Source organism: Vicugna pacos, unplaced genomic scaffold (assembly GCF_048564905.1).
Source record: "Vicugna pacos unplaced genomic scaffold, VicPac4 scaffold_19, whole genome shotgun sequence".
NCBI lineage: Eukaryota > Metazoa > Chordata > Mammalia > Artiodactyla > Camelidae > Vicugna > Vicugna pacos.
Window position 1 is genome coordinate 30,649,852 of NW_027328740.1, and position 72,089 is coordinate 30,721,940.

General features: G+C 45.0%; 7 long non-coding RNA genes across 7 annotated transcripts; all 7 read right to left on the minus strand.

Moving 5' to 3' along the window:
* Positions 1-4,934: 4,934 nt before the first annotated feature.
* LOC140693059 (uncharacterized) lies at positions 4,935-9,875 on the minus strand. The gene is made up of 3 exons (XR_012068714.1): positions 9,775-9,875; positions 6,502-6,574; positions 4,935-5,128 (listed from the first exon to the last, which is right to left on the minus strand). It is a non-coding gene; the product is annotated as an uncharacterized lncRNA (long non-coding RNA).
* Positions 9,876-10,216: 341 nt separating this feature from the next.
* Positions 10,217-15,238, minus strand: LOC140693058 (uncharacterized). The gene is made up of 3 exons (XR_012068713.1): positions 15,067-15,238; positions 11,794-11,866; positions 10,217-10,420 (listed from the first exon to the last, which is right to left on the minus strand). It is a non-coding gene; the product is annotated as an uncharacterized lncRNA (long non-coding RNA).
* A 5,571-nt stretch (positions 15,239-20,809) lies between these two features.
* LOC140693061 (uncharacterized) lies at positions 20,810-25,756 on the minus strand. The gene is made up of 3 exons (XR_012068716.1): positions 25,651-25,756; positions 22,378-22,450; positions 20,810-21,004 (listed from the first exon to the last, which is right to left on the minus strand). It is a non-coding gene; the product is annotated as an uncharacterized lncRNA (long non-coding RNA).
* A 285-nt stretch (positions 25,757-26,041) lies between these two features.
* LOC140693064 (uncharacterized) lies at positions 26,042-31,043 on the minus strand. Its single transcript, XR_012068719.1, has 3 exons — positions 30,943-31,043; positions 27,670-27,742; positions 26,042-26,296 (listed from the first exon to the last, which is right to left on the minus strand). It is a non-coding gene; the product is annotated as an uncharacterized lncRNA (long non-coding RNA).
* A 341-nt stretch (positions 31,044-31,384) lies between these two features.
* On the minus strand, positions 31,385-36,405 carry LOC140693062 (uncharacterized). The gene is made up of 3 exons (XR_012068717.1): positions 36,234-36,405; positions 32,962-33,034; positions 31,385-31,588 (listed from the first exon to the last, which is right to left on the minus strand). It is a non-coding gene; the product is annotated as an uncharacterized lncRNA (long non-coding RNA).
* Positions 36,406-36,712: 307 nt separating this feature from the next.
* On the minus strand, positions 36,713-41,697 carry LOC140693063 (uncharacterized). Its single transcript, XR_012068718.1, has 3 exons — positions 41,526-41,697; positions 38,253-38,325; positions 36,713-36,879 (listed from the first exon to the last, which is right to left on the minus strand). It is a non-coding gene; the product is annotated as an uncharacterized lncRNA (long non-coding RNA).
* A 5,560-nt stretch (positions 41,698-47,257) lies between these two features.
* On the minus strand, positions 47,258-52,213 carry LOC140693065 (uncharacterized). Its single transcript, XR_012068720.1, has 3 exons — positions 52,110-52,213; positions 48,837-48,909; positions 47,258-47,463 (listed from the first exon to the last, which is right to left on the minus strand). It is a non-coding gene; the product is annotated as an uncharacterized lncRNA (long non-coding RNA).
* Between the last annotated feature and the right edge of the window lie 19,876 nt (positions 52,214-72,089).

A 72,089-nucleotide genomic window follows, 5' to 3' on the forward strand; every position in this document is an offset into this window, starting at 1 on the left:
TTCCCTCCCCTCCACACAGGCATCCAATTTGAAGGATCAGTAGCTGAGCTGCAATGAAGCCATTACGAGTAAAACAAGCCCCTCCTAGAATCAGAGTTCCTCCAGCTTCACACTCTGTGAACAACAGTGAACTCCTTAAAGGTCCAATAAACTTGGCTGAAATAGATAGGAATTGAATACTTAGCTCACACCTAGAAACGATGGCCTTCCGCTAGATTCAGCAAATGTTGTGCTTATGTCTTCCCTGGGGTGAAGGGAGTGTGGTAAGAGAGGGGAATGTGACTGAACTTGAATCTGTATTAGGCCTCAATTTTTCAAGACAGTATAGGTAAATAGTACAAGTCAGAAAGAGAACTGTACTGTAAAAGTCGCCAATGATATAAAAGACACAGCTTATGTGGATCGTCTTTCACTTGAGTCAAGCCCCCGTGGGCACTATATCATGCGGGTGCAGACTTGGTTGCGTTAAATGGCTTTACCCAACATGATCGGATGATTAAGCGTTCTCATCACTGATAGAAGAACACCTGGTTCTCCATAGACTAGCTTAATTGCAGCAGGGTTCTCCTAGCTAGAATGCCTCTAGGTGCTTTTGGATTCAAACCTAAATGTATATATTTGGTTTCTTTCCTCTTGTATTTTCCTAGAGAGGGATGTTACCCCTTGAAATGCCAATATTGGCCAGTAGGTGTCATTGGGAGTAAAGGGCACCAATGCACAAGTGTATCCAAGTTTGGGGGTTATTTCAAGTTTCCAATAGTTATTTCATGGTTACTGTTGGTTCCGGTGGCTTCAACCGTAAAGAGCCGACATGAACCCTTTAACAGTTTGGACTGCCAATTTGCATTCTATCTGTCTAGGTTTTCCGTCGAGCTGACAAAATGTTACCAAAATTGACATGTCTGGCTTCTAGGTCGATTGAGTGTGTTTCAAAAAATAACTTCATTTTCGTATAACTCCCAAAACATGTAAATGAATTCTTTTAAACTTCTTAAAGACTGCAAATGAGATATCAACACAATGTCAAAACAGGTGTATTCGGACCATCCCTCCCACCACGGCTGTATAGAAACAAAGAGCTAAGCAAATATCACATTTCTGTGAAATGTATCTGGATAGTGTTGATTCATCGATGCCCAGTTGGCAGAGAAGAAGTGCAACCTGCACTCACTCGCTCCCATGAACAGAGCAATGGAAACATCCACTCACCCAGCCCTTGGCACAGGACACTTGCCGAAGAGAGGTCTGTTACTTCCAAAGACAGGATGAGGCCTCAGGACACCTGGAAGCAGGAGAAGGCAAAGCAGGAAATGGAATCCAGTGAGGGTCTGACCCCTGGTGATGGAGCAACAAGGGTGAAACTCTGTTTATCTTGGACGCACAATCTCAAGCGGACAGGAGACATGGGATAGAAGGTGATGTGCTGAGATTTACAAGAGTGCACAGCAGATGCTTGGCTGACAGAACTCAAAGAAACCAGTGCAAAATATGCCCACAGTTGATTCGGAGTCCAAGATCCCAGCTGCCACATTTGAGGTAGCAGAGGCAACGTTCTGTGAGGGATAGGGCTACGAATGATGGCACACGCTGAGTCTCAGGGATCTGGAGTGCATTGTGGGATGTGGTGGGTCGAATCAAGAGAGCAAACCAAAATGTGTACCAATGATAAAGCATCAAAACTGGTCACGTGGTTGAGATTACCAATATGTCCCATGGCCACACCCAGTGCATCTGCAGGACCAGGGACCAATTGGGCATTTTGCCAATAGAGCACGTGTGGGGCTGAAGCAGAGATATCGTTCATCTGGTCTGAGGGATCCAGGGGGCCTTGGTTTTGAAATCAGAATGAAAAGCCTTAGGATCTGCTACATTCATAACCTGGGCTGGGATTATGGTTTGGTTTGAGGCACAGGATGCGCAACAGCTGTGTGGTTGCCTTCGTGCACCCGTGCCACAAGGATGAGAGGACAAGGAAGAGTGGTCCAAGTCCACAGCGTTAGAAGAGGAAGCATTACCTACAGCATTATCTCCCTAAAGCGGATGCTACATTTTGGATGGCACCAGCACGGTACGGCACCGAGGACACCAAGGTAGGTCTGCGGGATCATTCCAGCAGGCCCTGATATGTGACATCCATAGATATGCTTCCACTGGTGTTTCTGTAGACAGAGAAGCTCTGAGAAGAACTGCTTTCATTGGGACATTCCCGTGGAACTACAAAGCACAAGCGCACTCTCAGTTTGCTGGTTTGGAAACACTCCAAAATGACATAGAGCAGAATGCAGAGCTGAGAACCTTTAGAAGCTTCATTTCCACAAGAGGAAGTGTCCTGCGCACTTTCAGAATTGTGAGATAAGCATTATCAAAATGAAGTTATGCAAATCGAAATAGTATTGGTTTTTCATCAAAACTAATGCAACAACAGCAATTGGAGATATACCAGACAACACACACAGGAACACGATATGGCATCAATGTCTAGGAGAAATTGTCCGCACAGAAATCCCATGGAATTGCGTAGAGCCAAAAGTCTAAAATTTTCACTTAACAAAGCCCTAGAAGTCCACATTACATACCTGATATTACCTGAGCAGTAGAGGTGAAGAAGTACAGTAAAAGAAACAGGAAGTACCATTTTCAGTTCCAAAGATATTGAAGGCCCAAAAGATAAGCTTTCAAACAACTAGACTGCAAAACGCTATCCAGACCATGTGTTGAAAATGGAGGTCAGGAAATCACTGAAAAACAACAGTGTCTCAGAATCACATAAGGCAGAATACCGGAAAAGGGGAAGAGAAAGTCTAAAGACGAGCCAAAAAATATCAGGAAACTCAATGGATGTGATAATATCAGGGCTAAAATTTAGTCGTAAGCAGACTAGATAATGCAGAGGGACGCGTGAATGACTGTGAAGACATGGGATCAGAAAAACCTCGGTCAGAAGCAGACATAGGAAAGCAAGTGCAAAGCAATGTAAACATTGCTGTTGAACCCTGGGTTAAGACAGGGCATGAAAGACTAGAATTCATAAGGGTCCCAGATGGAAAAGCAAGAGATAAGGAAACAAAAAATGTCTGAAAATTTATCTGTAGAAAAATCAGACTGAAACTTCCTGAAAGCCAAGAAAGAATCATGTATGCGAATTCAGGAATTACACAGCATCCAAAGGAGGTGGAATCCCAATAGACCTACCAGCAGCTGTATGATTCAAATCAACAAAGCTCACGAATATCACAGTGATTTAAAATGCACCTGGAGGAAACAACATAGTCACAAGGGAACCTCAAGAGGGGATTCAGCTGATATCTCGGCAGCAATATTGCAGGAGAGGGAGGAGTGCCAGGACACAGACCATATCCTGAATGGCCAAATGCTGCCACCTAGGGGAGCCTATGCCACATGACCGCCAGTCCTAATAACGGCAGAGCTAGAAAATTCCACAAACCGGCAAATCTTAAAAGAATTCAGCAGTTCAAAACTTATCCTACAAGAATGGTTGAGAAATCTACCCTGAATAGAAAAGCAGCAAGATGAAATGGAAAGAAGAAACCATTATTGGAAATGCAAGAAGAGCATGAGTGGCAAAGAAGAAACAAGAAGAAGGCAAGGAGGACATCAAAACCCTAAAGATGGGAGAGGGAAGCAGGAAATCATAGGTGATTGGAAGCACTCTCTTAAGTGAATCAGCTTATTTGACTCTCTGTTTCAAGCTTAAGGAGAGATGCATGGCCTGTCGTGTTTGCAATACAAGCGAGAAGCAGACCAACAAAGAATCAAACCAACAAACAAACACCAAAATGGTACGGTTGGCTGATATTTACCAAGGGAACCATGATTATTCAAAAGAAAATACTTAAGGTGATGTCAAGGATCATTCAGCATGCATCGACCCATTATCGCGGCTTGCATGTACTCAGCACACTTGTATTCGGAGGCGTGCATTCATATTCGTAAATTTTGATTCATAAGAACATATCGTGACCTAACCCTAATGCCGATTTGGAATCAAATGGATTCCTAGTCCGTGATGTAGACTTGTATGTCTTCCAACAGGATGAAGGAATGCCATATTCTAGGCTACGTAGAGAAGAATTGTAAGAAGCCTATAACAAAGGCAAGTAGCTCTGCCAAAGTGTACTAAGAGCAAAAGAGACTGACAGCAAAGTGCACATTGGGGTTGGTTTCATTTCTTGGAATTTCAGCCCCCATGAAACCAATGGATCCATGTCCTGAGAGTGCGGGTGTTTCAGCAGAAATCAGGCGACGCATATGTATTCCGGGTGTACGGATATTATAGGAACATAAGTCTCCTTTAGTGGGTCTCTGTGTACTGTGAACTGTTAGAAAGTTTAAAGACGTGTGAAACCATCAACTGAAAAGGGACACACTTCCCTCCATTGGTACTGTGCATAGAGATCTGAACAAAAGGAAAGAGGGAAGAAGAAAGGCCCATGGGACGCTAGTGGGTAGAATCACATTTACCTTAGGAACCTCTCGTCAGATGCAGCCCCTCCCCCAACACTGACAAGATGCAGCAGCCATTGGGGATGGCAGTTAGCGGTTGGATTCCAGGTGGAATGTTGGTGTGTACCGCGAGGCTTGTTGTGGCTGTTGGATCCTAGGTAACCGGGCAGAGTTCTGTGGGTGGATCAGTGTGATGGAGGGGCTGCCGCCCTCTGTGGAGCTTGGCTTAGGTGTTTGGTCCGGGAAGCTGTGTAAGTTCGAGATACTGCTGCTGCCCAAAGACCTGAGGTCACAGGTCAGTTTCCAGAACCTGAAAGGGCAGACAGTGGAAGATCTGCCTGTCATCAGCTTACTGGTGAGGCTCCGAGGTACTTTCAGACTTGCCCAGTCCTGGTGAAGTCAACTTTAGGGGAGACACGAAGAGAAGCTGGCCGAAAAGCTGGCTGAACGGATTGAGGAGAGATGCGAACACATGGATGAGAGATGTTCTGCTACAATGGAGAATACTGGCGTGGAGACAGCTGTAGAGGATACCAGGCTCAAAAGACATTCATGAGACATATGGAACCTCGCTGATACTGGCAGAAACATACGGAGTGCCAACGTGGACTTGAGGAAGTTCCTCAATTCTCTTCTCCAAGAACGGGTCCAAGGTCCCTGACGTCTGCAAGAGAAGAGATGGCAGAGATGATCAAAACGCTCCTGTTCTTGGAAGAGGTCATGGGAATCCACACTTCCCAAGGGGCCTTCCCAAGCCATTCAGACCAGAATTCACCAAGCCCAGGTAAGCCTTTTCCCAGGTTTGGGCCTAGCTAGCAAGCACTTGCCTTCCCTCCCCTCCACACAGGCATCCATTTTGAAGGATCAGTAGCTGAGCTGCAATGAAGCCATTACGAGTAAAACAAGCCCCTCCTAGAATCAGAGTTCCTCCAGCTTCACACTCTGTGAACAACAGTGAACTCCTTAAAGGTCCAATAAACTTGGCTGAAATAGATAGGAATTGAATACTTAGCTCACACCTAGAAACGATGGCCTTCCGCTAGATTCAGCAAATGTTGTGCTTATGTCTTCCCTGGGGTGAAGGGAGTGTGGTAAGAGAGGGGAATCTGACTGAACTTGAATCTGTATTAGGCCTCAATTTTTCAAGACAGTATAGGTAAATAGTACAAGTCAGAAAGAGAACTGTACTGTAAAAGTCGCCAATGATATAAAAGACACAGCTTATGTGGATCGTCTTTCACTTGAGTCAAGCCCCCGTGGGCACTATATCATGCGGGTGCAGACTTGGTTGCGTTAAATGGCTTTACCCAACATGATCGGATGATTAAGCGTTCTCATCACTGATAGAAGAACACCTGGTTCTCCATAGACTAGCATAACTGCAGCAGGGTTCTCCTAGCTAGAATGCCTCTAGGTGCTTTTGGATTCAAACCTAAATGTATATATTTGGTTTCTTTCCTCTTGTATTTTCCTAGAGAGGGATGTTACCCCTTGAAATGCCAATATTGGCCAGTAGGTGTCATTGGGAGTAAAGGGCACCAATGCACAAGTGTATCCAAGTTTGGGGGTTATTTCAAGTTTCCAATAGTTATTTCATGGTTCCTGTTGGTTTCGGAGGCTTCAACCGTAAAGAGCCGACATGAACCCTTTAACAGTTTGGACTGCCAATTTGCATTCTATCTGTCTAGGTTTTCCGTCGAGCTGACAAAATGTTACCAAAATTGACAAGTCTGGCTTCTAGGTCGATTGAGTGTGTTTCAAAAAATAACTTCATTTTCGTATAACTCCCAAAACATGTAAATGAATTCTTTTAAACTTCTTAAAGACTGCAAATGAGATATCAACACAATGTCAAAACAGGTGTATTCGGACCATCCCTCCCACCACGGCTGTATAGAAACAAAGAGCTAAGCAAATATCACATTTCTGTGAAATGTATCTGGATAGTGTTGATTCATCGATGCCCAGTTGGCAGAGAAGAAGTGCAACCTGCACTCACTCGCTCCCATGAACAGAGCAATGGAAACATCCACTCACCCAGCCCTTGGCACAGGACACTTGCCAAAGAGAGGTCTGTTACTTCCAAAGACAGGATGAGGCCTCAGGACACCTGGAAGCAGGAGAAGGCAAAGCAGGAAATGGAATCCAGTGAGGGTCTGACCCCTGGTGATGGAGCAACAAGGGTGAAACTCTGTTTAACTTGGACGCACACTCTCAAGCGGACAGGAGACATGGGATAGAAGGTGATGTGCTGAGATTTACAAGAGTGCACAGCAGATGCTTGGCTGACAGAACTCAAAGAAACCAGTGCAAAATATCCCCACAGTTGATTCGGAGTCCAAGATCCCAGCTGCCACATTTGAGGTAGCAGAGGCAACGTTCTGTGAGGGATAGGGCTACGAATGATGGCACACGCTGAGTCTCAGGGATCTGGAGTGCATTGTGGGATGTGGTGGGTCGAATCAAGAGAGCAAACCAAAATGTGTACCAATGATAAAGCATCAAAATTGGTCACGCGGTTGAGATTACCAATATGTCCCATGGCCACACCCAGTGCATCTGCAGGACCAGGGACCAATTGGGCATTTTGCCAATAGAGCACGTGTGGGGCTGAATCAGAGATATCGTTCATCTGGTCTGAGGGATCCAGGGGGCCTTGGTTTTGAAATCAGAATGAAAAGCCTTAGGATCTGCTACATTCATAACCTGGGCTGGGATTATGGTTTGGTTTGAGGCACAGGATGCGCAACAGCTGTGTGGTTGCCTTCGTGCACCCGTGCCACAAGGATGAGAGGACAAGGAAGAGTGGTCCAAGTCCACAGCGTTAGAAGAGGAAGCATTACCTACAGCATTATCTCCCTAAAGCGGATGCTACATTTTGGATGGCACCAGCACGGTACGGCACCGAGGACACCAAGGTAGGTCTGCGGGATCATTCCAGCAGGCCCTGATATGTGACATCCATAGATATGCTTCCACTGGTGTTTCTGTAGACAGAGAAGCTCTGAGAAGAACTGCTTTCATTGGCACATTCCCGTGGAACTACAAAGCACAAGCGCACTCTCAGTTTGCTGGTTTGGAAACACTACAAAATGACATAGAGCAGAATGCAGAGCTGAGAACCTTTAGAAGCTTCATTTCCACAAGAGGAAGTGTCCTGCGCACTTTCAGAATTGTGAGATAAGCATTATCAAAATGAAGTTATGCAAATCGAAATAGTATTGGTTTTTCATCAAAACTAATGCAACAACAGCAATTGGAGATATACCAGACAACACACACAGGAACACGATATGGCATCAATGTCTAGGAGAAATTGTCCGCACAGAAATCCCATGGAATTGCGTAGAGCCAAAAGTCTAAAATTTTCACTTAACAAAGCCCTAGAAGTCCACATTACATACCTGATATTACCTGAGCAGTAGAGGTGAAGAAGTACAGTAAAAGAAACAGGAAGTACCATTTTCAGTTCCAAAGATATTGAAGGCCCAAAAGATAAGCTTTCAAACAACTAGACTGCAAAACGCTATCCAGACCATGTGTTGAAAATGGAGGTCAGGAAATCACTGAAAAACAACAGTGTCTCAGAATCACATAAGGCAGAATACCGGAAAAGGGGAAGAGAAAGTCTAAAGACGAGCCAAAAAATATCAGGAAACTCAATGGATGTGATAATATCAGGGCTAAAATTTAGTCGTAAGCAGACTAGATAATGCAGAGGGACGCGTGAATGACTGTGAAGACATGGGATCAGAAAAACCTCGGTCAGAAGCAGACATAGGAAAGCAAGTGCAAAGCAATGTAAACATTGCTGTTGAACCCTGGGTTAAGACAGGGCATGAAAGACTAGAATTCATAAGGGTCCCAGATGGAAAAGCAAGAGATAAGGAAACAAAAAATGTCTGAAAATTTATCTGTAGAAAAATCAGACTGAAACTTCCTGAAAGCCAAGAAAGAATCATGTATGCGAATTCAGGAATTACACAGCATCCAAAGGAGGTGGAATCCCAATAGACCTACCAGCAGCTGTATGATTCAAATCAACAAAGCTCACGAATATCACAGTGATTTAAAATGCACCTGGAGGAAACAACATAGTCACAAGGGAACCTCAAGAGGGGATTCAGCTGATATCTCGGCAGCAATATTGCAGGAGAGGGAGGAGTGCCAGGACACAGACCATATCCTGAATGGCCAAATGCTGCCACCTAGGGGAGCCTATGCCACATGACCGCCAGTCCTAATAACGGCAGAGCTAGAAAATTCCACAAACCGGCAAATCTTAAAAGAATTCAGCAGTTCAAAACTTATCCTACAAGAATGGTTGAGAAATCTACCCTGAATAGAAAAGCAGCAAGATGAAATGGAAAGAAGAAACCATTATTGGAAATGCAAGAAGAGCATGAGTGGCAAAGAAGAAACAAGAAGAAGGCAAGGAGGACATCAAAACCCTAAAGATGGGAGAGGGAAGCAGGAAATCATAGGTGATTGGAAGCACTCTCTTAAGTGAATCAGCTTATTTGACTCTCTGTTTCAAGCTTAAGGAGAGATGCATGGCCTGTCGTGTTTGCAATACAAGCGAGAAGCAGACCAACAAAGAATCAAACCAACAAACAAACACCAAAATGGTACGGTTGGCTGATATTTACCAAGGGAACCATGATTATTCAAAAGAAAATACTTAAGGTGATGTCAAGGATCATTCAGCATGCATCGACCCATTATCGCGGCTTGCATGTACTCAGCACACTTGTATTCGGAGGCGTGCATTCATATTCGTAAATTTTGATTCATAAGAACATATCGTGACCTAACCCTAATGCCGATTTGGAATCAAATGGATTCCTAGTCCGTGATGTAGACTTGTATGTCTTCCAACAGGATGAAGGAATGCCATATTCTAGGCTACGTAGAGAAGAATTGTAAGAAGCCTATAACAAAGGCAAGTAGCTCTGCCAAAGTGTACTAAGAGCAAAAGAGACTGACAGCAAAGTGCACATTGGGGTTGGTTTCATTTCTTGGAATTTCAGCCCCCATGAAACCAATGGATCCATGTCCTGAGAGTGCGGGTGTTTCAGCAGAAATCAGGCGACGCATATGTATTCCGGGTGTACGGATATTATAGGAACATAAGTCTCCTTTAGTGGGTCTCTGTGTACTGTGAACTGTTAGAAAGTTTAAAGACGTGTGAAACCATCAACTGAAAAGGGACACACTTCCCTCCATTGGTACTGTGCATAGAGATCTGAACAAAAGGAAAGAGGGAAGAAGAAAGGCCCATGGGACGCTAGTGGGTAGAATCACATTTACCTTAGGAACTTCTCGTCGGATGCAGCCCCTCCCCCAACACTGACAAGATGCAGCAGCCATTGGGGATGGCAGTTAGCGGTTGGATTCCAGGTGGAATGTTGGTGTGTACCGCGAGGCTTGTTGTGGCTGTTGGATCCTAGGTAACCGGGCAGAGTTCTGTGGGTGGATCAGTGTGATGGAGGGGCTGCCGCCCTCTGTGGAGCTTGGCTTAGGTGTTTGGTCCGGGAAGCTGTGTAAGTTCGAGATACTGCTGCTGCCCAAAGACCTGAGGTCACAGGTCAGTTTCCAGAACCTGAAAGGGCAGACAGTGGAAGATCTGCCTGTCATCATCTTACTGGTGAGGCTCCGAGGTACTTTCAGACTTGCCCAGTCCTGGTGAAGTCAACTTTAGGGGAGACACGAAGAGAAGCTGGCCGAAAAGCTGGCTGAACGGATTGAGGAGAGATGCGAACACATGGATGAGAGATGTTCTGCTACAATGGAGAATACTGGCGTGGAGACAGCTGTAGAGGATACCAGGCTCAAAAGACATTCATGAGACATATGGAACCTCGCTGATACTGGCAGAAACATACGGAGTGCCAACGTGGACTTGAGGAAGTTCCTCAATTCTCTTCTCCAAGAATGGGTCCAAGGTCCCTGACGTCTGCAAGAGAAGAGATGGCAGAGATGATCAAAACGCTCCTGTTCTTGGAAGAGGTCATGGGAATCCACACTTCCTAAGGGGCCTTCCCAAGCCATTCAGACCAGAATTCACCAAGCCCAGGTAAGCCTTTTCCCAGGTTTGGGCCTAGCTAGCAAGCACTTGCCTTCCCTCCCCTCCACACAGGCATCCATTTTGAAGGATCAGTAGCTGAGCTGCAATGAAGCCATTACGAGTAAAACAAGCCCCTCCTAGAATCAGAGTTCCTCCAGCTTCACACTCTGTGAACAACAGTGAACTCCTTAAAGGTCCAATAAACTTGGCTGAAATAGATAGGAATTGAATACTTAGCTCACACCTAGAAACGATGGCCTTCCGCTAGATTCAGCAAATGTTGTGCTTATGTCTTCCCTGGGGTGAAGGGAGTGTGGTAAGAGAGGGGAATCTGACTGAACTTGAATCTGTATTAGGCCTCAATTTTTCAAGACAGTATAGGTAAATAGTACAAGTCAGAAAGAGAACTGTACTGTAAAAGTCGCCAATGATATAAAAGACACAGCTTATGTGGATCGTCTTTCACTTGAGTCAAGCCCCCGTGGGCACTATATCATGCGGGTGCAGACTTGGTTGCGTTAAATGGCTTTACCCAACATGATCGGATGATTAAGCGTTCTCATCACTGATAGAAGAACACCTGGTTCTCCATAGACTAGCATAACTGCAGCAGGGTTCTCCCAGCTAGAATGCCTCTAGGTGCTTTTGGATTCAAACCTAAATGTATATATTTGGTTTCTTTCCTCTTGTATTTTCCTAGAGAGGGATGTTACCCCTTGAAATGCCAATATTGGCCAGTAGGTGTCATTGGGAGTAAAGGGCACCAATGCACAAGTGTATCCAAGTTTGGGGGTTATTTCAAGTTTCCAATAGTTATTTCATGGTTCCTGTTGGTTTCGGAGGCTTCAACCGTAAAGAGCCGACATGAACCCTTTAACAGTTTGGACTGCCAATTTGCATTCTATCTGTCTAGGTTTTCCGTCGAGCTGACAAAATGTTACCAAAATTGACAAGTCTGGCTTCTAGGTCGATTGAGTGTGTTTCAAAAAATAACTTCATTTTCGTATAACTCCCAAAACATGTAAATGAATTCTTTTAAACTTCTTAAAGACTGCAAATGAGATATCAACACAATGTCAAAACAGGTGTATTCGGACCATCCCTCCCACCACGGCTGTATAGAAACAAAGAGCTAAGCAAATATCACATTTCTGTGAAATGTATCTGGATAGTGTTGATTCATCGATGCCCAGTTGGCAGAGAAGAAGTGCAACCTGCACTCACTCGCTCCCATGAACAGAGCAATGGAAACATCCACTCACCCAGCCCTTGGCACAGGACACTTGCCGAAGAGAGGTCTGTTACTTCCAAAGACAGGATGAGGCCTCAGGACACCTGGAAGCAGGAGAAGGCAAAGCAGGAAATGGAATCCAGTGAGGGTCTGACCCCTGGTGATGGAGCAACAAGGGTGAAACTCTGTTTAACTTGGACGCACACTCTCAAGCGGACAGGAGACATGGGATAGAAGGTGATGTGCTGAGATTTACAAGAGTGCACAGCAGATGCTTGGCTGACAGAACTCAAAGAAACCAGCGCAAAATATCCCCACAGTTGATTCGGAGTCCAAGATCCCAGCTGCCACATTTGAGGTAGCAGAGGCAACGTTCTGTGAGGGATAGGGCTACGAATGATGGCACATGCTGAGTCTCAGGGATCTGGAGTGCATTGTGGGATGTGGTGGGTCGAAAAAAGAGAGCAAACCAAAATGTGTACCAATGATAAAGCATCAAAACTGGTCACGTGGTTGAGATTACCAATATGTCCCATGGCCACACCCAGTGCATCTGCAGGACCAGGGACCAATTGGGCATTTTGCCAATAGAGCACGTGTGGGGCTGAATCAGAGATATCGTTCATCTGGTCTGAGGGATCCAGGGGGCCTTGGTTTTGAAATCAGAATGAAAAGCCTTAGGATCTGCTACATTCATAACCTGGGCTGGGATTATGGTTTGGTTTGAGGCACAGGATGCGCAACAGCTGTGTGGTTGCCTTCGTGCACCCGTGCCACAAGGATGAGAGGACAAGGAAGAGTGGTCCAAGTCCACAGCGTTAGAAGAGGAAGCATTACCTACAGCATTATCTCCCTAAAGCGGATGCTACATTTTGGATGGCACCAGCACGGTACGGCACCGAGGACACCAAGGTAGGTCTGCGGGATCATTCCAGCAGGCCCTGATATGTGACATCCATAGATATGCTTCCACTGGTGTTTCTGTAGACAGAGAAGCTCTGAGAAGAACTGCTTTCATTGGCACATTCCCGTGGAACTACAAAGCACAAGCGCACTCTCAGTTTGCTGTTTTGGAAACACTCCAAAATGACATAGAGCAGAATGCAGAGCTGAGAACCTTTAAAAGCTTCATTTCCACAAGAGGAAGTGTCCTGCGCACTTTCAGAATTGTGAGATAAGCATTATCAAAATGAAGTTATGCAAATCGAAATAGTATTGGTTTTTCATCAAAACTAATGCAACAACAGCAATTGGAGATATACCAGACAACACACACAGGAACACGATATGGCATCAATGTCTAGGAGAAATTGTCCGCACAGAAATCCCATGGAATTGCGTAGAGCCAAAAGTCTAAAATTTTCACTTAACAAAGCCCTAGAAGTCCACATTACATACCTGATATTACCTGAGCAGTAGAGGTGAAGAAGTACAGTAAAAGAAACAGGAAGTACCATTTTCAGTTCCAAAGATATTGAAGGCCCAAAAGATAAGCTTTCAAACAACTAGACTGCAAAACGCTATCCAGACCATGTGTTGAAAATGGAGGTCAGGAAATCACTGAAAAACAACAGTGTCTCAGAATCACATAAGGCAGAATACCGGAAAAGGGGAAGAGAAAGTCTAAAGACGAGCCAAAAAATATCAGGAAACTCAATGGATGTGATAATATCAGGGCTAAAATTTAGTCGTAAGCAGACTAGATAATGCAGAGGGACGCGTGAATGACTGTGAAGACATGGGATCAGAAAAACCTCGGTCAGAAGCAGACATAGGAAAGCAAGTGCAAAGCAATGTAAACATTGCTGTTGAACCCTGGGTTAAGACAGGGCATGAAAGACTAGAATTCATAAGGGTCCCAGATGGAAAAGCAAGAGATAAGGAAACAAAAAATGTCTGAAAATTTATCTGTAGAAAAATCAGACTGAAACTTCCTGAAAGCCAAGAAAGAATCATGTATGCGAATTCAGGAATTACACAGCATCCAAAGGAGGTGGAATCCCAATAGACCTACCAGCAGCTGTATGATTCAAATCAACAAAGCTCACGAATATCACAGTGATTTACAATGCACCTGGAGGAAACAACATAGTCACAAGGGAACCTCAAGAGGGGATTCAGCTGATATCTCGGCAGCAATATTGCAGGAGAGGGAGGAGTGCCAGGACACAGACCATATCCTGAATGGCCAAATGCTGCCACCTAGGGGAGCCTATGCCACATGACCGCCAGTCCTAATAACGGCAGAGCTAGAAAATTCCACAAACCGGCAAATCTTAAAAGAATTCAGCAGTTCAAAACTTATCCTACAAGAATGGTTGAGAAATCTACCCTGAATAGAAAAGCAGCAAGATGAAATGGAAAGAAGAAACCATTATTGGAAATGCAAGAAGAGCATGAGTGGCAAAGAAGAAACAAGAAGAAGGCAAGGAGGACATCAAAACCCTAAAGATGGGAGAGGGAAGCAGGAAATCATAGGTGATTGGAAGCACTCTCTTAAGTGAATCAGCTTATTTGACTCTCTGTTTCAAGCTTAAGGAGAGATGCATGGCCTGTCGTGTTTGCAATACAAGCGAGAAGCAGACCAACAAAGAATCAAACCAACAAACAAACACCAAAATGGTACGGTTGGCTGATATTTACCAAGGGAACCATGATTATTCAAAAGAAAATACTTAAGGTGATGTCAAGGATCATTCAGCATGCATCGACCCATTATCGCGGCTTGCATGTACTCAGCACACTTGTATTAGGAGGTGTGCATTAATATTCGTAAATTTTGATTCATAAGAACATATCGTGACCTAACCCTAATGCCGATTTGGAATCAAATGGATTCCTAGTCCGTGATGTAGACTTGTATGTCTTCCAACAGGATGAAGGAATGCCATATTCTAGGCTACGTAGAGAAGAATTGTAAGAAGCCTATAACAAAGGCAAGTAGCTCTGCCAAAGTGTACTAAGAGCAAAAGAGACTGACAGCAAAGTGCACATTGGGGTTGGTTTCATTTCTTGGAATTTCAGCCCCCATGAAACCAATGGATCCATGTCCTGAGAGTGCGGGTGTTTCAGCAGAAATCAGGCGACGCATATGTATTCCGGGTGTACGGATATTATAGGAACATAAGTCTCCTTTAGTGGGTCTCTGTGTACTGTGAACTGTTAGAAAGTTTAAAGACGTGTGAAACCATCAACTGAAAAGGGACACACTTCCCTCCATTGGTACTGTGCATAGAGATCTGAACAAAAGGAAAGAGGGAAGAAGAAAGGCCCATGGGACGCTAGTGGGTAGAATCACATTTACCTTAGGAACTTCTCGTCGGATGCAGCCCCTCCCCCAACACTGACAAGATGCAGCAGCCATTGGGGATGGCAGTTAGCGGTTGGATTCCAGGTGGAATGTTGGTGTGTACCGCGAGGCTTGTTGTGGCTGTTGGATCCTAGGTAACCGGGCAGAGTTCTGTGGGTGGATCAGTGTGATGGAGGGGCTGCCGCCCTCTGTGGAGCTTGGCTTAGGTGTTTGGTCCGGGAAGCTGTGTAAGTTCGAGATACTGCTGCTGCCCAAAGACCTGAGGTCACAGGTCAGTTTCCAGAACCTGAAAGGGCAGACAGTGGAAGATCTGCCTGTCATCAGCTTACTGGTGAGGCTCCGAGGTACTTTCAGACTTGCCCAGTCCTGGTGAAGTCAACTTTAGGGGAGACACGAAGAGAAGCTGGCCGAAAAGCTGGCTGAACGGATTGAGGAGAGATGCGAACACATGGATGAGAGATGTTCTGCTACAATGGAGAATACTGGCGTGGAGACAGCTGTAGAGGATACCAGGCTCAAAAGACATTCATGAGACATATGGAACCTCGCTGATACTGGCAGAAACATACGGAGTGCCAACGTGGACTTGAGGAAGTTCCTCAATTCTCTTCTCCAAGAATGGGTCCAAGGTCCCTGACGTCTGCAAGAGAAGAGATGGCAGAGATGATCAAAACGCTCCTGTTCTTGGAAGAGGTCATGGGAATCCACACTTCCCAAGGGGCCTTCCCAAGCCATTCAGACCAGAATTCACCAAGCCCAGGTAAGCCTTTTCCCAGGTTTGGGCCTAGCTAGCAAGCACTTGCCTTCCCTCCCCTCCACACAGGCATCCATTTTGAAGGATCAGTAGCTGAGCTGCAATGAAGCCATTACGAGTAAAACAAGCCCCTCCTAGAATCAGAGTTCCTCCAGCTTCACACTCTGTGAACAACAGTGAACTCCTTAAAGGTCCAATAAACTTGGCTGAAATAGATAGGAATTGAATACTTAGCTCACACCTAGAAACGATGGCCTTCCGCTAGATTCAGCAAATGTTGTGTTTATGTCTTCCCTTGGGTGAAGGGAGTGTGGTAAGAGAGGGGAATCTGACTGAACTTGAATCTGTATTAGGCCTCAATTTTTCAAGACAGTATAGGTAAATAGTACAAGTCAGAAAGAGAACTGTACTGTAAAAGTCGCCAATGATATAAAAGACACAGCTTATGTGGATCGTCTTTCACTTGAGTCAAGCCCCCGTGGGCACTATATCATGCGGGTGCAGACTTGGTTGCGTTAAATGGCTTTACCCAACATGATCGGATGATTAAGCGTTCTCATCACTGATAGAAGAACACCTGGTTCTCCATAGACTAGCATAACTGCAGCAGGGTTCTCCTAGCTAGAATGCCTCTAGGTGCTTTTGGATTCAAACCTAAATGTATATATTTGGTTTCTTTCCTCTTGTATTTTCCTAGAGAGGGATGTTACCCCTTGAAATGCCAATATTGGCCAGTAGGTGTCATTGGGAGTAAAGGGCACCAATGCACAAGTGTATCCAAGTTTGGGGGTTATTTCAAGTTTCCAATAGTTATTTCATGGTTCCTGTTGGTTTCGGAGGCTTCAACCGTAAAGAGCCGACATGAACCCTTTAACAGTTTGGACTGCCAATTTGCATTCTATCTGTCTAGGTTTTCCGTCGAGCTGACAAAATGTTACCAAAATTGACAAGTCTGGCTTCTAGGTCGATTGAGTGTGTTTCAAAAAATAACTTCATTTTCGTATAACTCCCAAAACATGTAAATGAATTCTTTTAAACTTCTTAAAGACTGCAAATGAGATATCAACACAATGTCAAAACAGGTGTATTCGGACCATCCCTCCCACCACGGCTGTATAGAAACAAAGAGCTAAGCAAATATCACATTTCTGTGAAATGTATCTGGATAGTGTTGATTCATCGATGCCCAGTTGGCAGAGAAGAAGTGCAACCTGCACTCACTCGCTCCCATGAACAGAGCAATGGAAACATCCACTCACCCAGCCCTTGGCACAGGACACTTGCCAAAGAGAGGTCTGTTACTTCCAAAGACAGGATGAGGCCTCAGGACACCTGGAAGCAGGAGAAGGCAAAGCAGGAAATGGAATCCAGTGAGGGTCTGACCCCTGGTGATGGAGCAACAAGGGTGAAACTCTGTTTAACTTGGACGCACACTCTCAAGCGGACAGGAGACATGGGATAGAAGGTGATGTGCTGAGATTTACAAGAGTGCACAGCAGATGCTTGGCTGACAGAACTCAAAGAAACCAGCGCAAAATATCCCCACAGTTGATTCGGAGTCCAAGATCCCAGCTGCCACATTTGAGGTAGCAGAGGCAACGTTCTGTGAGGGATAGGGCTACGAATGATGGCACACGCTGAGTCTCAGGGATCTGGAGTGCATTGTGGGATGTGGTGGGTCGAATCAAGAGAGCAAACCAAAATGTGTACCAATGATAAAGCATCAAAACTGGTCACGTGGTTGAGATTACCAATATGTCCCATGGCCACACCCAGTGCATCTGCAGGACCAGGGACCAATTGGGCATTTTGCCAATAGAGCACGTGTGGGGCTGAATCAGAGATATCGTTCATCTGGTCTGAGGGATCCAGTGGGCCTTGGTTTTGAAATCAGAATGAAAAGCCTTAGGATTTGCTACATTCATAACCTGGGCTGGGATTATGGTTTGGTTTGAGGCACAGGATGCGCAACAGCTGTGTGGTTGCCTTCGTGCACCCGTGCCACAAGGATGAGAGGACAAGGAAGAGTGGTCCAAGTCCACAGCGTTAGAAGAGGAAGCATTACCTACAGCATTATCTCCCTAAAGCGGATGCTACATTTTGGATGGCACCAGCACGGTACGGCACCGAGGACACCAAGGTAGGTCTGCGGGATCATTCCAGCAGGCCCTGATATGTGACATCCATAGATATGCTTCCACTGGTGTTTCTGTAGACAGAGAAGCTCTGAGAAGAACTGCTTTCATTGGCACATTCCCGTGGAACTACAAAGCACAAGCGCACTCTCAGTTTGCTGTTTTGGAAACACTCCAAAATGACATAGAGCAGAATGCAGAGCTGAGAACCTTTAAAAGCTTCATTTCCACAAGAGGAAGTGTCCTGCGCACTTTCAGAATTGTGAGATAAGCATTATCAAAATGAAGTTATGCAAATCGAAATAGTATTGGTTTTTCATCAAAACTAATGCAACAACAGCAATTGGAGATATACCAGACAACACACACAGGAACACGATATGGCATCAATGTCTAGGAGAAATTGTCCGCACAGAAATCCCATGGAATTGCGTAGAGCCAAAAGTCTAAAATTTTCACTTAACAAAGCCCTAGAAGTCCACATTACATACCTGATATTACCTGAGCAGTAGAGGTGAAGAAGTACAGTAAAAGAAACAGGAAGTACCATTTTCAGTTCCAAAGATATTGAAGGCCCAAAAGATAAGCTTTCAAACAACTAGACTGCAAAACGCTATCCAGACCATGTGTTGAAAATGGAGGTCAGGAAATCACTGAAAAACAACAGTGTCTCAGAATCACATAAGGCAGAATACCGGAAAAGGGGAAGAGAAAGTCTAAAGACGAGCCAAAAAATATCAGGAAACTCAATGGATGTGATAATATCAGGGCTAAAATTTAGTCGTAAGCAGACTAGATAATGCAGAGGGACGCGTGAATGACTGTGAAGACATGGGATCAGAAAAACCTCGGTCAGAAGCAGACATAGGAAAGCAAGTGCAAAGCAATGTAAACATTGCTGTTGAACCCTGGGTTAAGACAGGGCATGAAAGACTAGAATTCATAAGGGTCCCAGATGGAAAAGCAAGAGATAAGGAAACAAAAAATGTCTGAAAATTTATCTGTAGAAAAATCAGACTGAAACTTCCTGAAAGCCAAGAAAGAATCATGTATGCGAATTCAGGAATTACACAGCATCCAAAGGAGGTGGAATCCCAATAGACCTACCAGCAGCTGTATGATTCAAATCAACAAAGCTCACGAATATCACAGTGATTTAAAATGCACCTGGAGGAAACAACATAGTCACAAGGGAACCTCAAGAGGGGATTCAGCTGATATCTCGGCAGCAATATTGCAGGAGAGGGAGGAGTGCCAGGACACAGACCATATCCTGAATGGCCAAATGCTGCCACCTAGGGGAGCCTATGCCACATGACCGCCAGTCCTAATAACGGCAGAGCTAGAAAATTCCACAAACCGGCAAATCTTAAAAGAATTCAGCAGTTCAAAACTTATCCTACAAGAATGGTTGAGAAATCTACCCTGAATAGAAAAGCAGCAAGATGAAATGGAAAGAAGAAACCATTATTGGAAATGCAAGAAGAGCATGAGTGGCAAAGAAGAAACAAGAAGAAGGCAAGGAGGACATCAAAACCCTAAAGATGGGAGAGGGAAGCAGGAAATCATAGGTGATTGGAAGCACTCTCTTAAGTGAATCAGCTTATTTGACTCTCTGTTTCAAGCTTAAGGAGAGATGCATGGCCTGTCGTGTTTGCAATACAAGCGAGAAGCAGACCAACAAAGAATCAAACCAACAAACAAACACCAAAATGGTACGGTTGGCTGATATTTACCAAGGGAACCATGATTATTCAAAAGAAAATACTTAAGGTGGTGTCAAGGATCATTCAGCATGCATCGACCCATTATCGCGGCTTGCATGTACTCAGCACACTTGTATTCGGAGGCGTGCATTCATATTCGTAAATTTTGATTCATAAGAACATATCGTGACCTAACCCTAATGCCGATTTGGAATCAAATGGATTCCTAGTCCGTGATGTAGACTTGTATGTCTTCCAACAGGATGAAGGAATGCCATATTCTAGGCTACGTAGAGAAGAATTGTAAGAAGCCTATAACAAAGGCAAGTAGCTCTGCCAAAGTGTACTAAGAGCAAAAGAGACTGACAGCAAAGTGCATATTGGGGTTGGTTTCATTTCTTGGAATTTCAGCCCCCATGAAACCAATGGATCCATGTCCTGAGAGTGCGGGTGTTTCAGCAGAAATCAGGCGACGCATATGTATTCCGGGTGTACGGATATTATAGGAACATAAGTCTCCTTTAGTGGGTCTCTGTGTACTGTGAACTGTTAGAAAGTTTAAAGACGTGTGAAACCATCAACTGAAAAGGGACACACTTCCCTCCATTGGTACTGTGCATAGAGATCTGAACAAAAGGAAAGAGGGAAGAAGAAAGGCCCATGGGACGCTAGTGGGTAGAATCACATTTACCTTAGGAACTTCTCGTCGGATGCAGCCCCTCCCCCAACACTGACAAGATGCAGCAGCCATTGGGGATGGCAGTTAGCGGTTGGATTCCAGGTGGAATGTTGGTGTGTACCGCGAGGCTTGTTGTGGCTGTTGGATCCTAGGTAACCGGGCAGAGTTCTGTGGGTGGATCAGTGTGATGGAGGGGCTGCCGCCCTCTGTGGAGCTTGGCTTAGGTGTTTGGTCCGGGAAGCTGTGTAAGTTCGAGATACTGCTGCTGCCCAAAGACCTGAGGTCACAGGTCAGTTTCCAGAACCTGAAAGGGCAGACAGTGGAAGATCTGCCTGTCATCAGCTTACTGGTGAGGCTCCGAGGTACTTTCAGACTTGCCCAGTCCTGGTGAAGTCAACTTTAGGGGAGACACGAAGAGAAGCTGGCCGAAAAGCTGGCTGAACGGATTGAGGAGAGATGCGAACACATGGATGAGAGATGTTCTGCTACAATGGAGAATACTGGCGTGGAGACAGCTGTAGAGGATACCAGGCTCAAAAGACATTCATGAGACATATGGAACCTCGCTGATACTGGCAGAAACATACGGAGTGCCAACGTGGACTTGAGGAAGTTCCTCAATTCTCTTCTCCAAGAACGGGTCCAAGGTCCCTGACGTCTGCAAGAGAAGAGATGGCAGAGATGATCAAAACGCTCCTGTTCTTGGAAGAGGTCATGGGAATCCACACTTCCCAAGGGGCCTTCCCAAGCCATTCAGACCAGAATTCACCAAGCCCAGGTAAGCCTTTTCCCAGGTTTGGGCCTAGCTAGCAAGCACTTGCCTTCCCTCCCCTCCACACAGGCATCCATTTTGAAGGATCAGTAGCTGAGCTGCAATGAAGCCATTACGAGTAAAACAAGCCCCTCCTAGAATCAGAGTTCCTCCAGCTTCACACTCTGTGAACAACAGTGAACTCCTTAAAGGTCCAATAAACTTGGCTGAAATAGATAGGAATTGAATACTTAGCTCACACCTAGAAACGATGGCCTTCCGCTAGATTCAGCAAATGTTGTGTTTATGTCTTCCCTTGGGTGAAGGGAGTGTGGTAAGAGAGGGGAATCTGACTGAACTTGAATCTGTATTAGGCCTCAATTTTTCAAGACAGTATAGGTAAATAGTACAAGTCAGAAAGAGAACTGTACTGTAAAAGTCGCCAATGATATAAAAGACACAGCTTATGTGGATCGTCTTTCACTTGAGTCAAGCCCCCGTGGGCACTATATCATGCGGGTGCAGACTTGGTTGCGTTAAATGGCTTTACCCAACATGATCGGATGATTAAGCGTTCTCATCACTGATAGAAGAACACCTGGTTCTCCATAGACTAGCATAACTGCAGCAGGGTTCTCCTAGCTAGAATGCCTCTAGGTGCTTTTGGATTCAAACCTAAATGTATATATTTGGTTTCTTTCCTCTTGTATTTTCCTAGAGAGGGATGTTACCCCTTGAAATGCCAATATTGGCCAGTAGGTGTCATTGGGAGTAAAGGGCACCAATGCACAAGTGTATCCAAGTTTGGGGGTTATTTCAAGTTTCCAATAGTTATTTCATGGTTCCTGTTGGTTTCGGAGGCTTCAACCGTAAAGAGCCGACATGAACCCTTTAACAGTTTGGACTGCCAATTTGCATTCTATCTGTCTAGGTTTTCCGTCGAGCTGACAAAATGTTACCAAAATTGACAAGTCTGGCTTCTAGGTCGATTGAGTGTGTTTCAAAAAATAACTTCATTTTCGTATAACTCCCAAAACATGTAAATGAATTCTTTTAAACTTCTTAAAGACTGCAAATGAGATATCAACACAATGTCAAAACAGGTGTATTCGGACCATCCCTCCCACCACGGCTGTATAGAAACAAAGAGCTAAGCAAATATCACATTTCTGTGAAATGTATCTGGATAGTGTTGATTCATCGATGCCCAGTTGGCAGAGAAGAAGTGCAACCTGCACTCACTCGCTCCCATGAACAGAGCAATGGAAACATCCACTCACCCAGCCCTTGGCACAGGACACTTGCCGAAGAGAGGTCTGTTACTTCCAAAGACAGGATGAGGCCTCAGGACACCTGGAAGCAGGAGAAGGCAAAGCAGGAAATGGAATCCAGTGAGGGTCTGACCCCTGGTGATGGAGCAACAAGGGTGAAACTCTGTTTAACTTGGACGCACACTCTCAAGCGGACAGGAGACATGGGATAGAAGGTGATGTGCTGAGATTTACAAGAGTGCACAGCAGATGCTTGGCTGACAGAACTCAAAGAAACCAGCGCAAAATATCCCCACAGTTGATTCGGAGTCCAAGATCCCAGCTGCCACATTTGAGGTAGCAGAGGCAACGTTCTGTGAGGGATAGGGCTACGAATGATGGCACACGCTGAGTCTCAGGGATCTGGAGTGCATTGTGGGATGTGGTGGGTCGAATCAAGAGAGCAAACCAAAATGTGTACCAATGATAAAGCATCAAAACTGGTCACGTGGTTGAGATTACCAATATGTCCCATGGCCACAGCCAGTGCATCTGCAGGACCAGGGACCAATTGGGCATTTTGCCAATAGAGCACGTGTGGGGCTGACTCAGAGATATCGTTCATCTGGTCTGAGGGATCCAGGGGGCCTTGGTTTTGAAATCAGAATGAAAAGACTTAGGATCTGCTACATTCATAACCTGGGCTGGGATTATGGTTTGGTTTGAGGCACAGGATGCGCAACAGCTGTGTGGTTGCCTTCGTGCACCCGTGCCACAAGGATGAGAGGACAAGGAAGAGTGGTCCAAGTCCACAGCGTTAGAAGAGGAAGCATTACCTACAGCATTATCTCCCTAAAGCGGATGCTACATTTTGGATGGCACCAGCACGGTACGGCACCGAGGACACCAAGGTAGGTCTGCGGGATCATTCCAGCAGGCCCTGATATGTGACATCCATAGATATGCTTCCACTGGTGTTTCTGTAGACAGAGAAGCTCTGAGAAGAACTGCTTTCATTGGCACATTCCCGTGGAACTACAAAGCACAAGCGCACTCTCAGTTTGCTGTTTTGGAAACACTCCAAAATGACATAGAGCAGAATGCAGAGCTGAGAACCTTTAAAAGCTTCATTTCCACAAGAGGAAGTGTCCTGCGCACTTTCAGAATTGTGAGATAAGCATTATCAAAATGAAGTTATGCAAATCGAAATAGTATTGGTTTTTCATCAAAACTAATGCAACAACAGCAATTGGAGATATACCAGACAACACACACAGGAACACGATATGGCATCAATGTCTAGGAGAAATTGTCCGCACAGAAATCCCATGGAATTGCGTAGAGCCAAAAGTCTAAAATTTTCACTTAACAAAGCCCTAGAAGTCCACATTACATACCTGATATTACCTGAGCAGTAGAGGTGAAGAAGTACAGTAAAAGAAACAGGAAGTACCATTTTCAGTTCCAAAGATATTGAAGGCCCAAAAGATAAGCTTTCAAACAACTAGACTGCAAAACGCTATCCAGACCATGTGTTGAAAATGGAGGTCAGGAAATCACTGAAAAACAACAGTGTCTCAGAATCACATAAGGCAGAATACCGGAAAAGGGGAAGAGAAAGTCTAAAGACGAGCCAAAAAATATCAGGAAACTCAATGGATGTGATAATATCAGGGCTAAAATTTAGTCGTAAGCAGACTAGATAATGCAGAGGGACGCGTGAATGACTGTGAAGACATGGGATCAGAAAAACCTCGGTCAGAAGCAGACATAGGAAAGCAAGTGCAAAGCAATGTAAACATTGCTGTTGAACCCTGGGTTAAGACAGGGCATGAAAGACTAGAATTCATAAGGGTCCCAGATGGAAAAGCAAGAGATAAGGAAACAAAAAATGTCTGAAAATTTATCTGTAGAAAAATCAGACTGAAACTTCCTGAAAGCCAAGAAAGAATCATGTATGCGAATTCAGGAATTACACAGCATCCAAAGGAGGTGGAATCCCAATAGACCTACCAGCAGCTGTATGATTCAAATCAACAAAGCTCACGAATATCACAGTGATTTAAAATGCACCTGGAGGAAACAACATAGTCACAAGGGAACCTCAAGAGGGGATTCAGCTGATATCTCGGCAGCAATATTGCAGGAGAGGGAGGAGTGCCAGGACACAGACCATATCCTGAATGGCCAAATGCTGCCACCTAGGGGAGCCTATGCCACATGACCGCCAGTCCTAATAACGGCAGAGCTAGAAAATTCCACAAACCGGCAAATCTTAAAAGAATTCAGCAGTTCAAAACTTATCCTACAAGAATGGTTGAGAAATCTACCCTGAATAGAAAAGCAGCAAGATGAAATGGAAAGAAGAAACCATTATTGGAAATGCAAGAAGAGCATGAGTGGCAAAGAAGAAACAAGAAGAAGGCAAGGAGGACATCAAAACCCTAAAGATGGGAGAGGGAAGCAGGAAATCATAGGTGATTGGAAGCACTCTCTTAAGTGAATCAGCTTATTTGACTCTCTGTTTCAAGCTTAAGGAGAGATGCATGGCCTGTCGTGTTTGCAATACAAGCGAGAAGCAGACCAACAAAGAATCAAACCAACAAACAAACACCAAAATGGTACGGTTGGCTGATATTTACCAAGGGAACCATGATTATTCAAAAGAAAATACTTAAGGTGATGTCAAGGATCATTCAGCATGCATCGACCCATTATCGCGGCTTGCATGTACTCAGCACACTTGTATTCGGAGGCGTGCATTCATATTCGTAAATTTTGATTCATAAGAACATATCGTGACCTAACCCTAATGCCGATTTGGAATCAAATGGATTCCTAGTCCGTGATGTAGACTTGTATGTCTTCCAACAGGATGAAGGAATGCCATATTCTAGGCTACGTAGAGAAGAATTGTAAGAAGCCTATAACAAAGGCAAGTAGCTCTGCCAAAGTGTACTAAGAGCAAAAGAGACTGACAGCAAAGTGCATATTGGGGTTGGTTTCATTTCTTGGAATTTCAGCCCCCATGAAACCAATGGATCCATGTCCTGAGAGTGCGGGTGTTTCAGCAGAAATCAGGCGACGCATATGTATTCCGGGTGTACGGATATTATAGGAACATAAGTCTCCTTTAGTGGGTCTCTGTGTACTGTGAACTGTTAGAAAGTTTAAAGACGTGTGAAACCATCAACTGAAAAGGGACACACTTCCCTCCATTGGTACTGTGCATAGAGATCTGAACAAAAGGAAAGAGGGAAGAAGAAAGGCCCATGGGACGCTAGTGGGTAGAATCACATTTACCTTAGGAACTTCTCGTCGGATGCAGCCCCTCCCCCAACACTGACAAGATGCAGCAGCCATTGGGGATGGCAGTTAGCGGTTGGATTCCAGGTGGAATGTTGGTGTGTACCGCGAGGCTTGTTGTGGCTGTTGGATCCTAGGTAACCGGGCAGAGTTCTGTGGGTGGATCAGTGTGATGGAGGGGCTGCCGCCCTCTGTGGAGCTTGGCTTAGGTGTTTGGTCCGGGAAGCTGTGTAAGTTCGAGATACTGCTGCTGCCCAAAGACCTGAGGTCACAGGTCAGTTTCCAGAACCTGAAAGGGCAGACAGTGGAAGATCTGCCTGTCATCAGCTTACTGGTGAGGCTCCGAGGTACTTTCAGACTTGCCCAGTCCTGGTGAAGTCAACTTTAGGGGAGACACGAAGAGAAGCTGGCCGAAAAGCTGGCTGAACGGATTGAGGAGAGATGCGAACACATGGATGAGAGATGTTCTGCTACAATGGAGAATACTGGCGTGGAGACAGCTGTAGAGGATACCAGGCTCCAAAGACATTCATGAGACATATGGAACCTCGCTGATACTGGCAGAAACATACGGAGTGCCAACGTGGACTTGAGGAAGTTCCTCAATTCTCTTCTCCAAGAACGGGTCCAAGGTCCCTGACGTCTGCAAGAGAAGAGATGGCAGAGATGATCAAAACGCTCCTGTTCTTGGAAGAGGTCATGGGAATCCACACTTCCCAAGGGGCCTTCCCAAGCCATTAAGACCAGAATTCACCAAGCCCAGGTAAGCCTTTTCCCAGGTTTGGGCCTAGCTAGCAAGCACTTGCCTTCCCTCCCCTCCACACAGGCATCCATTTTGAAGGATCAGTAGCTGAGCTGCAATGAAGCCATTACGAGTAAAACAAGCCCCTCCTAGAATCAGAGTTCCTCCAGCTTCACACTCTGTGAACAACAGTGAACTCCTTAAAGGTCCAATAAACTTGGCTGAAATAGATAGGAATTGAATACTTAGCTCACACCTAGAAACGATGGCCTTCCGCTAGATTCAGCAAATGTTGTGTTTATGTCTTCCCTTGGGTGAAGGGAGTGTGGTAAGAGAGGGGAATCTGACTGAACTTGAATCTGTATTAGGCCTCAATTTTTCAAGACAGTATAGGTAAATAGTACAAGTCAGAAAGAGAACTGTACTGTAAAAGTCGCCAATGATATAAAAGACACAGCTTATGTGGATCGTCTTTCACTTGAGTCAAGCCCCCGTGGGCACTATATCATGCGGGTGCAGACTTGGTTGCGTTAAATGGCTTTACCCAACATGATCGGATGATTAAGCGTTCTCATCACTGATAGAAGAACACCTGGTTCTCCATAGACTAGCATAACTGCAGCAGGGTTCTCCTAGCTAGAATGCCTCTAGGTGCTTTTGGATTCAAACCTAAATGTATATATTTGGTTTCTTTCCTCTTGTATTTTCCTAGAGAGGGATGTTACCCCTTGAAATGCCAATATTAGCCAGTAGGTGTCATTGGGAGTAAAGGGCACCAATGCACAAGTGTATCCAAGTTTGGGGGTTATTTCAAGTTTCCAATAGTTATTTCATGGTTCCTGTTGGTTTCGGAGGCTTCAACCGTAAAGAGCCGACATGAACCCTTTAACAGTTTGGACTGCCAATTTGCATTCTATCTGTCTAGGTTTTCCGTCGAGCTGACAAAATGTTACCAAAATTGACAAGTCTGGCTTCTAGGTCGATTGAGTGTGTTTCAAAAAATAACTTCATTTTCGTATAACTCCCAAAACATGTAAATGAATTCTTTTAAACTTCTTAAAGACTGCAAATGAGATATCAACACAATGTCAAAACAGGTGTATTCGGACCATCCCTCCCACCACGGCTGTATAGAAACAAAGAGCTAAGCAAATATCACATTTCTGTGAAATGTATCTGGATAGTGTTGATTCATCGATGCCCAGTTGGCAGAGAAGAAGTGCAACCTGCACTCACTCGCTCCCATGAACAGAGCAATGGAAACATCCACTCACCCAGCCCTTGGCACAGGACACTTGCCAAAGAGAGGTCTGTTACTTCCAAAGACAGGATGAGGCCTCAGGACACCTGGAAGCAGGAGAAGGCAAAGCAGGAAATGGAATCCAGTGAGGGTCTGACCCCTGGTGATGGAGCAACAAGGGTGAAACTCTGTTTAACTTGGACGCACACTCTCAAGCGGACAGGAGACATGGGATAGAAGGTGATGTGCTGAGATTTACAAGAGTGCACAGCAGATGCTTGGCTGACAGAACTCAAAGAAACCAGCGCAAAATATCCCCACAGTTGATTCGGAGTCCAAGATCCCAGCTGCCACATTTGAGGTAGCAGAGGCAACGTTCTGTGAGGGATAGGGCTACGAATGATGGCACACGCTGAGTCTCAGGGATCTGGAGTGCATTGTGGGATGTGGTGGGTCGAATCAAGAGAGCAAACCAAAATGTGTACCAATGATAAAGCATCAAAACTGGTCATGTGGTTGAGATTACCAATATGTCCCATGGCCACAGCCAGTGCATCTGCAGGACCAGGGACCAATTGGGCATTTTGCCAATAGAGCACGTGTGGGGCTGACTCAGAGATATCGTTCATCTGGTCTGAGGGATCCAGGGGGCCTTGGTTTTGAAATCAGAATGAAAAGACTTAGGATCTGCTACATTCATAACCTGGGCTGGGATTATGGTTTGGTTTGAGGCACAGGATGCGCAACAGCTGTGTGGTTGCCTTCGTGCACCCGTGCCACAAGGATGAGAGGACAAGGAAGAGTGGTCCAAGTCCACAGCGTTAGAAGAGGAAGCATTACCTACAGCATTATCTCCCTAAAGCGGATGCTACATTTTGGATGGCACCAGCACGGTACGGCACCGAGGACACCAAGGTAGGTCTGCGGGATCATTCCAGCAGGCCCTGATATGTGACATCCATAGATATGCTTCCACTGGTGTTTCTGTAGACAGAGAAGCTCTGAGAAGAACTGCTTTCATTGGGACATTCCCGTGGAACTACAAAGCACAAGCGCACTCTCAGTTTGCTGTTTTGGAAACACTCCAAAATGACATAGAGCAGAATGCAGAGCTGAGAACCTTTAAAAGCTTCATTTCCACAAGAGGAAGTGTCCTGCGCACTTTCAGAATTGTGAGATAAGCATTATCAAAATGAAGTTATGCAAATCGAAATAGTATTGGTTTTTCATCAAAACTAATGCAACAACAGCAATTGGAGATATACCAGACAACACACACAGGAACACGATATGGCATCAATGTCTAGGAGAAATTGTCCGCACAGAAATCCCATGGAATTGCGTAGAGCCAAAAGTCTAAAATTTTCACTTAACAAAGCCCTAGAAGTCCACATTACATACCTGATATTACCTGAGCAGTAGAGGTGAAGAAGTACAGTAAAAGAAACAGGAAGTACCATTTTCAGTTCCAAAGATATTGAAGGCCCAAAAGATAAGCTTTCAAACAACTAGACTGCAAAACGCTATCCAGACCATGTGTTGAAAATGGAGGTCAGGAAATCACTGAAAAACAACAGTGTCTCAGAATCACATAAGGCAGAATACCGGAAAAGGGGAAGAGAAAGTCTAAAGACGAGCCAAAAAATATCAGGAAACTCAATGGATGTGATAATATCAGGGCTAAAATTTAGTCGTAAGCAGACTAGATAATGCAGAGGGACGCGTGAATGACTGTGAAGACATGGGATCAGAAAAACCTCGGTCAGAAGCAGACATAGGAAAGCAAGTGCAAAGCAATGTAAACATTGCTGTTGAACCCTGGGTTAAGACAGGGCATGAAAGACTAGAATTCATAAGGGTCCCAGATGGAAAAGCAAGAGATAAGGAAACAAAAAATGTCTGAAAATTTATCTGTAGAAAAATCAGACTGAAACTTCCTGAAAGCCAAGAAAGAATCATGTATGCGAATTCAGGAATTACACAGCATCCAAAGGAGGTGGAATCCCAATAGACCTACCAGCAGCTGTATGATTCAAATCAACAAAGCTCACGAATATCACAGTGATTTAAAATGCACCTGGAGGAAACAACATAGTCACAAGGGAACCTCAAGAGGGGATTCAGCTGATATCTCGGCAGCAATATTGCAGGAGAGGGAGGAGTGCCAGGACACAGACCATATCCTGAATGGCCAAATGCTGCCACCTAGGGGAGCCTATGCCACATGACCGCCAGTCCTAATAACGGCAGAGCTAGAAAATTCCACAAACCGGCAAATCTTAAAAGAATTCAGCAGTTCAAAACTTATCCTACAAGAATGGTTGAGAAATCTACCCTGAATAGAAAAGCAGCAAGATGAAATGGAAAGAAGAAACCATTATTGGAAATGCAAGAAGAGCATGAGTGGCAAAGAAGAAACAAGAAGAAGGCAAGGAGGACATCAAAACCCTAAAGATGGGAGAGGGAAGCAGGAAATCATAGGTGATTGGAAGCACTCTCTTAAGTGAATCAGCTTATTTGACTCTCTGTTTCAAGCTTAAGGAGAGATGCATGGCCTGTCGTGTTTGCAATACAAGCGAGAAGCAGACCAACAAAGAATCAAACCAACAAACAAACACCAAAATGGTACGGTTGGCTGATATTTACCAAGGGAACCATGATTATTCAAAAGAAAATACTTAAGGTGATGTCAAGGATCATTCAGCATGCATCGACCCATTATCGCGGCTTGCATGTACTCAGCACACTTGTATTCGGAGGCGTGCATTCATATTCGTAAATTTTGATTCATAAGAACATATCGTGACCTAACCCTAATGCCGATTTGGAATCAAATGGATTCCTAGTCCGTGATGTAGACTTGTATGTCTTCCAACAGGATGAAGGAATGCCATATTCTAGGCTACGTAGAGAAGAATTGTAAGAAGCCTATAACAAAGGCAAGTAGCTCTGCCAAAGTGTACTAAGAGCAAAAGAGACTGACAGCAAAGTGCATATTGGGGTTGGTTTCATTTCTTGGAATTTCAGCCCCCATGAAACCAATGGATCCATGTCCTGAGAGTGCGGGTGTTTCAGCAGAAATCAGGCGACGCATATGTATTCCGGGTGTACGGATATTATAGGAACATAAGTCTCCTTTAGTGGGTCTCTGTGTACTGTGAACTGTTAGAAAGTTTAAAGACGTGTGAAACCATCAACTGAAAAGGGACACACTTCCCTCCATTGGTACTGTGCATAGAGATCTGAACAAAAGGAAAGAGGGAAGAAGAAAGGCCCATGGGACGCTAGTGGGTAGAATCACATTTACCTTAGGAACTTCTCGTCGGATGCAGCCCCTCCCCCAACACTGACAAGATGCAGCAGCCATTGGGGATGGCAGTTAGCGGTTGGATTCCAGGTGGAATGTTGGTGTGTACCGCGAGGCTTGTTGTGGCTGTTGGATCCTAGGTAACCGGGCAGAGTTCTGTGGGTGGATCAGTGTGATGGAGGGGCTGCCGCCCTCTGTGGAGCTTGGCTTAGGTGTTTGGTCCGGGAAGCTGTGTAAGTTCGAGATACTGCTGCTGCCCAAAGACCTGAGGTCACAGGTCAGTTTCCAGAACCTGAAAGGGCAGACAGTGGAAGATCTGCCTGTCATCAGCTTACTGGTGAGGCTCCGAGGTACTTTCAGACTTGCCCAGTCCTGGTGAAGTCAACTTTAGGGGAGACACGAAGAGAAGCTGGCCGAAAAGCTGGCTGAACGGATTGAGGAGAGATGCGAACACATGGATGAGAGATGTTCTGCTACAATGGAGAATACTGGCGTGGAGACAGCTGTAGAGGATACCAGGCTCAAAAGACATTCATGAGACATATGGAACCTCGCTGATACTGGCAGAAACATACGGAGTGCCAACGTGGACTTGAGGAAGTTCCTCAATTCTCTTCTCCAAGAATGGGTCCAAGGTCCCTGACGTCTGCAAGAGAAGAGATGGCAGAGATGATCAAAACGCTCCTGTTCTTGGAAGAGGTCATGGGAATCCACACTTCCCAAGGGGCCTTCCCAAGCCATTCAGACCAGAATTCACCAAGCCCAGGTAAGCCTTTTCCCAGGTTTGGGCCTAGCTAGCAAGCACTTGCCTTCCCTCCCCTCCACACAGGCATCCATTCTGAAGGATCAGTAGCTGAGCTGCAATGAAGCCATTACGAGTAAAACAAGCCCCTCCTAGAATCAGAGTTCCTCCAGCTTCACACTCTGTGAACAACAGTGAACTCCTTAAAGGTCCAATAAACTTGGCTGAAATAGATAGGAATTGAATACTTAGCTCACACCTAGAAACGATGGCCTTCCGCTAGGTTCAGCAAATGTTGTGTTTATGTCTTCCCTTGGGTGAAGGGAGTGTGGTAAGAGAGGGGAATCTGACTGAACTTGAATCTGTATTAGGCCTCAATTTTTCAAGACAGTATAGGTAAATAGTACAAGTCAGAAAGAGAACTGTACTGTAAAAGTCGCCAATGATATAAAAGACACAGCTTATGTGGATCGTCTTTCACTTGAGTCAAGCCCCCGTGGGCACTATATCATGCGGGTGCAGACTTGGTTGCGTTAAATGGCTTTACCCAACATGATCGGATGATTAAGCGTTCTCATCACTGATAGAAGAACACCTGGTTCTCCATAGACTAGCATAACTGCAGCAGGGTTCTCCTAGCTAGAATGCCTCTAGGTGCTTTTGGATTCAAACCTAAATGTATATATTTGGTTTCTTTCCTCTTGTATTTTCCTAGAGAGGGATGTTACCCCTTGAAATGCCAATATTGGCCAGTAGGTGTCATTGGGAGTAAAGGGCACCAATGCACAAGTGTATCCAAGTTTGGGGGTTATTTCAAGTTTCCAATAGTTATTTCATGGTTCCTGTTGGTTTCGGAGGCTTCAACCGTAAAGAGCCGACATGAACCCTTTAACAGTTTGGACTGCCAATTTGCATTCTATCTGTCTAGGTTTTCCGTCGAGCTGACAAAATGTTACCAAAATTGACAAGTCTGGCTTCTAGGTCGATTGAGTGTGTTTCAAAAAATAACTTCATTTTCGTATAACTCCCAAAACATGTAAATGAATTCTTTTAAACTTCTTAAAGACTGCAAATGAGATATCAACACAATGTCAAAACAGGTGTATTCGGACCATCCCTCCCACCACGGCTGTATAGAAACAAAGAGCTAAGCAAATATCACATTTCTGTGAAATGTATCTGGATAGTGTTGATTCATCGATGCCCAGTTGGCAGAGAAGAAGTGCAACCTGCACTCACTCGCTCCCATGAACAGAGCAATGGAAACATCCACTCACCCAGCCCTTGGCACAGGACACTTGCCGAAGAGAGGTCTGTTACTTCCAAAGACAGGATGAGGCCTCAGGACACCTGGAAGCAGGAGAAGGCAAAGCAGGAAATGGAATCCAGTGAGGGTCTGACCCCTGGTGATGGAGCAACAAGGGTGAAACTCTGTTTAACTTGGACGCACACTCTCAAGCGGACAGGAGACATGGGATAGAAGGTGATGTGCTGAGATTTACAAGAGTGCACAGCAGATGCTTGGCTGACAGAACTCAAAGAAACCAGCGCAAAATATCCCCACAGTTGATTCGGAGTCCAAGATCCCAGCTGCCACATTTGAGGTAGCAGAGGCAACGTTCTGTGAGGGATAGGGCTACGAATGATGGCACACGCTGAGTCTCAGGGATCTGGAGTGCATTGTGGGATGTGGTGGGTCGAATCAAGAGAGCAAACCAAAATGTGTACCAATGATAAAGCATCAAAACTGGTCACGTGGTTGAGATTACCAATATGTCCCATGGCCACAGCCAGTGCATCTGCAGGACCAGGGACCAATTGGGCATTTTGCCAATAGAGCACGTGTGGGGCTGACTCAGAGATATCGTTCATCTGGTCTGAGGGATCCAGGGGGCCTTGGTTTTGAAATCAGAATGAAAAGACTTAGGATCTGCTACATTCATAACCTGGGCTGGGATTATGGTTTGGTTTGAGGCACAGGATGCGCAACAGCTGTGTGGTTGCCTTCGTGCACCCGTGCCACAAGGATGAGAGGACAAGGAAGAGTGGTCCAAGTCCACAGCGTTAGAAGAGGAAGCATTACCTACAGCATTATCTCCCTAAAGCGGATGCTACATTTTGGATGGCACCAGCACGGTACGGCACCGAGGACACCAAGGTAGGTCTGCGGGATCATTCCAGCAGGCCCTGATATGTGACATCCATAGATATGCTTCCACTGGTGTTTCTGTAGACAGAGAAGCTCTGAGAAGAACTGCTTTCATTGGGACATTCCCGTGGAACTACAAAGCACAAGCGCACTCTCAGTTTGCTGTTTTGGAAACACTCCAAAATGACATAGAGCAGAATGCAGAGCTGAGAACCTTTAAAAGCTTCATTTCCACAAGAGGAAGTGTCCTGCGCACTTTCAGAATTGTGAGATAAGCATTATCAAAATGAAGTTATGCAAATCGAAATAGTATTGGTTTTTCATCAAAACTAATGCAACAACAGCAATTGGAGATATACCAGACAACACACACAGGAACACGATATGGCATCAATGTCTAGGAGAAATTGTCCGCACAGAAATCCCATGGAATTGCGTAGAGCCAAAAGTCTAAAATTTTCACTTAAAAAGCCCTAGAAGTCCACATTACATACCTGATATTACCTGAGCAGTAGAGGTGAAGAAGTACAGTAAAAGAAACAGGAAGTACCATTTTCAGTTCCAAAGATATTGAAGGCCCAAAAGATAAGCTTTCAAACAACTAGACTGCAAAACGCTATCCAGACCATGTGTTGAAAATGGAGGTCAGGAAATCACTGAAAAACAACAGTGTCTCAGAATCACATAAGGCAGAATACCGGAAAAGGGGAAGAGAAAGTCTAAAGACGAGCCAAAAAATATCAGGAAACTCAATGGATGTGATAATATCAGGGCTAAAATTTAGTCGTAAGCAGACTAGATAATGCAGAGGGACGCGTGAATGACTGTGAAGACATGGGATCAGAAAAACCTCGGTCAGAAGCAGACATAGGAAAGCAAGTGCAAAGCAATGTAAACATTGCTGTTGAACCCTGGGTTAAGACAGGGCATGAAAGACTAGAATTCATAAGGGTCCCAGATGGAAAAGCAAGAGATAAGGAAACAAAAAATGTCTGAAAATTTATCTGTAGAAAAATCAGACTGAAACTTCCTGAAAGCCAAGAAAGAATCATGTATGCGAATTCAGGAATTACACAGCATCCAAAGGAGGTGGAATCCCAATAGACCTACCAGCAGCTGTATGATTCAAATCAACAAAGCTCACGAATATCACAGTGATTTAAAATGCACCTGGAGGAAACAACATAGTCACAAGGGAACCTCAAGAGGGGATTCAGCTGATATCTCGGCAGCAATATTGCAGGAGAGGGAGGAGTGCCAGGACACAGACCATATCCTGAATGGCCAAATGCTGCCACCTAGGGGAGCCTATGCCACATGACCGCCAGTCCTAATAACGGCAGAGCTAGAAAATTCCACAAACCGGCAAATCTTAAAAGAATTCAGCAGTTCAAAACTTATCCTACAAGAATGGTTGAGAAATCTACCCTGAATAGAAAAGCAGCAAGATGAAATGGAAAGAAGAAACCATTATTGGAAATGCAAGAAGAGCATGAGTGGCAAAGAAGAAACAAGAAGAAGGCAAGGAGGACATCAAAACCCTAAAGATGGGAGAGGGAAGCAGGAAATCATAGGTGATTGGAAGCACTCTCTTAAGTGAATCAGCTTATTTGACTCTCTGTTTCAAGCTTAAGGAGAGATGCATGGCCTGTCGTGTTTGCAATACAAGCGAGAAGCAGACCAACAAAGAATCAAACCAACAAACAAACACCAAAATGGTACGGTTGGCTGATATTTACCAAGGGAACCATGATTATTCAAAAGAAAATACTTAAGGTGATGTCAAGGATCATTCAGCATGCATCGACCCATTATTGCGGCTTGCATGTACTCAGCACACTTGTATTCGGAGGCGTGCATTCATATTCGTAAATTTTGATTCATAAGAACATATCGTGACCTAACCCTAATGCCGATTTGGAATCAAATGGATTCCTAGTCCGTGATGTAGACTTGTATGTCTTCCAACAGGATGAAGGAATGCCATATTCTAGGCTACGTAGAGAAGAATTGTAAGAAGCCTATAACAAAGGCAAGTAGCTCTGCCAAAGTGTACTAAGAGCAAAAGAGACTGACAGCAAAGTGCACATTGGGGTTGGTTTCATTTCTTGGAATTTCAGCCCCCATGAAACCAATGGATCCATGTCCTGAGAGTGCGGGTGTTTCAGCAGAAATCAGGCGACGCATATGTATTCCGGGTGTACGGATATTATAGGAACATAAGTCTCCTTTAGTGGGTCTCTGTGTACTGTGAACTGTTAGAAAGTTTAAAGACGTGTGAAACCATCAACTGAAAAGGGACACACTTCCCTCCATTGGTACTGTGCATAGAGATCTGAACAAAAGGAAAGAGGGAAGAAGAAAGGCCCATGGGACGCTAGTGGGTAGAATCACATTTACCTTAGGAACTTCTCGTCGGATGCAGCCCCTCCCCCAACACTGACAAGATGCAGCAGCCATTGGGGATGGCAGTTAGCGGTTGGATTCCAGGTGGAATGTTGGTGTGTACCGCGAGGCTTGTTGTGGCTGTTGGATCCTAGGTAACCGGGCAGAGTTCTGTGGGTGGATCAGTGTGATGGAGGGGCTGCCGCCCTCTGTGGAGCTTGGCTTAGGTGTTTGGTCCGGGAAGCTGTGTAAGTTCGAGATACTGCTGCTGCCCAAAGACCTGAGGTCACAGGTCAGTTTCCAGAACCTGAAAGGGCAGACAGTGGAAGATCTGCCTGTCATCAGCTTACTGGTGAGGCTCCGAGGTACTTTCAGACTTGCCCAGTCCTGGTGAAGTCAACTTTAGGGGAGACACGAAGAGAAGCTGGCCGAAAAGCTGGCTGAACGGATTGAGGAGAGATGCGAACACATGGATGAGAGATGTTCTGCTACAATGGAGAATACTGGCGTGGAGACAGCTGTAGAGGATACCAGGCTCCAAAGACATTCATGAGACATATGGAACCTCGCTGATACTGGCAGAAACATACGGAGTGCCAACGTGGACTTGAGGAAGTTCCTCAATTCTCTTCTCCAAGAATGGGTCCAAGGTCCCTGACGTCTGCAAGAGAAGAGATGGCAGAGATGATCAAAACGCTCCTGTTCTTGGAAGAGGTCATGGGAATCCACACTTCCCAAGGGGCCTTCCCAAGCCATTCAGACCAGAATTCACCAAGCCCAGGTAAGCCTTTTCCCAGGTTTGGGCCTAGCTAGCAAGCACTTGCCTTCCCTCCCCTCCACACAGGCATCCATTTTGAAGGATCAGTAGCTGAGCTGCAATGAAGCCATTACGAGTAAAACAAGCCCCTCCTAGAATCAGAGTTCCTCCAGCTTCACACTCTGTGAACAACAGTGAACTCCTTAAAGGTCCAATAAACTTGGCTGAAATAGATAGGAATTGAATACTTAGCTCACACCTAGAAACGATGGCCTTCCGCTAGGTTCAGCAAATGTTGTGTTTATGTCTTCCCTTGGGTGAAGGGAGTGTGGTAAGAGAGGGGAATCTGACTGAACTTGAATCTGTATTAGGCCTCAATTTTTCAAGACAGTATAGGTAAATAGTACAAGTCAGAAAGAGAACTGTACTGTAAAAGTCGCCAATGATATAAAAGACACAGCTTATGTGGATCGTCTTTCACTTGAGTCAAGCCCCCGTGGGCACTATATCATGCGGGTGCAGACTTGGTTGCGTTAAATGGCTTTACCCAACATGATCGGATGATTAAGCGTTCTCATCACTGATAGAAGAACACCTGGTTCTCCATAGACTAGCATAACTGCAGCAGGGTTCTCCTAGCTAGAATGCCTCTAGGTGCTTTTGGATTCAAACCTAAATGTATATATTTGGTTTCTTTCCTCTTGTATTTTCCTAGAGAGGGATGTTACCCCTTGAAATGCCAATATTGGCCAGTAGGTGTCATTGGGAGTAAAGGGCACCAATGCACAAGTGTATCCAAGTTTGGGGGTTATTTCAAGTTTCCAATAGTTATTTCATGGTTCCTGTTGGTTTCGGAGGCTTCAACCGTAAAGAGCCGACATGAACCCTTTAACAGTTTGGACTGCCAATTTGCATTCTATCTGTCTAGGTTTTCCGTCGAGCTGACAAAATGTTACCAAAATTGACAAGTCTGGCTTCTAGGTCGATTGAGTGTGTTTCAAAAAATAACTTCATTTTCGTATAACTCCCAAAACATGTAAATGAATTCTTTTAAACTTCTTAAAGACTGCAAATGAGATATCAACACAATGTCAAAACAGGTGTATTCGGACCATCCCTCCCACCACGGCTGTATAGAAACAAAGAGCTAAGCAAATATCACATTTCTGTGAAATGTATCTGGATAGTGTTGATTCATCGATGCCCAGTTGGCAGAGAAGAAGTGCAACCTGCACTCACTCGCTCCCATGAACAGAGCAATGGAAACATCCACTCACCCAGCCCTTGGCACAGGACACTTGCCGAAGAGAGGTCTGTTACTTCCAAAGACAGGATGAGGCCTCAGGACACCTGGAAGCAGGAGAAGGCAAAGCAGGAAATGGAATCCAGTGAGGGTCTGACCCCTGGTGATGGAGCAACAAGGGTGAAACTCTGTTTAACTTGGACGCACACTCTCAAGCGGACAGGAGACATGGGATAGAAGGTGATGTGCTGAGATTTACAAGAGTGCACAGCAGATGCTTGGCTGACAGAACTCAAAGAAACCAGCGCAAAATATCCCCACAGTTGATTCGGAGTCCAAGATCCCAGCTGCCACATTTGAGGTAGCAGAGGCAACGTTCTGTGAGGGATAGGGCTACGAATGATGGCACACGCTGAGTCTCAGGGATCTGGAGTGCATTGTGGGATGTGGTGGGTCGAATCAAGAGAGCAAACCAAAATGTGTACCAATGATAAAGCATCAAAACTGGTCACGTGGTTGAGATTACCAATATGTCCCATGGCCACAGCCAGTGCATCTGCAGGACCAGGGACCAATTGGGCATTTTGCCAATAGAGCACGTGTGGGGCTGACTCAGAGATATCGTTCATCTGGTCTGAGGGATCCAGGGGGCCTTGGTTTTGAAATCAGAATGAAAAGACTTAGGATCTGCTACATTCATAACCTGGGCTGGGATTATGGTTTGGTTTGAGGCACAGGATGCGCAACAGCTGTGTGGTTGCCTTCGTGCACCCGTGCCACAAGGATGAGAGGACAAGGAAGAGTGGTCCAAGTCCACAGCGTTAGAAGAGGAAGCATTACCTACAGCATTATCTCCCTAAAGCGGATGCTACATTTTGGATGGCACCAGCACGGTACGGCACCGAGGACACCAAGGTAGGTCTGCGGGATCATTCCAGCAGGCCCTGATATGTGACATCCATAGATATGCTTCCACTGGTGTTTCTGTAGACAGAGAAGCTCTGAGAAGAACTGCTTTCATTGGGACATTCCCGTGGAACTACAAAGCACAAGCGCACTCTCAGTTTGCTGTTTTGGAAACACTCCAAAATGACATAGAGCAGAATGCAGAGCTGAGAACCTTTAAAAGCTTCATTTCCACAAGAGGAAGTGTCCTGCGCACTTTCAGAATTGTGAGATAAGCATTATCAAAATGAAGTTATGCAAATCGAAATAGTATTGGTTTTTCATCAAAACTAATGCAACAACAGCAATTGGAGATATACCAGACAACACACACAGGAACACGATATGGCATCAATGTCTAGGAGAAATTGTCCGCACAGAAATCCCATGGAATTGCATAGAGCCAAAAGTCTAAAATTTTCACTTAACAAAGCCCTAGAAGTCCACATTACATACCTGATATTACCTGAGCAGTAGAGGTGAAGAAGTACAGTAAAAGAAACAGGAAGTACCATTTTCAGTTCCAAAGATATTGAAGGCCCAAAAGATAAGCTTTCAAACAACTAGACTGCAAAACGCTATCCAGACCATGTGTTGAAAATGGAGGTCAGGAAATCACTGAAAAACAACAGTGTCTCAGAATCACATAAGGCAGAATACCGGAAAAGGGGAAGAGAAAGTCTAAAGACGAGCCAAAAAATATCAGGAAACTCAATGGATGTGATAATATCAGGGCTAAAATTTAGTCGTAAGCAGACTAGATAATGCAGAGGGACGCGTGAATGACTGTGAAGACATGGGATCAGAAAAACCTCGGTCAGAAGCAGACATAGGAAAGCAAGTGCAAAGCAATGTAAACATTGCTGTTGAACCCTGGGTTAAGACAGGGCATGAAAGACTAGAATTCATAAGGGTCCCAGATGGAAAAGCAAGAGATAAGGAAACAAAAAATGTCTGAAAATTTATCTGTAGAAAAATCAGACTGAAACTTCCTGAAAGCCAAGAAAGAATCATGTATGCGAATTCAGGAATTACACAGCATCCAAAGGAGGTGGAATCCCAATAGACCTACCAGCAGCTGTATGATTCAAATCAACAAAGCTCACGAATATCACAGTGATTTACAATGCACCTGGAGGAAACAACATAGTCACAAGGGAACCTCAAGAGGGGATTCAGCTGATATCTCGGCAGCAATATTGCAGGAGAGGGAGGAGTGCCAGGACACAGACCATATCCTGAATGGCCAAATGCTGCCACCTAGGGGAGCCTATGCCACATGACCGCCAGTCCTAATAACGGCAGAGCTAGAAAATTCCACAAACCGGCAAATCTTAAAAGAATTCAGCAGTTCAAAACTTATCCTACAAGAATGGTTGAGAAATCTACCCTGAATAGAAAAGCAGCAAGATGAAATGGAAAGAAGAAACCATTATTGGAAATGCAAGAAGAGCATGAGTGGCAAAGAAGAAACAAGAAGAAGGCAAGGAGGACATCAAAACCCTAAAGATGGGAGAGGGAAGCAGGAAATCATAGGTGATTGGAAGCACTCTCTTAAGTGAATCAGCTTATTTGACTCTCTGTTTCAAGCTTAAGGAGAGATGCATGGCCTGTCGTGTTTGCAATACAAGCGAGAAGCAGACCAACAAAGAATCAAACCAACAAACAAACACCAAAATGGTACGGTTGGCTGATATTTACCAAGGGAACCATGATTATTCAAAAGAAAATACTTAAGGTGATGTCAAGGATCATTCAGCATGCATCGACCCATTATCGCGGCTTGCATGTACTCAGCACACTTGTATTCGGAGGCGTGCATTCATATTCGTAAATTTTGATTCATAAGAACATATCGTGACCTAACCCTAATGCCGATTTGGAATCAAATGGATTCCTAGTCCGTGATGTAGACTTGTATGTCTTCCAACAGGATGAAGGAATGCCATATTCTAGGCTACGTAGAGAAGAATTGTAAGAAGCCTATAACAAAGGCAAGTAGCTCTGCCAAAGTGTACTAAGAGCAAAAGAGACTGACAGCAAAGTGCACATTGGGGTTGGTTTCATTTCTTGGAATTTCAGCCCCCATGAAACCAATGGATCCATGTCCTGAGAGTGCGGGTGTTTCAGCAGAAATCAGGCGACGCATATGTATTCCGGGTGTACGGATATTATAGGAACATAAGTCTCCTTTAGTGGGTCTCTGTGTACTGTGAACTGTTAGAAAGTTTAAAGACGTGTGAAACCATCAACTGAAAAGGGACACACTTCCCTCCATTGGTACTGTGCATAGAGATCTGAACAAAAGGAAAGAGGGAAGAAGAAAGGCCCATGGGACGCTAGTGGGTAGAATCACATTTACCTTAGGAACTTCTCGTCGGATGCAGCCCCTCCCCCAACACTGACAAGATGCAGCAGCCATTGGGGATGGCAGTTAGCGGTTGGATTCCAGGTGGAATGTTGGTGTGTACCGCGAGGCTTGTTGTGGCTGTTGGATCCTAGGTAACCGGGCAGAGTTCTGTGGGTGGATCAGTGTGATGGAGGGGCTGCCGCCCTCTGTGGAGCTTGGCTTAGGTGTTTGGTCCGGGAAGCTGTGTAAGTTCGAGATACTGCTGCTGCCCAAAGACCTGAGGTCACAGGTCAGTTTCCAGAACCTGAAAGGGCAGACAGTGGAAGATCTGCCTGTCATCAGCTTACTGGTGAGGCTCCGAGGTACTTTCAGACTTGCCCAGTCCTGGTGAAGTCAACTTTAGGGGAGACACGAAGAGAAGCTGGCCGAAAAGCTGGCTGAACGGATTGAGGAGAGATGCGAACACATGGATGAGAGATGTTCTGCTACAATGGAGAATACTGGCGTGGAGACAGCTGTAGAGGATACCAGGCTCAAAAGACATTCATGAGACATATGGAACCTCGCTGATACTGGCAGAAACATACGGAGTGCCAACGTGGACTTGAGGAAGTTCCTCAATTCTCTTCTCCAAGAACGGGTCCAAGGTCCCTGACGTCTGCAAGAGAAGAGATGGCAGAGATGATCAAAACGCTCCTGTTCTTGGAAGAGGTCATGGGAATCCACACTTCCCAAGGGGCCTTCCCAAGCCATTCAGACCAGAATTCACCAAGCCCAGGTAAGCCTTTTCCCAGGTTTGGGCCTAGCTAGCAAGCACTTGCCTTCCCTCCCCTCCACACAGGCATCCATTTTGAAGGATCAGTAGCTGAGCTGCAATGAAGCCATTACGAGTAAAACAAGCCCCTCCTAGAATCAGAGTTCCTCCAGCTTCACACTCTGTGAACAACAGTGAACTCCTTAAAGGTCCAATAAACTTGGCTGAAATAGATAGGAATTGAATACTTAGCTCACACCTAGAAACGATGGCCTTCCGCTAGATTCAGCAAATGTTGTGTTTATGTCTTCCCTTGGGTGAAGGGAGTGTGGTAAGAGAGGGGAATCTGACTGAACTTGAATCTGTATTAGGCCTCAATTTTTCAAGACAGTATAGGTAAATAGTACAAGTCAGAAAGAGAACTGTACTGTAAAAGTCGCCAATGATATAAAAGACACAGCTTATGTGGATCGTCTTTCACTTGAGTCAAGCCCCCGTGGGCACTATATCATGCGGGTGCAGACTTGGTTGCGTTAAATGGCTTTACCCAACATGATCGGATGATTAAGCGTTCTCATCACTGATAGAAGAACACCTGGTTCTCCATAGACTAGCATAACTGCAGCAGGGTTCTCCTAGCTAGAATGCCTCTAGGTGCTTTTGGATTCAAACCTAAATGTATATATTTGGTTTCTTTCCTCTTGTATTTTCCTAGAGAGGGATGTTACCCCTTGAAATGCCAATATTGGCCAGTAGGTGTCATTGGGAGTAAAGGGCACCAATGCACAAGTGTATCCAAGTTTGGGGGTTATTTCAAGTTTCCAATAGTTATTTCATGGTTCCTGTTGGTTTCGGAGGCTTCAACCGTAAAGAGCCGACATGAACCCTTTAACAGTTTGGACTGCCAATTTGCATTCTATCTGTCTAGGTTTTCCGTCGAGCTGACAAAATGTTACCAAAATTGACAAGTCTGGCTTCTAGGTCGATTGAGTGTGTTTCAAAAAATAACTTCATTTTCGTATAACTCCCAAAACATGTAAATGAATTCTTTTAAACTTCTTAAAGACTGCAAATGAGATATCAACACAATGTCAAAACAGGTGTATTCGGACCATCCCTCCCACCACGGCTGTATAGAAACAAAGAGCTAAGCAAATATCACATTTCTGTGAAATGTATCTGGATAGTGTTGATTCATCGATGCCCAGTTGGCAGAGAAGAAGTGCAACCTGCACTCACTCGCTCCCATGAACAGAGCAATGGAAACATCCACTCACCCAGCCCTTGGCACAGGACACTTGCCGAAGAGAGGTCTGTTACTTCCAAAGACAGGATGAGGCCTCAGGACACCTGGAAGCAGGAGAAGGCAAAGCAGGAAATGGAATCCAGTGAGGGTCTGACCCCTGGTGATGGAGCAACAAGGGTGAAACTCTGTTTAACTTGGACGCACACTCTCAAGCGGACAGGAGACATGGGATAGAAGGTGATGTGCTGAGATTTACAAGAGTGCACAGCAGATGCTTGGCTGACAGAACTCAAAGAAACCAGCGCAAAATATCCCCACAGTTGATTCGGAGTCCAAGATCCCAGCTGCCACATTTGAGGTAGCAGAGGCAACGTTCTGTGAGGGATAGGGCTACGAATGATGGCACACGCTGAGTCTCAGGGATCTGGAGTGCATTGTGGGATGTGGTGGGTCGAATCAAGAGAGCAAACCAAAATGTGTACCAATGATAAAGCATCAAAACTGGTCACGTGGTTGAGATTACCAATATGTCCCATGGCCACAGCCAGTGCATCTGCAGGACCAGGGACCAATTGGGCATTTTGCCAATAGAGCACGTGTGGGGCTGACTCAGAGATATCGTTCATCTGGTCTGAGGGATCCAGGGGGCCTTGGTTTTGAAATCAGAATGAAAAGACTTAGGATCTGCTACATTCATAACCTGGGCTGGGATTATGGTTTGGTTTGAGGCACAGGATGCGCAACAGCTGTGTGGTTGCCTTCGTGCACCCGTGCCACAAGGATGAGAGGACAAGGAAGAGTGGTCCAAGTCCACAGCGTTAGAAGAGGAAGCATTACCTACAGCATTATCTCCCTAAAGCGGATGCTACATTTTGGATGGCACCAGCACGGTACGGCACCGAGGACACCAAGGTAGGTCTGCGGGATCATTCCAGCAGGCCCTGATATGTGACATCCATAGATATGCTTCCACTGGTGTTTCTGTAGACAGAGAAGCTCTGAGAAGAACTGCTTTCATTGGGACATTCCCGTGGAACTACAAAGCACAAGCGCACTCTCAGTTTGCTGTTTTGGAAACACTCCAAAATGACATAGAGCAGAATGCAGAGCTGAGAACCTTTAAAAGCTTCATTTCCACAAGAGGAAGTGTCCTGCGCACTTTCAGAATTGTGAGATAAGCATTATCAAAATGAAGTTATGCAAATCGAAATAGTATTGGTTTTTCATCAAAACTAATGCAACAACAGCAATTGGAGATATACCAGACAACACACACAGGAACACGATATGGCATCAATGTCTAGGAGAAATTGTCCGCACAGAAATCCCATGGAATTGCATAGAGCCAAAAGTCTAAAATTTTCACTTAACAAAGCCCTAGAAGTCCACATTACATACCTGATATTACCTGAGCAGTAGAGGTGAAGAAGTACAGTAAAAGAAACAGGAAGTACCATTTTCAGTTCCAAAGATATTGAAGGCCCAAAAGATAAGCTTTCAAACAACTAGACTGCAAAACGCTATCCAGACCATGTGTTGAAAATGGAGGTCAGGAAATCACTGAAAAACAACAGTGTCTCAGAATCACATAAGGCAGAATACCGGAAAAGGGGAAGAGAAAGTCTAAAGACGAGCCAAAAAATATCAGGAAACTCAATGGATGTGATAATATCAGGGCTAAAATTTAGTCGTAAGCAGACTAGATAATGCAGAGGGACGCGTGAATGACTGTGAAGACATGGGATCAGAAAAACCTCGGTCAGAAGCAGACATAGGAAAGCAAGTGCAAAGCAATGTAAACATTGCTGTTGAACCCTGGGTTAAGACAGGGCATGAAAGACTAGAATTCATAAGGGTCCCAGATGGAAAAGCAAGAGATAAGGAAACAAAAAATGTCTGAAAATTTATCTGTAGAAAAATCAGACTGAAACTTCCTGAAAGCCAAGAAAGAATCATGTATGCGAATTCAGGAATTACACAGCATCCAAAGGAGGTGGAATCCCAATAGACCTACCAGCAGCTGTATGATTCAAATCAACAAAGCTCACGAATATCACAGTGATTTACAATGCACCTGGAGGAAACAACATAGTCACAAGGGAACCTCAAGAGGGGATTCAGCTGATATCTCGGCAGCAATATTGCAGGAGAGGGAGGAGTGCCAGGACACAGACCATATCCTGAATGGCCAAATGCTGCCACCTAGGGGAGCCTATGCCACATGACCGCCAGTCCTAATAACGGCAGAGCTAGAAAATTCCACAAACCGGCAAATCTTAAAAGAATTCAGCAGTTCAAAACTTATCCTACAAGAATGGTTGAGAAATCTACCCTGAATAGAAAAGCAGCAAGATGAAATGGAAAGAAGAAACCATTATTGGAAATGCAAGAAGAGCATGAGTGGCAAAGAAGAAACAAGAAGAAGGCAAGGAGGACATCAAAACCCTAAAGATGGGAGAGGGAAGCAGGAAATCATAGGTGATTGGAAGCACTCTCTTAAGTGAATCAGCTTATTTGACTCTCTGTTTCAAGCTTAAGGAGAGATGCATGGCCTGTCGTGTTTGCAATACAAGCGAGAAGCAGACCAACAAAGAATCAAACCAACAAACAAACACCAAAATGGTACGGTTGGCTGATATTTACCAAGGGAACCATGATTATTCAAAAGAAAATACTTAAGGTGATGTCAAGGATCATTCAGCATGCATCGACCCATTATCGCGGCTTGCATGTACTCAGCACACTTGTATTCGGAGGCGTGCATTCATATTCGTAAATTTTGATTCATAAGAACATATCGTGACCTAACCCTAATGCCGATTTGGAATCAAATGGATTCCTAGTCCGTGATGTAGACTTGTATGTCTTCCAACAGGATGAAGGAATGCCATATTCTAGGCTACGTAGAGAAGAATTGTAAGAAGCCTATAACAAAGGCAAGTAGCTCTGCCAAAGTGTACTAAGAGCAAAAGAGACTGACAGCAAAGTGCACATTGGGGTTGGTTTCATTTCTTGGAATTTCAGCCCCCATGAAACCAATGGATCCATGTCCTGAGAGTGCGGGTGTTTCAGCAGAAATCAGGCGACGCATATGTATTCCGGGTGTACGGATATTATAGGAACATAAGTCTCCTTTAGTGGGTCTCTGTGTACTGTGAACTGTTAGAAAGTTTAAAGACGTGTGAAACCATCAACTGAAAAGGGGCACACTTCCCTCCATTGGTACTGTGCATAGAGATCTGAACAAAAGGAAAGAGGGAAGAAGAAAGGCCCATGGGACGCTAGTGGGTAGAATCACATTTACCTTAGGAACCTCTCGTCGGATGCAGCCCCTCCCCCAACACTGACAAGATGCAGCAGCCATTGGGGATGGCAGTTAGCGGTTGGATTCCAGGTGGAATGTTGGTGTGTACCGCGAGGCTTGTTGTGGCTGTTGGATCCTAGGTAACCGGGCAGAGTTCTGTGGGTGGATCAGTGTGATGGAGGGGCTGCCGCCCTCTGTGGAGCTTGGCTTAGGTGTTTGGTCCGGGAAGCTGTGTAAGTTCGAGATACTGCTGCTGCCCAAAGACCTGAGGTCACAGGTCAGTTTCCAGAACCTGAAAGGGCAGACAGTGGAAGATCTGCCTGTCATCAGCTTACTGGTGAGGCTCCGAGGTACTTTCAGACTTGCCCAGTCCTGGTGAAGTCAACTTTAGGGGAGACACGAAGAGAAGCTGGCCGAAAAGCTGGCTGAACGGATTGAGGAGAGATGCGAACACATGGATGAGAGATGTTCTGCTACAATGGAGAATACTGGCGTGGAGACAGCTGTAGAGGATACCAGGCTCCAAAGACATTCATGAGACATATGGAACCTCGCTGATACTGGCAGAAACATACGGAGTGCCAACGTGGACTTGAGGAAGTTCCTCAATTCTCTTCTCCAAGAACGGGTCCAAGGTCCCTGACGTCTGCAAGAGAAGAGATGGCAGAGATGATCAAAACGCTCCTGTTCTTGGAAGAGGTCATGGGAATCCACACTTCCCAAGGGGCCTTCCCAAGCCATTCAGACCAGAATTCACCAAGCCCAGGTAAGCCTTTTCCCAGGTTTGGGCCTAGCTAGCAAGCACTAGCCTTCCCTCCCCTCCACACAGGCATCCATTTTGAAGGATCAGTAGCTGAGCTGCAATGAAGCCATTACGAGTAAAACAAGCCCCTACTAGAATCAGAGTTCCTCCAGCTTCACACTCTGTGAACAACAGTGAACTCCTTAAAGGTCCAATAAACTTGGCTGAAATAGATAGGAATTGAATACTTAGCTCACACCTAGAAACGATGGCCTTCCGCTAGATTCAGCAAATGTTGTGCTTATGTCTTCCCTGGGGTGAAGGGAGTGTGGTAAGAGAGGGGAATCTGACTGAACTTGAATCTGTATTAGGCCTCAATTTTTCAAGACAGTATAGGTAAATAGTACAAGTCAGAAACAGAACAGTACAGTAAAAGTCGCCAATGATATAAAAGACACAGCTTATGTGGATCGTCTTTCACTTGAGTCAAGCCCCCGTGGGCACTATATCATGCGGGTGCAGACTTGGTTGCGTTAAATGGCTTTACCCAACATGATCGGATGATTAAGCGTTCTCATCACTGATAGAAGAACACCTGGTTCTCCATAGACTAGCATAATTGCAGCAGGGTTCTCCTAGCTAGAATGCCTCTAGGTGCTTTTGGATTCAAACCTAAATGTATATATTTGGTTTCTTTCCTCTTGTATTTTCCTAGAGAGGGATGTTACCCCTTGAAATGCCAATATTGGCCAGTAGGTGTCATTGGGAGTAAAGGGCACCAATGCACAAGTGTATCCAAGTTTGGGGGTTATTTCAAGTTTCCAATAGTTATTTCATGGTTCCTGTTGGTTTCGGAGGCTTCAACCGTAAAGAGCCGACATGAACCCTTTAACAGTTTGGACTGCCAATTTGCATTCTATCTGTCTAGGTTTTCCGTCGAGCTGACAAAATGTTACCAAAATTGACAAGTCTGGCTTCTAGGTCGATTGAGTGTGTTTCAAAAAATAACTTCATTTTCGTATAACTCCCAAAACATGTAAATGAATTCTTTTAAACTTCTTAAAGACTGCAAATGAGATATCAACACAATGTCAAAACAGGTGTATTCGGACCATCCCTCCCACCACGGCTGTATAGAAACAAAGAGCTAAGCAAATATCACATTTCTGTGAAATGTATCTGGATAGTGTTGATTCATCGATGCCCAGTTGGCAGAGAAGAAGTGCAACCTGCACTCACTCGCTCCCATGAACAGAGCAATGGAAACATCCACTCACCCAGCCCTTGGCACAGGACACTTGCCGAAGAGAGGTCTGTTACTTCCAAAGACAGGATGAGGCCTCAGGACACCTGGAAGCAGGAGAAGGCAAAGCAGGAAATGGAATCCAGTGAGGGTCTGACCCCTGGTGATGGAGCAACAAGGGTGAAACTCTGTTTAACTTGGACGCACACTCTCAAGCGGACAGGAGACATGGGATAGAAGGTGATGTGCTGAGATTTACAAGAGTGCACAGCAGATGCTTGGCTGACAGAACTCAAAGAAACCAGCGCAAAATATCCCCACAGTTGATTCGGAGTCCAAGATCCCAGCTGCCACATTTGAGGTAGCAGAGGCAACGTTCTGTGAGGGATAGGGCTACGAATGATGGCACACGCTGAGTCTCAGGGATCTGGAGTGCATTGTGGGATGTGGTGGGTCGAATCAAGAGAGCAAACCAAAATGTGTACCAATGATAAAGCATCAAAACTGGTCACGTGGTTGAGATTACCAATATGTCCCATGGCCACACCCAGTGCATCTGCAGGACCAGGGACCAATTGGGCATTTTGCCAATAGAGCACGTGTGGGGCTGAATCAGAGATATCGTTCATCTGGTCTGAGGGATCCAGGGGGCCTTGGTTTTGAAATCAGAATGAAAAGCCTTAGGATCTGCTACATTCATAACCTGGGCTGGGATTATGGTTTGGTTTGAGGCACAGGATGCGCAACAGCTGTGTGGTTGCCTTCGTGCACCCGTGCCACAAGGATGAGAGGACAAGGAAGAGTGGTCCAAGTCCACAGCGTTAGAAGAGGAAGCATTACCTACAGCATTATCTCCCTAAAGCGGATGCTACATTTTGGATGGCACCAGCACGGTACGGCACCGAGGACACCAAGGTAGGTCTGCGGGATCATTCCAGCAGGCCCTGATATGTGACATCCATAGATATGCTTCCACTGGTGTTTCTGTAGACAGAGAAGCTCTGAGAAGAACTGCTTTCATTGGGACATTCCCGTGGAACTACAAAGCACAAGCGCACTCTCAGTTTGCTGTTTTGGAAACACTCCAAAATGACATAGAGCAGAATGCAGAGCTGAGAACCTTTAAAAGCTTCATTTCCACAAGAGGAAGTGTCCTGCGCACTTTCAGAATTGTGAGATAAGCATTATCAAAATGAAGTTATGCAAATCGAAATAGTATTGGTTTTTCATCAAAACTAATGCAACAACAGCAATTGGAGATATACCAGACAACACACACAGGAACACGATATGGCATCAATGTCTAGGAGAAATTGTCCGCACAGAAATCCCATGGAATTGCGTAGAGCCAAAAGTCTAAAATTTTCACTTAACAAAGCCCTAGAAGTCCACATTACATACCTGATATTACCTGAGCAGTAGAGGTGAAGAAGTACAGTAAAAGAAACAGGAAGTACCATTTTCAGTTCCAAAGATATTGAAGGCCCAAAAGATAAGCTTTCAAACAACTAGACTGCAAAACGCTATCCAGACCATGTGTTGAAAATGGAGGTCAGGAAATCACTGAAAAACAACAGTGTCTCAGAATCACATAAGGCAGAATACCGGAAAAGGGGAAGAGAAAGTCTAAAGACGAGCCAAAAAATATCAGGAAACTCAATGGATGTGATAATATCAGGGCTAAAATTTAGTCGTAAGCAGACTAGATAATGCAGAGGGACGCGTGAATGACTGTGAAGACATGGGATCAGAAAAACCTCGGTCAGAAGCAGACATAGGAAAGCAAGTGCAAAGCAATGTAAACATTGCTGTTGAACCCTGGGTTAAGACAGGGCATGAAAGACTAGAATTCATAAGGGTCCCAGATGGAAAAGCAAGAGATAAGGAAACAAAAAATGTCTGAAAATTTATCTGTAGAAAAATCAGACTGAAACTTCCTGAAAGCCAAGAAAGAATCATGTATGCGAATTCAGGAATTACACAGCATCCAAAGGAGGTGGAATCCCAATAGACCTACCAGCAGCTGTATGATTCAAATCAACAAAGCTCACGAATATCACAGTGATTTACAATGCACCTGGAGGAAACAACATAGTCACAAGGGAACCTCAAGAGGGGATTCAGCTGATATCTCGGCAGCAATATTGCAGGAGAGGGAGGAGTGCCAGGACACAGACCATATCCTGAATGGCCAAATGCTGCCACCTAGGGGAGCCTATGCCACATGACCGCCAGTCCTAATAACGGCAGAGCTAGAAAATTCCACAAACCGGCAAATCTTAAAAGAATTCAGCAGTTCAAAACTTATCCTACAAGAATGGTTGAGAAATCTACCCTGAATAGAAAAGCAGCAAGATGAAATGGAAAGAAGAAACCATTATTGGAAATGCAAGAAGAGCATGAGTGGCAAAGAAGAAACAAGAAGAAGGCAAGGAGGACATCAAAACCCTAAAGATGGGAGAGGGAAGCAGGAAATCATAGGTGATTGGAAGCACTCTCTTAAGTGAATCAGCTTATTTGACTCTCTGTTTCAAGCTTAAGGAGAGATGCATGGCCTGTCGTGTTTGCAATACAAGCGAGAAGCAGACCAACAAAGAATCAAACCAACAAACAAACACCAAAATGGTACGGTTGGCTGATATTTACCAAGGGAACCATGATTATTCAAAAGAAAATACTTAAGGTGATGTCAAGGATCATTCAGCATGCATCGACCCATTATCGCGGCTTGCATGTACTCAGCACACTTGTATTCGGAGGCGTGCATTCATATTCGTAAATTTTGATTCATAAGAACATATCGTGACCTAACCCTAATGCCGATTTGGAATCAAATGGATTCCTAGTCCGTGATGTAGACTTGTATGTCTTCCAACAGGATGAAGGAATGCCATATTCTAGGCTACGTAGAGAAGAATTGTAAGAAGCCTATAACAAAGGCAAGTAGCTCTGCCAAAGTGTACTAAGAGCAAAAGAGACTGACAGCAAAGTGCACATTGGGGTTGGTTTCATTTCTTGGAATTTCAGCCCCCATGAAACCAATGGATCCATGTCCTGAGAGTGCGGGTGTTTCAGCAGAAATCAGGCGACGCATATGTATTCCGGGTGTACGGATATTATAGGAACATAAGTCTCCTTTAGTGGGTCTCTGTGTACTGTGAACTGTTAGAAAGTTTAAAGACGTGTGAAACCATCAACTGAAAAGGGGCACACTTCCCTCCATTGGTACTGTGCATAGAGATCTGAACAAAAGGAAAGAGGGAAGAAGAAAGGCCCATGGGACGCTAGTGGGTAGAATCACATTTACCTTAGGAACTTCTCGTCGGATGCAGCCCCTCCCCCAACACTGACAAGATGCAGCAGCCATTGGGGATGGCAGTTAGCGGTTGGATTCCAGGTGGAATGTTGGTGTGTACCGCGAGGCTTGTTGTGGCTGTTGGATCCTAGGTAACCGGGCAGAGTTCTGTGGGTGGATCAGTGTGATGGAGGGGCTGCCGCCCTCTGTGGAGCTTGGCTTAGGTGTTTGGTCCGGGAAGCTGTGTAAGTTCGAGATACTGCTGCTGCCCAAAGACCTGAGGTCACAGGTCAGTTTCCAGAACCTGAAAGGGCAGACAGTGGAAGATCTGCCTGTCATCAGCTTACTGGTGAGGCTCCGAGGTACTTTCAGACTTGCCCAGTCCTGGTGAAGTCAACTTTAGGGGAGACACGAAGAGAAGCTGGCCGAAAAGCTGGCTGAACGGATTGAGGAGAGATGCGAACACATGGATGAGAGATGTTCTGCTACAATGGAGAATACTGGCGTGGAGACAGCTGTAGAGGATACCAGGCTCCAAAGACATTCATGAGACATATGGAACCTCGCTGATACTGGCAGAAACATACGGAGTGCCAACGTGGACTTGAGGAAGTTCCTCAATTCTCTTCTCCAAGAACGGGTCCAAGGTCCCTGACGTCTGCAAGAGAAGAGATGGCAGAGATGATCAAAACGCTCCTGTTCTTGGAAGAGGTCATGGGAATCCACACTTCCCAAGGGGCCTTCCCAAGCCATTCAGACCAGAATTCACCAAGCCCAGGTAAGCCTTTTCCCAGGTTTGGGCCTAGCTAGCAAGCACTTGCCTTCCCTCCCCTCCACACAGGCATCCATTTTGAAGGATCAGTAGCTGAGCTGCAATGAAGCCATTACGAGTAAAACAAGCCCCTCCTAGAATCAGAGTTCCTCCAGCTTCACACTCTGTGAACAACAGTGAACTCCTTAAAGGTCCAATAAACTTGGCTGAAATAGATAGGAATTGAATACTTAGCTCACACCTAGAAACGATGGCCTTCCGCTAGATTCAGCAAATGTTGTGTTTATGTCTTCCCTGGGGTGAAGGGAGTGTGGTAAGAGAGGGGAATCTGACTGAACTTGAATCTGTATTAGGCCTCAATTTTTCAAGACAGTATAGGTAAATAGTACAAGTCAGAAAGAGAACTGTACTGTAAAAGTCGCCAATGATATAAAAGACACAGCTTATGTGGATTGTCTTTCACTTGAGTCAAGCCCCCGTGGGCACTATATCATGCGGGTGCAGACTTGGTTGCGTTAAATGGCTTTACCCAACATGATCGGATGATTAAGCGTTCTCATCACTGATAGAAGAACACCTGGTTCTCCATAGACTAGCATAACTGCAGCAGGGTTCTCCTAGCTAGAATGCCTCTAGGTGCTTTTGGATTCAAACCTAAATGTATATATTTGGTTTCTTTCCTCTTGTATTTTCCTAGAGAGGGATGTTACCCCTTGAAATGCCAATATTGGCCAGTAGGTGTCATTGGGAGTAAAGGGCACCAATGCACAAGTGTATTCAAGTTTGGGGGTTATTTCAAGTTTCCAATAGTTATTTCATGGTTCCTGTTGGTTTCAGAGGCTTCAACCGTAAAGAGCCGACATGAACCCTTTAACAGTTTGGACTGCCAATTTGCATTCTATCTGTCTAGGTTTTCCGTCGAGCTGACAAAATGTTACCAAAATTGACAAGTCTGGCTTCTAGGTCGATTGAGTGTGTTTCAAAAAATAACTTCATTTTCGTATAACTCCCAAAACATGTAAATGAATTCTTTTAAACTTCTTAAAGACTGCAAATGAGATATCAACACAATGTCAAAACAGGTGTATTCGGACCATCCCTCCCACCACGGCTGTATAGAAACAAAGAGCTAAGCAAATATCACATTTCTGTGAAATGTATCTGGATAGTGTTGATTCATCGATGCCCAGTTGGCAGAGAAGAAGTGCAACCTGCACTCACTCGCTCCCATGAACAGAGCAATGGAAACATCCACTCACCCAGCCCTTGGCACAGGACACTTGCCGAAGAGAGGTCTGTTACTTCCAAAGACAGGATGAGGCCTCAGGACACCTGGAAGCAGGAGAAGGCAAAGCAGGAAATGGAATCCAGTGAGGGTCTGACCCCTGGTGATGGAGCAACAAGGGTGAACCTCTGTTTAACTTGGACGCACACTCTCAAGCGGACAGGAGACATGGGATAGAAGGTGATGTGCTGAGATTTACAAGAGTGCACAGCAGATGCTTGGCTGACAGAACTCAAAGAAACCAGCGCAAAATATCCCCACAGTTGATTCGGAGTCCAAGATCCCAGCTGCCACATTTGAGGTAGCAGAGGCAACGTTCTGTGAGGGATAGGGCTACGAATGATGGCACACGCTGAGTCTCAGGGATCTGGAGTGCATTGTGGGATGTGGTGGGTCGAATCAAGAGAGCAAACCAAAATGTGTACCAATGATAAAGCATCAAAACTGGTCACGTGGTTGAGATTACCAATATGTCCCATGGCCACACCCAGTGCATCTGCAGGACCAGGGACCAATTGGGCATTTTGCCAATAGAGCACGTGTGGGGCTGACTCAGAGATATCGTTCATCTGGTCTGAGGGATCCAGGGGGCCTTGGTTTTGAAATCAGAATGAAAAGCCTTAGGATCTGCTACATTCATAACCTGGGCTGGGATTATGGTTTGGTTTGAGGCACAGGATGCGCAACAGCTGTGTGGTTGCCTTCGTGCACCCGTGCCACAAGGATGAGAGGACAAGGAAGAGTGGTCCAAGTCCACAGCGTTAGAAGAGGAAGCATTACCTACAGCATTATCTCCCTAAAGCGGATGCTACATTTTGGATGGCACCAGCACGGTACGGCACCGAGGACACCAAGGTAGGTCTGCGGGATCATTCCAGCAGGCCCTGATATGTGACATCCATTGATATGCTTCCACTGGTGTTTCTGTAGACAGAGAAGCTCTGAGAAGAACTGCTTTCATTGGCACATTCCCGTGGAACTACAAAGCACAAGCGCACTCTCAGTTTGCTGGTTTGGAAACACTCCAAAATGACATAGAGCAGAATGCAGAGCTGAGAACCTTTAAAAGCTTCATTTCCACAAGAGGAAGTGTCCTGCGCACTTTCAGAATTGTGAGATAAGCATTATCAAAATGAAGTTATGCAAATCGAAATAGTATTGGTTTTTCATCAAAACTAATGCAACAACAGCAATTGGAGATATACCAGACAACACACACAGGAACACGATATGGCATCAATGTCTAGGAGAAATTGTCCGCACAGAAATCCCATGGAATTGCGTAGAGCCAAAAGTCTAAAATTTTCACTTAACAAAGCCCTAGAAGTCCACATTACATACCTGATATTACCTGAGCAGTAGAGGTGAAGAAGTACAGTAAAAGAAACAGGAAGTACCATTTTCAGTTCCAAAGATATTGAAGGCCCAAAAGATATGCTTTCAAACAACTAGACTGCAAAACGCTATCCAGACCATGTGTTGAAAATGGAGGTCAGGAAATCACTGAAAAACAACAGTGTCTCAGAATCACATAAGGCAGAATACCGGAAAAGGGGAAGAGAAAGTCTAAAGACGAGCCAAAAAATATCAGGAAACTCAATGGATGTGATAATATCAGGGCTAAAATTTAGTCGTAAGCAGACTAGATAATGCAGAGGGACGCGTGAATGACTGTGAAGACATGGGATCAGAAAAACCTCGGTCAGAAGCAGACATAGGAAAGCAAGTGCAAAGCAATGTAAACATTGCTGTTGAACCCTGGGTTAAGACAGGGCATGAAAGACTAGAATTCATAAGGGTCCCAGATGGAAAAGCAAGAGATAAGGAAACAAAAAATGTCTGAAAATTTATCTGTAGAAAAATCAGACTGAAACTTCCTGAAAGCCAAGAAAGAATCATGTATGCGAATTCAGGAATTACACAGCATCCAAAGGAGGTGGAATCCCAATAGACCTACCAGCAGCTGTATGATTCAAATCAACAAAGCTCACGAATATCACAGTGATTTAAAATGCACCTGGAGGAAACAACATAGTCACAAGGGAACCTCAAGAGGGGATTCAGCTGATATCTCGGCAGCAATATTGCAGGAGAGGGAGGAGTGCCAGGACACAGACCATATCCTGAATGGCCAAATGCTGCCACCTAGGGGAGCCTATGCCACATGACCGCCAGTCCTAATAACGGCAGAGCTAGAAAATTCCACAAACCGGCAAATCTTAAAAGAATTCAGCAGTTCAAAACTTATCCTACAAGAATGGTTGAGAAATCTACCCTGAATAGAAAAGCAGCAAGATGAAATGGAAAGAAGAAACCATTATTGGAAATGCAAGAAGAGCATGAGTGGCAAAGAAGAAACAAGAAGAAGGCAAGGAGGACATCAAAACCCTAAAGATGGGAGAGGGAAGCAGGAAATCATAGGTGATTGGAAGCACTCTCTTAAGTGAATCAGCTTATTTGACTCTCTGTTTCAAGCTTAAGGAGAGATGCATGGCCTGTCGTGTTTGCAATACAAGCGAGAAGCAGACCAACAAAGAATCAAACCAACAAACAAACACCAAAATGGTACGGTTGGCTGATATTTACCAAGGGAACCATGATTATTCAAAAGAAAATACTTAAGGTGATGTCAAGGATCATTCAGCATGCATCGACCCATTATCGCGGCTTGCATGTACTCAGCACACTTGTATTCGGAGGCGTGCATTCATATTCGTAAATTTTGATTCATAAGAACATATCGTGACCTAACCCTAATGCCGATTTGGAATCAAATGGATTCCTAGTCCGTGATGTAGACTTGTATGTCTTCCAACAGGATGAAGGAATGCCATATTCTAGGCTACGTAGAGAAGAATTGTAAGAAGCCTATAACAAAGGCAAGTAGCTCTGCCAAAGTGTACTAAGAGCAAAAGAGACTGACAGCAAAGTGCACATTGGGGTTGGTTTCATTTCTTGGAATTTCAGCCCCCATGAAACCAATGGATCCATGTCCTGAGAGTGCGGGTGTTTCAGCAGAAATCAGGCGACGCATATGTATTCCGGGTGTACGGATATTATAGGAACATAAGTCTCCTTTAGTGGGTCTCTGTGTACTGTGAACTGTTAGAAAGTTTAAAGACGTGTGAAACCATCAACTGAAAAGGGACACACTTCCCTCCATTTGTACTGTGCATAGAGATCTGAACAAAAGGAAAGAGGGAAGAAGAAAGGCCCATGGGACGCTAGTGGGTAGAATCACATTTACCTTAGGAACCTCTCGTCAGATGCAGCCCCTCCCCCAACACTGACAAGATGCAGCAGCCATTGGGGATGGCAGTTAGCGGTTGGATTCCAGGTGGAATGTTGGTGTGTACCGCGAGGCTTGTTGTGGCTGTTGGATCCTAGGTAACCGGGCAGAGTTCTGTGGGTGGATCAGTGTGATGGAGGGGCTGCCGCCCTCTGTGGAGCTTGGCTTAGGTGTTTGGTCCGGGAAGCTGTGTAAGTTCGAGATACTGCTGCTGCCCAAAGACCTGAGGTCACAGGTCAGTTTCCAGAAACTGAAAGGGCAGACAGTGGAAGATCTGCCTGTCATCAGCTTACTGGTGAGGCTCCGAGGTACTTTCAGACTTGCCCAGTCCTGGTGAAGTCAACTTTAGGGGAGACACGAAGAGAAGCTGGCCGAAAAGCTGGCTGAACGGATTGAGGAGAGATGCGAACACATGGATGAGAGATGTTCTGCTACAATGGAGAATACTGGCGTGGAGACAGCTGTAGAGGATACCAGGCTCCAAAGACATTCATGAGACATATGGAACCTCGCTGATACTGGCAGAAACATACGGAGTGCCAACGTGGACTTGAGGAAGTTCCTCAATTCTCTTCTCCAAGAACGGGTCCAAGGTCCCTGACGTCTGCAAGAGAAGAGATGGCAGAGATGATCAAAACGCTCCTGTTCTTGGAAGAGGTCATGGGAATCCACACTTCCCAAGGGGCCTTCCCAAGCCATTCAGACCAGAATTCACCAAGCCCAGGTAAGCCTTTTCCCAGGTTTGGGCCTAGCTAGCAAGCACTTGCCTTCCCTCCCCTCCACACAGGCATCCATTTTGAAGGATCAGTAGCTGAGCTGCAATGAAGCCATTACGAGTAAAACAAGCCCCTCCTAGAATCAGAGTTCCTCCAGCTTCACACTCTGTGAACAACAGTGAACTCCTTAAAGGTCCAATAAACTTGGCTGAAATAGATAGGAATTGAATACTTAGCTCACACCTAGAAACGATGGCCTTCCGCTAGATTCAGCAAATGTTGTGTTTATGTCTTCCCTGGGGTGAAGGGAGTGTGGTAAGAGAGGGGAATCTGACTGAACTTGAATCTGTATTAGGCCTCAATTTTTCAAGACAGTATAGGTAAATAGTACAAGTCAGAAAGAGAACTGTACTGTAAAAGTCGCCAATGATATAAAAGACACAGCTTATGTGGATTGTCTTTCACTTGAGTCAAGCCCCCGTGGGCACTATATCATGCGGGTGCAGACTTGGTTGCGTTAAATGGCTTTACCCAACATGATCGGATGATTAAGCGTTCTCATCACTGATAGAAGAACACCTGGTTCTCCATAGACTAGCATAACTGCAGCAGGGTTCTCCTAGCTAGAATGCCTCTAGGTGCTTTTGGATTCAAACCTAAATGTATATATTTGGTTTCTTTCCTCTTGTATTTTCCTAGAGAGGGATGTTACCCCTTGAAATGCCAATATTGGCCAGTAGGTGTCATTGGGAGTAAAGGGCACCAATGCACAAGTGTATTCAAGTTTGGGGGTTATTTCAAGTTTCCAATAGTTATTTCATGGTTCCTGTTGGTTTCAGAGGCTTCAACCGTAAAGAGCCGACATGAACCCTTTAACAGTTTGGACTGCCAATTTGCATTCTATCTGTCTAGGTTTTCCGTCGAGCTGACAAAATGTTACCAAAATTGACAAGTCTGGCTTCTAGGTCGATTGAGTGTGTTTCAAAAAATAACTTCATTTTCGTATAACTCCCAAAACATGTAAATGAATTCTTTTAAACTTCTTAAAGACTGCAAATGAGATATCAACACAATGTCAAAACAGGTGTATTCGGACCATCCCTCCCACCACGGCTGTATAGAAACAAAGAGCTAAGCAAATATCACATTTCTGTGAAATGTATCTGGATAGTGTTGATTCATCGATGCCCAGTTGGCAGAGAAGAAGTGCAACCTGCACTCACTCGCTCCCATGAACAGAGCAATGGAAACATCCACTCACCCAGCCCTTGGCACAGGACACTTGCCGAAGAGAGGTCTGTTACTTCCAAAGACAGGATGAGGCCTCAGGACACCTGGAAGCAGGAGAAGGCAAAGCAGGAAATGGAATCCAGTGAGGGTCTGACCCCTGGTGATGGAGCAACAAGGGTGAACCTCTGTTTAACTTGGACGCACACTCTCAAGCGGACAGGAGACATGGGATAGAAGGTGATGTGCTGAGATTTACAAGAGTGCACAGCAGATGCTTGGCTGACAGAACTCAAAGAAACCAGCGCAAAATATCCCCACAGTTGATTCGGAGTCCAAGATCCCAGCTGCCACATTTGAGGTAGCAGAGGCAACGTTCTGTGAGGGATAGGGCTACGAATGATGGCACACGCTGAGTCTCAGGGATCTGGAGTGCATTGTGGGATGTGGTGGGTCGAATCAAGAGAGCAAACCAAAATGTGTACCAATGATAAAGCATCAAAACTGGTCACGTGGTTGAGATTACCAATATGTCCCATGGCCACACCCAGTGCATCTGCAGGACCAGGGACCAATTGGGCATTTTGCCAATAGAGCACGTGTGGGGCTGAATCAGAGATATCGTTCATCTGGTCTGAGGGATCCAGGGGGCCTTGGTTTTGAAATCAGAATGAAAAGCCTTAGGATCTGCTACATTCATAACCTGGGCTGGGATTATGGTTTGGTTTGAGGCACAGGATGCGCAACAGCTGTGTGGTTGCCTTCGTGCACCCGTGCCACAAGGATGAGAGGACAAGGAAGAGTGGTCCAAGTCCACAGCGTTAGAAGAGGAAGCATTACCTACAGCATTATCTCCCTAAAGCGGATGCTACATTTTGGATGGCACCAGCACGGTACGGCACCGAGGACACCAAGGTAGGTCTGCGGGATCATTCCAGCAGGCCCTGATATGTGACATCCATTGATATGCTTCCACTGGTGTTTCTGTAGACAGAGAAGCTCTGAGAAGAACTGCTTTCATTGGCACATTCCCGTGGAACTACAAAGCACAAGCGCACTCTCAGTTTGCTGGTTTGGAAACACTCCAAAATGACATAGAGCAGAATGCAGAGCTGAGAACCTTTAAAAGCTTCATTTCCACAAGAGGAAGTGTCCTGCGCACTTTCAGAATTGTGAGATAAGCATTATCAAAATGAAGTTATGCAAATCGAAATAGTATTGGTTTTTCATCAAAACTAATGCAACAACAGCAATTGGAGATATACCAGACAACACACACAGGAACACGATATGGCATCAATGTCTAGGAGAAATTGTCCGCACAGAAATCCCATGGAATTGCGTAGAGCCAAAAGTCTAAAATTTTCACTTAACAAAGCCCTAGAAGTCCACATTACATACCTGATATTACCTGAGCAGTAGAGGTGAAGAAGTACAGTAAAAGAAACAGGAAGTACCATTTTCAGTTCCAAAGATATTGAAGGCCCAAAAGATAAGCTTTCAAACAACTAGACTGCAAAACGCTATCCAGACCATGTGTTGAAAATGGAGGTCAGGAAATCACTGAAAAACAACAGTGTCTCAGAATCACATAAGGCAGAATACCGGAAAAGGGGAAGAGAAAGTCTAAAGACGAGCCAAAAAATATCAGGAAACTCAATGGATGTGATAATATCAGGGCTAAAATTTAGTCGTAAGCAGACTAGATAATGCAGAGGGACGCGTGAATGACTGTGAAGACATGGGATCAGAAAAACCTCGGTCAGAAGCAGACATAGGAAAGCAAGTGCAAAGCAATGTAAACATTGCTGTTGAACCCTGGGTTAAGACAGGGCATGAAAGACTAGAATTCATAAGGGTCCCAGATGGAAAAGCAAGAGATAAGGAAACAAAAAATGTCTGAAAATTTATCTGTAGAAAAATCAGACTGAAACTTCCTGAAAGCCAAGAAAGAATCATGTATGCGAATTCAGGAATTACACAGCATCCAAAGGAGGTGGAATCCCAATAGACCTACCAGCAGCTGTATGATTCAAATCAACAAAGCTCACGAATATCACAGTGATTTAAAATGCACCTGGAGGAAACAACATAGTCACAAGGGAACCTCAAGAGGGGATTCAGCTGATATCTCGGCAGCAATATTGCAGGAGAGGGAGGAGTGCCAGGACACAGACCATATCCTGAATGGCCAAATGCTGCCACCTAGGGGAGCCTATGCCACATGACCGCCAGTCCTAATAACGGCAGAGCTAGAAAATTCCACAAACCGGCAAATCTTAAAAGAATTCAGCAGTTCAAAACTTATCCTACAAGAATGGTTGAGAAATCTACCCTGAATAGAAAAGCAGCAAGATGAAATGGAAAGAAGAAACCATTATTGGAAATGCAAGAAGAGCATGAGTGGCAAAGAAGAAACAAGAAGAAGGCAAGGAGGACATCAAAACCCTAAAGATGGGAGAGGGAAGCAGGAAATCATAGGTGATTGGAAGCACTCTCTTAAGTGAATCAGCTTATTTGACTCTCTGTTTCAAGCTTAAGGAGAGATGCATGGCCTGTCGTGTTTGCAATACAAGCGAGAAGCAGACCAACAAAGAATCAAACCAACAAACAAACACCAAAATGGTACGGTTGGCTGATATTTACCAAGGGAACCATGATTATTCAAAAGAAAATACTTAAGGTGATGTCAAGGATCATTCAGCATGCATCGACCCATTATCGCGGCTTGCATGTACTCAGCACACTTGTATTCGGAGGCGTGCATTCATATTCGTAAATTTTGATTCATAAGAACATATCGTGACCTAACCCTAATGCCGATTTGGAATCAAATGGATTCCTAGTCCGTGATGTAGACTTGTATGTCTTCCAACAGGATGAAGGAATGCCATATTCTAGGCTACGTAGAGAAGAATTGTAAGAAGCCTATAACAAAGGCAAGTAGCTCTGCCAAAGTGTACTAAGAGCAAAAGAGACTGACAGCAAAGTGCACATTGGGGTTGGTTTCATTTCTTGGAATTTCAGCCCCCATGAAACCAATGGATCCATGTCCTGAGAGTGCGGGTGTTTCAGCAGAAATCAGGCGACGCATATGTATTCCGGGTGTACGGATATTATAGGAACATAAGTCTCCTTTAGTGGGTCTCTGTGTACTGTGAACTGTTAGAAAGTTTAAAGACGTGTGAAACCATCAACTGAAAAGGGACACACTTCCCTCCATTTGTACTGTGCATAGAGATCTGAACAAAAGGAAAGAGGGAAGAAGAAAGGCCCATGGGACGCTAGTGGGTAGAATCACATTTACCTTAGGAACCTCTCGTCAGATGCAGCCCCTCCCCCAACACTGACAAGATGCAGCAGCCATTGGGGATGGCAGTTAGCGGTTGGATTCCAGGTGGAATGTTGGTGTGTACCGCGAGGCTTGTTGTGGCTGTTGGATCCTAGGTAACCGGGCAGAGTTCTGTGGGTGGATCAGTGTGATGGAGGGGCTGCCGCCCTCTGTGGAGCTTGGCTTAGGTGTTTGGTCCGGGAAGCTGTGTAAGTTCGAGATACTGCTGCTGCCCAAAGACCTGAGGTCACAGGTCAGTTTCCAGAAACTGAAAGGGCAGACAGTGGAAGATCTGCCTGTCATCAGCTTACTGGTGAGGCTCCGAGGTACTTTCAGACTTGCCCAGTCCTGGTGAAGTCAACTTTAGGGGAGACACGAAGAGAAGCTGGCCGAAAAGCTGGCTGAACGGATTGAGGAGAGATGCGAACACATGGATGAGAGATGTTCTGCTACAATGGAGAATACTGGCGTGGAGACAGCTGTAGAGGATACCAGGCTCCAAAGACATTCATGAGACATATGGAACCTCGCTGATACTGGCAGAAACATACGGAGTGCCAACGTGGACTTGAGGAAGTTCCTCAATTCTCTTCTCCAAGAACGGGTCCAAGGTCCCTGACGTCTGCAAGAGAAGAGATGGCAGAGATGATCAAAACGCTCCTGTTCTTGGAAGAGGTCATGGGAATCCACACTTCCCAAGGGGCCTTCCCAAGCCATTCAGACCAGAATTCACCAAGCCCAGGTAAGCCTTTTCCCAGGTTTGGGCCTAGCTAGCAAGCACTTGCCTTCCCTCCCCTCCACACAGGCATCCATTTTGAAGGATCAGTAGCTGAGCTGCAATGAAGCCATTACGAGTAAAACAAGCCCCTCCTAGAATCAGAGTTCCTCCAGCTTCACACTCTGTGAACAACAGTGAACTCCTTAAAGGTCCAATAAACTTGGCTGAAATAGATAGGAATTGAATACTTAGCTCACACCTAGAAACGATGGCCTTCCGCTAGATTCAGCAAATGTTGTGCTTATGTCTTCCCTGGGGTGAAGGGAGTGTGGTAAGAGAGGGGAATCTGACTGAACTTGAATCTGTATTAGGCCTCAATTTTTCAAGACAGTATAGGTAAATAGTACAAGTCAGAAACAGAACAGTACAGTAAAAGTCGCCAATGATATAAAAGACACAGCTTATGTGGATCGTCTTTCACTTGAGTCAAGCCCCCGTGGGCACTATATCATGCGGGTGCAGACTTGGTTGCGTTAAATGGCTTTACCCAACATGATCGGATGATTAAGCGTTCTCATCACTGATAGAAGAACACCTGGTTCTCCATAGACTAGCATAATTGCAGCAGGGTTCTCCTAGCTAGAATGCCTCTAGGTGCTTTTGGATTCAAACCTAAATGTATATATTTGGTTTCTTTCCTCTTGTATTTTCCTAGAGAGGGATGTTACCCCTTGAAATGCCAATATTGGCCAGTAGGTGTCATTGGGAGTAAAGGGCACCAATGCACAAGTGTATCCAAGTTTGGGGGTTATTTCAAGTTTCCAATAGTTATTTCATGGTTCCTGTTGGTTTCGGAGGCTTCAACCGTAAAGAGCCGACATGAACCCTTTAACAGTTTGGACTGCCAATTTGCATTCTATCTGTCTAGGTTTTCCGTCGAGCTGACAAAATGTTACCAAAATTGACAAGTCTGGCTTCTAGGTCGATTGAGTGTGTTTCAAAAAATAACTTCATTTTCGTATAACTCCCAAAACATGTAAATGAATTCTTTTAAACTTCTTAAAGACTGCAAATGAGATATCAACACAATGTCAAAACAGGTGTATTCGGACCATCCCTCCCACCACGGCTGTATAGAAACAAAGAGCTAAGCAAATATCACATTTCTGTGAAATGTATCTGGATAGTGTTGATTCATCGATGCCCAGTTGGCAGAGAAGAAGTGCAACCTGCACTCACTCGCTCCCATGAACAGAGCAATGGAAACATCCACTCACCCAGCCCTTGGCACAGGACACTTGCCAAAGAGAGGTCTGTTACTTCCAAAGACAGGATGAGGCCTCAGGACACCTGGAAGCAGGAGAAGGCAAAGCAGGAAATGGAATCCAGTGAGGGTCTGACCCCTGGTGATGGAGCAACAAGGGTGAAACTCTGTTTAACTTGGACGCACACTCTCAAGCGGACAGGAGACATGGGATAGAAGGTGATGTGCTGAGATTTACAAGAGTGCACAGCAGATGCTTGGCTGACAGAACTCAAAGAAACCAGCGCAAAATATCCCCACAGTTGATTCGGAGTCCAAGATCCCAGCTGCCACATTTGAGGTAGCAGAGGCAACGTTCTGTGAGGGATAGGGCTACGAATGATGGCACACGCTGAGTCTCAGGGATCTGGAGTGCATTGTGGGATGTGGTGGGTCGAATCAAGAGAGCAAACCAAAATGTGTACCAATGATAAAGCATCAAAACTGGTCACGTGGTTGAGATTACCAATATGTCCCATGGCCACACCCAGTGCATCTGCAGGACCAGGGACCAATTGGGCATTTTGCCAATAGAGCACGTGTGGGGCTGAATCAGAGATATCGTTCATCTGGTCTGAGGGATCCAGGGGGCCTTGGTTTTGAAATCAGAATGAAAAGCCTTAGGATCTGCTACATTCATAACCTGGGCTGGGATTATGGTTTGGTTTGAGGCACAGGATGCGCAACAGCTGTGTGGTTGCCTTCGTGCACCCGTGCCACAAGGATGAGAGGACAAGGAAGAGTGGTCCAAGTCCACAGCGTTAGAAGAGGAAGCATTACCTACAGCATTATCTCCCTAAAGCGGATGCTACATTTTGGATGGCACCAGCACGGTACGGCACCGAGGACACCAAGGTAGGTCTGCGGGATCATTCCAGCAGGCCCTGATATGTGACATCCATAGATATGCTTCCACTGGTGTTTCTGTAGACAGAGAAGCTCTGAGAAGAACTGCTTTCATTGGCACATTCCCGTGGAACTACAAAGCACAAGCGCACTCTCAGTTTGCTGTTTTGGAAACACTCCAAAATGACATAGAGCAGAATGCAGAGCTGAGAACCTTTAAAAGCTTCATTTCCACAAGAGGAAGTGTCCTGCGCACTTTCAGAATTGTGAGATAAGCATTATCAAAATGAAGTTATGCAAATCGAAATAGTATTGGTTTTTCATCAAAACTAATGCAACAACAGCAATTGGAGATATACCAGACAACACACACAGGAACACGATATGGCATCAATGTCTAGGAGAAATTGTCCGCACAGAAATCCCATGGAATTGCATAGAGCCAAAAGTCTAAAATTTTCACTTAACAAAGCCCTAGAAGTCCACATTACATACCTGATATTACCTGAGCAGTAGAGGTGAAGAAGTACAGTAAAAGAAACAGGAAGTACCATTTTCAGTTCCAAAGATATTGAAGGCCCAAAAGATAAGCTTTCAAACAACTAGACTGCAAAACGCTATCCAGACCATGTGTTGAAAATGGAGGTCAGGAAATCACTGAAAAACAACAGTGTCTCAGAATCACATAAGGCAGAATACCGGAAAAGGGGAAGAGAAAGTCTAAAGACGAGCCAAAAAATATCAGGAAACTCAATGGATGTGATAATATCAGGGCTAAAATTTAGTCGTAAGCAGACTAGATAATGCAGAGGGACGCGTGAATGACTGTGAAGACATGGGATCAGAAAAACCTCGGTCAGAAGCAGACATAGGAAAGCAAGTGCAAAGCAATGTAAACATTGCTGTTGAACCCTGGGTTAAGACAGGGCATGAAAGACTAGAATTCATAAGGGTCCCAGATGGAAAAGCAAGAGATAAGGAAACAAAAAATGTCTGAAAATTTATCTGTAGGAAAATCAGACTGAAACTTCCTGAAAGCCAAGAAAGAATCATGTATGCGAATTCAGGAATTACACAGCATCCAAAGGAGGTGGAATCCCAATAGACCTACCAGCAGCTGTATGATTCAAATCAACAAAGCTCACGAATATCACAGTGATTTACAATGCACCTGGAGGAAACAACATAGTCACAAGGGAACCTCAAGAGGGGATTCAGCTGATATCTCGGCAGCAATATTGCAGGAGAGGGAGGAGTGCCAGGACACAGACCATATCCTGAATGGCCAAATGCTGCCACCTAGGGGAGCCTATGCCACATGACCGCCAGTCCTAATAACGGCAGAGCTAGAAAATTCCACAAACCGGCAAATCTTAAAAGAATTCAGCAGTTCAAAACTTATCCTACAAGAATGGTTGAGAAATCTACCCTGAATAGAAAAGCAGCAAGATGAAATGGAAAGAAGAAACCATTATTGGAAATGCAAGAAGAGCATGAGTGGCAAAGAAGAAACAAGAAGAAGGCAAGGAGGACATCAAAACCCTAAAGATGGGAGAGGGAAGCAGGAAATCATAGGTGATTGGAAGCACTCTCTTAAGTGAATCAGCTTATTTGACTCTCTGTTTCAAGCTTAAGGAGAGATGCATGGCCTGTCGTGTTTGCAATACAAGCGAGAAGCAGACCAACAAAGAATCAAACCAACAAGCAAACACCAAAATGGTACGGTTGGCTGATATTTACCAAGGGAACCATGATTATTCAAAAGAAAATACTTAAGGTGATGTCAAGGATCATTCAGCATGCATCGACCCATTATCGCGGCTTGCATGTACTCAGCACACTTGTATTCGGAGGCGTGCATTCATATTCGTAAATTTTGATTCATAAGAACATATCGTGACCTAACCCTAATGCCGATTTGGAATCAAATGGATTCCTAGTCCGTGATGTAGACTTGTATGTCTTCCAACAGGATGAAGGAATGCCATATTCTAGGCTACGTAGAGAAGAATTGTAAGAAGCCTATAACAAAGGCAAGTAGCTCTGCCAAAGTGTACTAAGAGCAAAAGAGACTGACAGCAAAGTGCACATTGGGGTTGGTTTCATTTCTTGGAATTTCAGCCCCCATGAAACCAATGGATCCATGTCCTGAGAGTGCGGGTGTTTCAGCAGAAATCAGGCGACGCATATGTATTCCGGGTGTACGGATATTATAGGAACATAAGTCTCCTTTAGTGGGTCTCTGTGTACTGTGAACTGTTAGAAAGTTTAAAGACGTGTGAAACCATCAACTGAAAAGGGACACACTTCCCTCCATTGGTACTGTGCATAGAGATCTGAACAAAAGGAAAGAGGGAAGAAGAAAGGCCCATGGGACGCTAGTGGGTAGAATCACATTTACCTTAGGAACCTCTCGTCGGATGCAGCCCCTCCCCCAACACTGACAAGATGCAGCAGCCATTGGGGATGGCAGTTAGCGGTTGGATTCCAGGTGGAATGTTGGTGTGTACCGCGAGGCTTGTTGTGGCTGTTGGATCCTAGGTAACCGGGCAGAGTTCTGTGGGTGGATCAGTGTGATGGAGGGGCTGCCGCCCTCTGTGGAGCTTGGCTTAGGTGTTTGGTCCGGGAAGCTGTGTAAGTTCGAGATACTGCTGCTGCCCAAAGACCTGAGGTCACAGGTCAGTTTCCAGAACCTGAAAGGGCAGACAGTGGAAGATCTGCCTGTCATCAGCTTACTGGTGAGGCTCCGAGGTACTTTCAGACTTGCCCAGTCCTGGTGAAGTCAACTTTAGGGGAGACACGAAGAGAAGCTGGCCGAAAAGCTGGCTGAACGGATTGAGGAGAGATGCGAACACATGGATGAGAGATGTTCTGCTACAATGGAGAATACTGGCGTGGAGACAGCTGTAGAGGATACCAGGCTCCAAAGACATTCATGAGACATATGGAACCTCGCTGATACTGGCAGAAACATACGGAGTGCCAACGTGGACTTGAGGAAGTTCCTCAATTCTCTTCTCCAAGAACGGGTCCAAGGTCCCTGACGTCTGCAAGAGAAGAGATGGCAGAGATGATCAAAACGCTCCTGTTCTTGGAAGAGGTCATGGGAATCCACACTTCCCAAGGGGCCTTCCCAAGCCATTCAGACCAGAATTCACCAAGCCCAGGTAAGCCTTTTCCCAGGTTTGGGCCTAGCTAGCAAGCACTTGCCTTCCCTCCCCTCCACACAGGCATCCATTTTGAAGGATCAGTAGCTGAGCTGCAATGAAGCCATTACGAGTAAAACAAGCCCCTCCTAGAATCAGAGTTCCTCCAGCTTCACACTCTGTGAACAACAGTGAACTCCTTAAAGGTCCAATAAACTTGGCTGAAATAGATAGGAATTGAATACTTAGCTCACACCTAGAAACGATGGCCTTCCGCTAGATTCAGCAAATGTTGTGCTTATGTCTTCCCTGGGGTGAAGGGAGTGTGGTAAGAGAGGGGAATCTGACTGAACTTGAATCTGTATTAGGCCTCAATTTTTCAAGACAGTATAGGTAAATAGTACAAGTCAGAAACAGAACAGTACAGTAAAAGTCGCCAATGATATAAAAGACACAGCTTATGTGGATCGTCTTTCACTTGAGTCAAGCCCCCGTGGGCACTATATCATGCGGGTGCAGACTTGGTTGCGTTAAATGGCTTTACCCAACATGATCGGATGATTAAGCGTTCTCATCACTGATAGAAGAACACCTGGTTCTCCATAGACTAGCATAATTGCAGCAGGGTTCTCCTAGCTAGAATGCCTCTAGGTGCTTTTGGATTCAAACCTAAATGTATATATTTGGTTTCTTTCCTCTTGTATTTTCCTAGAGAGGGATGTTACCCCTTGAAATGCCAATATTGGCCAGTAGGTGTCATTGGGAGTAAAGGGCACCAATGCACAAGTGTATCCAAGTTTGGGGGTTATTTCAAGTTTCCAATAGTTATTTCATGGTTCCTGTTGGTTTCGGAGGCTTCAACCGTAAAGAGCCGACATGAACCCTTTAACAGTTTGGACTGCCAATTTGCATTCTATCTGTCTAGGTTTTCCGTCGAGCTGACAAAATGTTACCAAAATTGACAAGTCTGGCTTCTAGGTCGATTGAGTGTGTTTCAAAAAATAACTTCATTTTCGTATAACTCCCAAAACATGTAAATGAATTCTTTTAAACTTCTTAAAGACTGCAAATGAGATATCAACACAATGTCAAAACAGGTGTATTCGGACCATCCCTCCCACCACGGCTGTATAGAAACAAAGAGCTAAGCAAATATCACATTTCTGTGAAATGTATCTGGATAGTGTTGATTCATCGATGCCCAGTTGGCAGAGAAGAAGTGCAACCTGCACTCACTCGCTCCCATGAACAGAGCAATGGAAACATCCACTCACCCAGCCCTTGGCACAGGACACTTGCCGAAGAGAGGTCTGTTACTTCCAAAGACAGGATGAGGCCTCAGGACACCTGGAAGCAGGAGAAGGCAAAGCAGGAAATGGAATCCAGTGAGGGTCTGACCCCTGGTGATGGAGCAACAAGGGTGAAACTCTGTTTAACTTGGACGCACACTCTCAAGCGGACAGGAGACATGGGATAGAAGGTGATGTGCTGAGATTTACAAGAGTGCACAGCAGATGCTTGGCTGACAGAACTCAAAGAAACCAGCGCAAAATATCCCCACAGTTGATTCGGAGTCCAAGATCCCAGCTGCCACATTTGAGGTAGCAGAGGCAACGTTCTGTGAGGGATAGGGCTACGAATGATGGCACACGCTGAGTCTCAGGGATCTGGAGTGCATTGTGGGATGTGGTGGGTCGAATCAAGAGAGCAAACCAAAATGTGTACCAATGATAAAGCATCAAAACTGGTCACGTGGTTGAGATTACCAATATGTCCCATGGCCACAGCCAGTGCATCTGCAGGACCAGGGACCAATTGGGCATTTTGCCAATAGAGCACGTGTGGGGCTGACTCAGAGATATCGTTCATCTGGTCTGAGGGATCCAGGGGGCCTTGGTTTTGAAATCAGAATGAAAAGACTTAGGATCTGCTACATTCATAACCTGGGCTGGGATTATGGTTTGGTTTGAGGCACAGGATGCGCAACAGCTGTGTGGTTGCCTTCGTGCACCCGTGCCACAAGGATGAGAGGACAAGGAAGAGTGGTCCAAGTCCACAGCGTTAGAAGAGGAAGCATTACCTACAGCATTATCTCCCTAAAGCGGATGCTACATTTTGGATGGCACCAGCACGGTACGGCACCGAGGACACCAAGGTAGGTCTGCGGGATCATTCCAGCAGGCCCTGATATGTGACATCCATAGATATGCATTCCACTGGTGTTTCTGTAGACAGAGAAGCTCTGAGAAGAACTGCTTTCATTGGGACATTCCCGTGGAACTACAAAGCACAAGCGCACTCTCAGTTTGCTGTTTTGGAAACACTCCAAAATGACATAGAGCAGAATGCAGAGCTGAGAACCTTTAAAAGCTTCATTTCCACAAGAGGAAGTGTCCTGCGCACTTTCAGAATTGTGAGATAAGCATTATCAAAATGAAGTTATGCAAATCGAAATAGTATTGGTTTTTCATCAAAACTAATGCAACAACAGCAATTGGAGATATACCAGACAACACACACAGGAACACGATATGGCATCAATGTCTAGGAGAAATTGTCCGCACAGAAATCCCATGGAATTGCGTAGAGCCAAAAGTCTAAAATTTTCACTTAACAAAGCCCTAGAAGTCCACATTACATACCTGATATTACCTGAGCAGTAGAGGTGAAGAAGTACAGTAAAAGAAACAGGAAGTACCATTTTCAGTTCCAAAGATATTGAAGGCCCAAAAGATAAGCTTTCAAACAACTAGACTGCAAAACGCTATCCAGACCATGTGTTGAAAATGGAGGTCAGGAAATCACTGAAAAACAACAGTGTCTCAGAATCACATAAGGCAGAATACCGGAAAAGGGGAAGAGAAAGTCTAAAGACGAGCCAAAAAATATCAGGAAACTCAATGGATGTGATAATATCAGGGCTAAAATTTAGTCGTAAGCAGACTAGATAATGCAGAGGGACGCGTGAATGACTGTGAAGACATGGGATCAGAAAAACCTCGGTCAGAAGCAGACATAGGAAAGCAAGTGCAAAGCAATGTAAACATTGCTGTTGAACCCTGGGTTAAGACAGGGCATGAAAGACTAGAATTCATAAGGGTCCCAGATGGAAAAGCAAGAGATAAGGAAACAAAAAATGTCTGAAAATTTATCTGTAGGAAAATCAGACTGAAACTTCCTGAAAGCCAAGAAAGAATCATGTATGCGAATTCAGGAATTACACAGCATCCAAAGGAGGTGGAATCCCAATAGACCTACCAGCAGCTGTATGATTCAAATCAACAAAGCTCACGAATATCACAGTGATTTACAATGCACCTGGAGGAAACAACATAGTCACAAGGGAACCTCAAGAGGGG